At 56.4% G+C, this 65,318-nt stretch overlaps 8 protein-coding genes across 10 annotated transcripts in view; 4 read left to right on the top strand and 4 right to left on the bottom strand.

The window, feature by feature from the left end:
• PIGV (phosphatidylinositol glycan anchor biosynthesis class V) overlaps window positions 1-5,081 on the top strand; it is a 6,688-nt gene extending 1,607 nt beyond the window's left edge. Inside the window, exons 2-4 of the mRNA XM_086625971.1 lie at window positions 38-191; window positions 2,677-3,834; window positions 4,670-5,081. Of these exons, the coding sequence (XP_086482097.1) occupies window positions 105-191; window positions 2,677-3,834; window positions 4,670-4,978 (1,554 nt within the window). The 5' untranslated portion in view covers window positions 38-104 and the 3' untranslated portion in view covers window positions 4,979-5,081. The remainder of the gene's footprint in view (window positions 1-37; window positions 192-2,676; window positions 3,835-4,669) is intronic.
• Window positions 5,082-5,964: 883 nt separating this feature from the next.
• On the top strand, window positions 5,965-16,625 carry ZDHHC18 (zDHHC palmitoyltransferase 18). Its single transcript, XM_086625974.1, has 8 exons — window positions 5,965-6,077; window positions 8,514-8,674; window positions 10,572-10,721; window positions 12,002-12,139; window positions 12,635-12,683; window positions 13,232-13,334; window positions 14,839-14,948; window positions 16,244-16,625. Exons 1-8 carry the CDS (start codon window positions 5,998-6,000, stop codon window positions 16,359-16,361), a joined length of 909 nt encoding a protein of 302 aa, XP_086482100.1. The 5' UTR covers window positions 5,965-5,997; the 3' UTR covers window positions 16,362-16,625.
• A 5,922-nt stretch (window positions 16,626-22,547) lies between these two features.
• On the top strand, window positions 22,548-23,958 carry SFN (stratifin). The gene is given in 8 exon segments (XM_086625896.1): window positions 22,548-22,636; window positions 23,108-23,283; window positions 23,286-23,324; window positions 23,327-23,359; window positions 23,362-23,459; window positions 23,461-23,716; window positions 23,719-23,855; window positions 23,857-23,958. Coding segments are annotated over 8 exon segments (930 nt in total).
• Window positions 23,959-29,235: 5,277 nt separating this feature from the next.
• GPN2 (GPN-loop GTPase 2) lies at window positions 29,236-34,493 on the bottom strand. Its single transcript, XM_086625980.1, has 6 exons — window positions 34,476-34,493; window positions 33,259-33,697; window positions 30,800-30,956; window positions 30,481-30,641; window positions 29,823-29,953; window positions 29,236-29,348 (listed from the first exon to the last, which is right to left on the bottom strand). Exons 2-6 carry the CDS (start codon window positions 33,673-33,675, stop codon window positions 29,276-29,278), a joined length of 939 nt encoding a protein of 312 aa, XP_086482106.1. The 5' UTR covers window positions 33,676-33,697; window positions 34,476-34,493; the 3' UTR covers window positions 29,236-29,275.
• Window positions 34,494-35,321: 828 nt separating this feature from the next.
• On the bottom strand, window positions 35,322-40,578 carry GPATCH3 (G-patch domain containing 3). Of its 2 annotated transcripts, none has more exons than XM_086625972.1 (7): window positions 40,236-40,578; window positions 39,253-39,668; window positions 37,737-37,911; window positions 36,950-37,009; window positions 36,558-36,679; window positions 36,248-36,375; window positions 35,322-35,658 (listed from the first exon to the last, which is right to left on the bottom strand). In XM_086625972.1, the coding sequence occupies exons 1-7, from the start codon at window positions 40,576-40,578 to the stop codon at window positions 35,439-35,441; spliced, it is 1,464 nt and encodes a 487-aa protein (XP_086482098.1). In that variant the 3' UTR covers window positions 35,322-35,438. The 2 variants fall into 2 exon arrangements, with proteins under 2 accessions (XP_086482098.1, XP_086482099.1); XM_086625973.1 differs by having other exon boundaries at window positions 40,248-40,578.
• A 2,047-nt stretch (window positions 40,579-42,625) lies between these two features.
• On the bottom strand, window positions 42,626-43,972 carry NR0B2 (nuclear receptor subfamily 0 group B member 2). The gene is made up of 2 exons (XM_009984881.2): window positions 43,244-43,972; window positions 42,626-42,860 (listed from the first exon to the last, which is right to left on the bottom strand). Exons 1-2 carry the CDS (start codon window positions 43,770-43,772, stop codon window positions 42,628-42,630), a joined length of 762 nt encoding a protein of 253 aa, XP_009983183.2. The 5' UTR covers window positions 43,773-43,972; the 3' UTR covers window positions 42,626-42,627.
• Window positions 43,973-44,974: 1,002 nt separating this feature from the next.
• Window positions 44,975-54,284, top strand: NUDC (nuclear distribution C, dynein complex regulator). 2 transcript variants are annotated; one of them, XM_086626091.1, is made up of 9 exons: window positions 44,978-45,073; window positions 46,160-46,237; window positions 48,679-48,879; window positions 49,319-49,402; window positions 49,735-49,848; window positions 50,298-50,492; window positions 51,121-51,204; window positions 51,529-51,647; window positions 53,339-54,284. In XM_086626091.1, the coding sequence occupies exons 1-9, from the start codon at window positions 44,978-44,980 to the stop codon at window positions 53,388-53,390; spliced, it is 1,023 nt and encodes a 340-aa protein (XP_086482217.1). In that variant the 3' UTR covers window positions 53,391-54,284. The 2 variants fall into 2 exon arrangements, with proteins under 2 accessions (XP_086482218.1, XP_086482217.1); XM_086626092.1 differs by lacking the exon at window positions 53,339-54,284 and having other exon boundaries at window positions 44,975-45,073; window positions 51,529-52,007.
• Window positions 54,285-61,256: 6,972 nt separating this feature from the next.
• KDF1 (keratinocyte differentiation factor 1) lies at window positions 61,257-64,103 on the bottom strand. Its single transcript, XM_086626246.1, has 3 exons — window positions 63,008-64,103; window positions 61,992-62,066; window positions 61,257-61,339 (listed from the first exon to the last, which is right to left on the bottom strand). Exons 1-3 carry the CDS (start codon window positions 64,101-64,103, stop codon window positions 61,257-61,259), a joined length of 1,254 nt encoding a protein of 417 aa, XP_086482372.1.
• Window positions 64,104-65,318: the final 1,215 nt, after the last annotated feature.

Here is a 65,318-nt window from a genome sequence, read left to right as displayed (position 1 = left end):
ACCTTCCTGTGTCTGTGCTCTCCGTTTATCAATTCAGGTTTCCGAAAACAGAGGGGGAATTTCCTTGGCATCGGTGACCTACTGAGACAACTTTCAAGGTCAGGATGGAGCTGGTGAGCCAGCGAGACCCCCACCTCCGAGAGGCCGTGCGGTTTGCCGTGTGCTGCAGAGCCCTGACGCTCCCGCTGCAGGCAAGTCTCCCGTTCCTGGACCAGAGGTGCTGCGACATCTGTTGTTCGCTGCTTCAGGGCTTCTCTCTTCCCTCCTGCCTTGTGCACCGTGAGCTGGCTGGTTCTGCTCGGTTTTGAAATCTTCTCCGTTGGAGAACCATGACCATGAGCCAGCCATGTGCCCTGGTGGCCAAGAAGGCCAACGGCATCCTGGGGTGTATTAGAAGGGGTGTGGTGAGTAGGTCGAGAGAGGTTCTCCTCCCCCTCTACTCTGCCCTGGTGAGGCCGCATAGAATCATAGAATCACAGAATGGTTTGGGTTGGAAGGGACCTCAAAGACCATCTAGTTCCAGTCGCCCTGCCATGGGCAGGGACACCTTCCACTAGATCAGGTTGCTCAAAGCCCCATCCAACCTTGAACTCTTCCAGGGATGAGGCAGCCACAACTTCTCTGGGCAACCTGGTCTAGTGCCTCACCACCCTCAGAGTGAAAAAGTTCTTCCTTATATCCAATCTAAATCTCCCCTCTTTCAGTTTAAAGCCATTGCCCCTTGTCCTATCACTACATGCCCTTGTAAAAAGTCCCTCTCCAGCTTTCCTGTAGCCCTTTTAAGTACTGGAAGGCTGCAATAAGATCACCCCGGAGCCTTCTCTTCTCCAGGCTGAACAGCCCCAACTCTCTCAGCCTGTCTCCATAGCAGAGGTGCTTCAGCCCTCGGATCATCTTTGTGGCCTCCTCTGGACTCACTCCAGCAGCTCCATGTCCTTCTTGTGTTGGGGATATTGTGTCCAGTTCTGGGCCCCTCAGTTCAAGAAGGACAAGGAGCTGCTGGAGAGAGTCCAGCGCAGGGCCACAAAGATGATAAAGGGAGTGGAGCATCTCCCTTCTGAGGAAAGGCTGAGGGAGCTGGGTCTCTTTAGCTTGGAGGAGACTGAGGAGGGACCTCATTAATGTTTATAAATATGTAAAGGGTGACTGTCATGAGGATGGAGCCAGGCTCTTCTCACTGGTATCCAGTGATAGGACAAGGGGAAATGGATATAAGCTGGAACATAGGAGATTCCGCTTAAACATGAGGAAGAACTTCTTCCCAGTAAGGGTAACAGAACACTGGAACAGGCTTCCCAGAGAGGTTGTGGAGTCTCCTTCTCTGGAGATGTTCCAAACCCGCCTGGACGCTTTCTTGTGTGATCTGATCCAGGTGGTCCTGCTCCGGCAGGGGGATTGGACTAGATGATCCTTTGAGGTCCCTTCCAATCCCTGACATTCTGGGATTCTGGAATTCTGTGATTCTGTGAACAGACCAGCTGCATCCAGGGAGGCAGGCTGCTGTTACGTGGAATTACACACATTTCCTCATAACTTTCCATCTTTTCACGCCGCTCTTGCAAGAGGCTGGTTTGGCAGCACGAGAGGCTGAAGTCTCTGTTTATCCACAGAAAACGAACAACAAATCTCCTCCTGCGCATTCCTCCCAAGTCTCATTTCCAGGGACATCCTACCTGTGCGTACCGAGACGGCCAGCAAAGAGTCTTGCTGTACTGTGGTCCTCCTGAAACAAAATCAGCCGGAGAAAGCTCTTCAGCAGCAGGCCACCAGCCAGCTGGCAGCTTGTGGCAGCCCCAGCCACCATGGGACAGGGCTGAGTGGAACCATCAGCCGAGATGAAAGACTCTGTGTTACACACACCAGAGGCCGGGTCAGACCAGATGTGTGCTCCAGTGGTGGCTTTGTGTGTCTTTTAGTCCCAATTTGTTCAGAGCGGCCTTTTCTCTGCCAACAGAATTCATGGCAGGGGACTCATCCCCATCTACATGTGGTTAAGCTACAAAACTTACCATCTGAGGGTTTTGGGGGTGTTTTAAAAACATATTTTCGTTGGAATCACATTACAATGCATTAAGTTGCATATTTCCTGTCTCATGAGCTCTCTGGGTTTTTCTCTCACCTTTTAAAACGTGGTCAGCACCACAAGCTCCTGGGGGCAGAGGTGTGTGCGTCCTGCTTGCTCATCCCTGGAAAGTGAACCCTGCAGTGCCTGCTGAGGGGTGATCTGGAGACTGGAGAGGAGGCCTGGGAAGCAGCTGCTGTCTTCTGCATCTGTTTGCTCTGGGAAAATCCTTTTCTCTAGTTCTGTTTCCTCCCCCTTGTACATCAGCTGGGACAATAATGCCAAATTCAGTAGAGCAGGAGGTTTACCGGTGCTGCAGAGGTACCCGGATGTGAGCGTACGCAGTTAGATGTGCCTGAGCATGGGGCTGAGCAGCTTTCCCTGTCCTGTTCTGTGGGGATTCACGCTGGATATGTTCCAGAGCTTTATTCAGTTCAGAGGCAAACACTCCAAAAGATTGTGTTTGCAGTTTTCACAGTCTTGCAAAGCCCCTCACCCTGGCTTCTGCGCTGCTCTTGTCCCCTTTGGAACCTGGGAGTGTCCTCGCCCTGCTTGGTGCTTTCGGCAGTACAAGAGGAGCTCTGCTGGACTCCAATATTCTCTTCTTTTTCCAGGCTCTGTTTAACCTCCTGATCCCAGATCACGCTGCAGACGCCTTCTCTCCGCCTCGCCTGTCCGAGCCTGGCCTGTGGGACATGCTGGTGGAGCAGCTGCTGGGAGGCCTCTCGCACTGGGACGCAGAGCACTTCCTCTTCATCGCCGAGCACGGTTACCTGTACGAGCACAACTGCGCCTTCTTCCCGCTGTACCCCCTGAGCGTGCGTGCCGTGGCCGAGGGCACCCTGTGGCCCCTGCAGCAGCTGCTGCGGCTGCGGAGCCGCCTCCTGCTCTCAGCTGTACTCCTGAATTCCCTCTTTTCCGTCCTGGCAGCCGCTGCCCTGTATAAACTGGGCTGTGCCGTGCTGCGGCATCGCAGGGTGGCTTTCCTTGCTGCCCTTCTCTTTTCTGTCAGCCCTGCCAGTGTGTTTATGGCAGCTGCTTACTCAGAGAGCATGTTTGCCTTCCTGGCATTCAGTGCCATGTGGCAACTGGAGAAGGGGCAGAGCTGGCTCAGCGGGCTGCTCTTCTCCCTTGCTTCTGGGGTGCGTGCCAATGGGCTTATTAACGCTGGCTTCTTTCTCTACTCCTGCGGTAAACACTTTGCCCTCCAGCTCCAGGTGGGTTCAGGATCGGTAAGGAAGCTCCTTCCGTTGCGGAAGCAACTCCTTCACATGGCATCTTCAGCGGTTCTGATGTGTGCAGGGATTTTTCTGCCTTTTGCTTTATTTCAATATTATGCCTACGTGAGGTTCTGTGGTCCTGGCTCCGGCCTGGAGCAGACTGTTCCCAAGCCACTGCTGCAGCTGGCTCTGGACAAGGGCTATCACCTGCCGGCCACGAACGGGGTTAAATCCCCTTGGTGCTCCCAGCGATTCCCCATGGTCTATTCCTATATTCAAGACACTTACTGGAACGTGGGCTTTCTAAGGTATTTTGAGCTCAGACAGATCCCAAATTTCTTGCTTGCTTTGCCTGTCACACTTCTGGGCTCTTGGGCTGCCTGGACTTACATCATTGCAAACCCCCGGCACTGCCTAACTCTTGGTCTAGAGAGAAGAAAGAACGAAGAAGAGGGTAAGCCAAGAGCTGGATTTTGTTGCCCTGCTGTCTTCGTGTACGTGGCCCATGCCACGGCCCTGCTGGCGTTTGGATTCTTCTGCATGCACGTGCAGGTAGGACCTTGATAGCAACCCAGAGGAGTGATTTCCTAAGGGGAATGCACGTGGTGGCTGCAGCAGCAACAGCCACAGCCCGAAGCTGTCCCGGCTGCAGCACGGGGCAACATGAACCACAGGTTTTGCCTTTCCTCTTCTGGAGCTGCTTGCACGGAGAGTTTCCGGAGCCACTTAGTTCCTCTGCTCTGCCGGAGCGTTCCCGAAGAGAGCTTGGCAGGTGCACAGTGTGATGAGGACGCCGGGATGGGGATCAAAGGGTCCAGCTGGTGCTGGGTGGTGGTTGACGTGTGCTTAAGGCCAGACTGGCCATGTGCTGCTAATCAGCTGTCGGAGGACAGCGATACTGGATCGTGGTCATGGACTGAGCTTAATGGATGGCAACGAAAGGATCCAGAGCCTGTCGCCAGTCCCTAGAAAATGGGACTTTCTAGGACACAGCTAGTGGCACTAGAGGTTGGGGGTTCCAGTGAAAAAATAATTGCAGAGTGAGATTCAAATCTCCCCTGAAGCTGCCACCCCTGCCCAGTTCCTGAGCTGGTGACCAGGATTTCAGTCAGATGGTGACAATTAGTTACTGTCCTTGTCCAAAACCTGGCGGCCACTTGACTGTGTACACAAATGTCGTGATAAATAAAGCAGGTTGAGCTGAGAGGGGTTCCATTTCAATGTAATAAATCCCAGTGCTGCCAGCTGGGGCTGTGTTTCAGTCCCCTTTGTCAGCGGTCCGTTTGAGGCAGGTGGCTCCTTCGGTGCCTCGGGATCAGGGCATTGGATGGTTTCACCACTGGAAACCTGCAGTTTACGTGATTTTTGCTCTGCCTGTCGTCCTCAGGTGCTGACCCGGTTCCTCGGCTCCTCCTCTCCCATCCTGTACTGGTTCTGTGCTCACCTGCTTCAAGAATATGAACCTTTGCTCTGGAGCGAAGGGACTGATAACGAAACCGCGGCACCTCGCTCCGAGAAGTCTCTTCTAGGTAAATCTCCTGGTTCCTGTGGGAAAGAGACTTGGGACAACCCGGTCGTGAGGCTACTGCTGAACTGTAGATTAATCACCCCCCTCAGCAAGTGCATTCTCGGATTCTTCCTGTCCTACTGGCTGCTGGGACTGATTCTGCACTGCAACTTCTTGCCGTGGACGTAGCGCGGGTGTCGGTGCCAGCGGGTCACAAACACTGGTCAAAATTGGAACTCGTTTTTGCTAAAAACCCTGATGTATATGTGAGGAAGCTGTTGTGTCGGTTACAAAGGCGTTACTCCTCAGTTACTGCTTGCATACAGAGCTGTCGCCGCGTGACCGTGTCCGAGATGGGCACGTTCTTGCTGTGATGCTGCAGCATCCTGCCCCTCTCTGCTGTCAGTCTGATGGCCAAAATCCCTGTGAGCTGCCTGGGGCAGGGATCGCAGCTCGGTTCTTATGTCTTCGGGGGGAAGTACTGCCATCGAGCGATGATTTCTGGCGAGGATCCGTCTGTTGGATTCTCAGCCGTCGGGGAAACCTCCGGGACGTGTCCTGGTGGCACAGCGAGGATCCTGCTGCCTCGGACCTCGCTGGTTCCTTCTCATCCGAAGCGCTTGCCACGTCCCGGAGCAGGGCTGCGGCGGGCGCGGGGCGGAGAGGGGCCGGTGTGGCCGGGCCGGGGGTCCCCGAGGGAGGGACCGGCTGCGGCTGCTCCTCGGGGGCTGGCGGTGCTGCCGCTCGGCTGTTTGCGGGCCGGGCAGCGCGGCGCTCGGGGAACCGGCACACGCGCGTCCCCGCTAAACACGCGCAATTCCCCGGCCGGGCTCTCCCGCCGCGCTCCCGGGACGGGGCCGCGCTCCCGGGACACGGGGCCGCGCTCCCGGGACACGGGGCCACGCTCCCGGGCCGGGGCCGCGGGCGGTGCGCGGAGCGGCCGGCAGGGGGCGCTGCGCGGCGGCAGGGGGCGGGGCGGGGCCGACACGTCCGCCGGGCGATCGGCGGGGCCGGGCCGCGCGCGGCGGCGCCATGAAGGACTGCGAGTACCGGCAGATCCCGCCCGGGGTAGCGGCTCCGGGAGCGGGGACGGTCGCCTCGCCGCCTCCACCACCCGCCGGCCCGGAGCGCTCCGGTGCGGCCCGCCGGCCCCGTCGGAAGTGGGAGTGTTCCCGGGCCGCAACCGCTTCTACTGCGGCGGCCGCCTCATGCTGGCGCGGCACAGCGGCGTCTTCGTGCTCACCCTCGGCCTCATCTTGGCCACCAGCGGCCTCTTCTTCGCCTTCGAGTGAGTCCGAGCTGCCGGGCCGGGGGCTCCGGGCAGCGCCCCGGGGGCTGCGGGGTGTCGTGTCCCCCCCTCTGCTGGGGGTCCCTCTGGTGTCCCCCCATGTGCTCGGGCCCCGAGACACCCCCCCCCGGGATCGGGCCCCCTTCTCTGCTGGGGTAAAGCCGTGGGGGGTCTCTGAACAGCTCCTGTCCCCCTCCTTGAAGCCCCCTGGTTTTGGGGGGGCCCGAAACGCGCCCACCCGCTGGCATCCCACTCGCACCCTCGCGGTGGGTCCCCCGCCCACCTCCCTCCCCACCCCGTGGCAGCCCCGATGTCCCTTCTCCTCACAGCCCCCCCGCCCCCCCCAGCCATTCCCCCGCTGCACAGCCCCCAGACCCCCTTTGCAGACGGTCTCTGCTTCCCCTTTGCCTGTCCCCGGTGTGTTTGTGTGGGGGGCAGGAGGGGTGGGCAGGGGTGACACTGGGCCATGTTTGCTTAGTCTGGCTCCAGGAAGAGGTTTAGCATCTTTCCAAGATCTCCTCCTGGTCTCTAAACGCCTCCCCCAGTCTCCCCTACTGCTACCGAGGGGAGAACTGGTCTGGAATTGCAGCCAGAAAGCCCCCAAGACTGGTGGACTTGATCCATAGAGGCGGCAGGAACAGCGTTTGTGTTAAAGGTGCCTGGTAAATGGTGAAATTCTTTGGGGTCCCACCTCTGCCCTCATTGTGCAGCAGTATCCGGGGAAGAGGGAGCTGCATCTCCCCCAGTCCCCGTTGCTTTAGGAAAGCAGGCCCTGGGAATCTCACTCCTGCACCCCAAGGGAAGGGAGAGCCGAGAGCACCCCGTTACGTCCCGCGCTGCCCGGAGGAGCCAGGGAAGGAGCACCGTTGGTTACGGACACCTCCAAGGGCTCCTGCCATCCTGCCTCTGCCATCCTGTCTCAGGAGAGAGGGGAGCTTGTTTTTCCTGCCGCTGCATGAAGCAGGGCCATGCCTGCCTTTGGATCCCGGCTTTATCTCCGCGAGTCTCAGAGCAAAGCTGCCCAAGCCTGCGGGCGGGGAGATGAAGGTATTTGATCGGATTAGAGGTTTGGAGAAGTCAGATGAGCTGAAAGGGGCAGGCAGCTGTGGGAGGCAGTAACGGCATCCCGACGCAAAAACTCCATTCTTAGTGCCGTCTGTGCCTCTCTGCCAGCTTTCTCTGCTGCATCTGAAACCAACGGGCAGCACGGGCACAGTAACTGCTTTGTATGGGGCCAAGCAGAGGGCATCTGCTCTCCCCTCCCTGCTTGCCTAGTCACTCTTTCTTGGTTGAAGATGCCCTGGGGCTTTCCAAGTTGTTATTTTAGTGGTGTGCTGCTGTTGCGTGGGTTATGGTTTGCTAGACGTATGGCAAATACATCTTGCCTGTGTCTACAGTTCGTGTTTTTTGATGTGATTTCTTGTTGCCTGACAGGGGAAAGCAGCATCCAGAGATTCTCCCAGAAAAGGAGGGGCAACAAAGCTCACGTCTCTCATTTCAGAGACCTTTCTTGTCCCTCCGTCAGGGAGATGACCGAGGGGCTCGGCAGAAGCGTTGGTCTCAGGCCGAAGGGGGTTTTGTTGCTTGGTGGCTGCTTTGTTCTGGACAGCTGAGCTTAGGAGTTGAAACAGAAGTTGCTTAATCCTCTCAAACTGCCTCGCAGCCCGCAGACATCAGGGCTCGAGCAGATTGCCTGGGTGCTTATCGGTGCTTAGAATAGCAAATCCTCTGCGGAGCGAGGGAGCGGAGGGGTCTCCGGCACCACGCCGTGCGAAGAGCTGTGTTCCTCGGCCGTCTTCACCTGTCGTGCTGCCAGTAACAGAGCTGCTCCGATGTGGAGTGCGATCCTGTCTGTGGAAAATCAGCCCCAGGTTGTGGCACATTGAGCCCAGGAGCGGGCATCGTCTGCTGAGACGCCCGGTGGCTTGTCACAGTGGTGTCAGCGCTGCAATGTCCCCGTCCAAACATCTGGCACACCACGGAGGGCACCCGAGTCATCCAGAGACAGCAAAGCTGCGTTGAATCGAAGCCAAGTTCCCTCTTGGCTTCACATGTTGGACCAAACGGAATGGCATTCATGCCAGTTTCTATCCCTGCTTGGCTTGAGGTGTTTCTCCATGTGTTCTTGGTGCTGCTGTTGTAGAAGGTGACCAGGCTTTGGGGCAGCTGATGGGTTTTTGAAACACGATTCTGGGACTTCAGAAGGGCAAAGAGGTTGCGTGCGGCGGCTTCTACTGCTGGTTTTGTGCCAAAGACCCTGTCCTCCCAGTGCTGCTCCAGTGTTTTCTGGGCTGGGTCTTGCTGTTCCAGAGGTCTCTGCGAAGCAGAAGTGCTTCAGCCTGCCACCCTGGGATAATTCATGGTGTGTAACGTCATTGCTGATAGCCAGTTTGGTAGCGATGGTTGTTAACAACGCGATTTTTTTTCCTTTAACAGCTGCCCCTTCCTTGCCCGTCACCTGACCCTGGCCATCCCCATCATTGCAGCCATCCTCTTCTTCTTTGTCATCAGCTGCCTGCTCCAGACAAGCTTCAGAGACCCAGGTATCCTGCCCAGAGCCACTCCAAGTGAGGCTGCAGACCTGGAAAAGCGGATCGGTGAGACTTCTGTTCCCTCTGCTGTGTTCGGTCGAGTGCCTGCCTGTGTGTGGGGGTGTGTGTGTGCACCACACACATTTCAGGCTCAGTGAGCCTCTGGAGAAAAGGCCAGAGTATCAGATCATGAGGCTTGACGGTGTCTTATGAGTCCTGGTGAGAGAGGTCTTACAAGCTCTTCTAGCACAGCAGGCAGTGCCTCGGAGAGGTTCTGCAGAGTAGCAGGGGTGATTTTCCTTTCTGTTTGTCCCGTCGCTTTCCCAGGCACAGCCCTGGGCAGTGGGTTTGGGCTGTACCTGTTCCTGCCCTCGGGACGACACTGGATTGGGCAGCTCCCAGAGCTCAGGGGAGGGAGGGTTTGTGGCATCGGTGTCCTGAACACGGATATCATGAGGGGTGACAATGGGCCATGTTTGCTCAGTCTGGCCCTGGGAAGGGGTTTAACATCTTCCCAAGATCTCCTCCTGGTCTCTAAATACCTCCCCCAGTCTCCCCTCCTGCTACTGAGGGGAGAACTGGTCCGGAATTGCAGCCAGAAAGCCCCCAAGACTGGTGGACTTGATCCGTAGAGGCAGCAGGAACAGCGTACCAGCGGCTGGGGGAGCACAAAGTGCCCCTTCAGAGTCTCACTGCCAGGCTCTTGAAGACCAAGCCAGCGTGTCTGTGCCGCTCCGTAGCGGGGCATTAGTGTCCTGGTCCACGACAATTAGTTACTTGAAATGTTGTCCAAACTCAGAGGAATCTGACCCTGCAAAATACGGGTGGTGAGGACGTAGGATGATAGCAAATCTAATGTGAGACAGCTTGAATCTGCCCCACTGAAGACAGTTTCAAGGCAGTAATTGTACATCTGACTGAAAAAGCGTTTCTGAAATATCCTCAGAGTGGTTATCCGTGTTTCTATTTATAAGTGCCTAAAGCAGTAATCTGGCTGCAGATGCTGCCTGATGTGCCAGCTGTTACTGTTAATATAATCCACTTATTATCCTCTTAACATGCTCACTGTTGCATCTCTTATTTTCAAAGACTTCCCTGGATTTGGAAAGGTGCTCTTTTAAGAGTAACTAAAATAAGGGAATAACCCCCAAAACTGCAGATGTGATACAGAGGTTTTCCAGCTCACACTTCTGCTGAGCAGAGAAACAGTCTCCAGCTGCCAGTCCCTGATGAATAGCCAAGTGCCACCACACACAGATGCAACTTGCAGTGTCCCTAAAAATCCTCAATTTCGACCTTGAGGAGGCAGAATCCTCTTGTGCTACTACCGTACACGTGGCAAATCCCAATGAAATCTGCCTGGAGCACTTGAGACCTGCTGGCTGTCCTCTCCCGCTGTGATGGAAATGAGTCCCTTGAGCCCGGCGGTGCCGGTGCCGCTGGCTCCGGCTGCGGGTTGGCGAGTTGTGCGCTGGCAGGGGACACTTCTGCTGAGGTTACCCGAACGTGACCGTCTCCTGGTTTCTATAACTTGGATACGAATGGAAGAGGAGGAACCACACGTGCGTTACCAGATTGTGTTGCCTCCTTGTGTTGTGATCCGTTAGACACGCAGAGATGAGCTGGTGTTACTGGGCGCGCTAACGCGGCTGCTTTTATGGTCACCATTTATGAATTGCTTTATGTTCTCAAAGCGTTGGGCAGATATTGCTTCCTCTTGGCATCCCAGCAGCATTGCCGTTGAACAGACAAGGAGAGGACATAAATAATGCTGCGAGGAGCTGACTGGAGTTGCTGGCTGCCCACTCTGCAACAAATCCTGCAGGCTGAGCTGCCTCTCTGCTTTTGATTCCAGTCAGGAGAGTGCGTGCCAATTCCTTACCGTGCCAGGAAGCAGCTCGGTGTGGTATGGGGGTTTGGGTTTCACCTGCACCAGTCTGACTGTCCCTCCTTGCCCTTGCAGACAGCATGGGTACCTCTACCTATCGCCCGCCGGCCCGCACGATGGAAGTGGTCATCAACAAGTACGTGGTGAAGCTCAAGTACTGCTACACGTGCAAAATGTTCCGCCCTCCTCGCACCTCTCACTGCAGTGTCTGCGACAACTGTGTTGGTAAGCACGGAAAGTGGAAAAGTGCTCCTTTCTTCTGTGTGTGTGTGTGTTGGACTCCATGTCTCTGCTTTCCCTGGTTCTGGGAGGACTGTGCCATGAAACGTGGTTAAGGCCTCTATCACACACAAGGTTTGCTGCAGACTGCTTGTTGTCCGTGGCCTTGCTGTTACTAGGCCGGTAGAGGCACCACCATAGATGCTGGTTGAACTCTTCTGTGTTCTCTTGCTGTGCCATCAGACTGGTGGGGCAGCCGGGCGTGAGCAGAGACCTGAAGAAAAGTCTCTGATGGCTCTACGCAGGCATGAGACAGCCACAGAGGGGTGGGCAGGGATGTTCCCAGCACAGCCTGGCTGCACCGGGGCAACTTGAACTGGCAGCAGGGTGACACGTGGTTTAGGGACGTGCCCAGAGAGTTTACTCCTCATCTCCTCATGCGACTGCTCCTGGTTGTGCACCACGTGGATGTGGAGGCTGTGCTTTACGCTGTCTGCTGGGGCAGCCCGAGGAGCAACCGACTTGTGAGCAGTCACAGGCCCCCAGGACTCTGCTTAAGAAAAGAAGTTTGGGAGTTGCCAAGAATTATGTTTTTGGGGATAGCTGTGGGTGGCTGTGACTCCTCCTTAGGCCGGAACGGCTCGCTGGAAAGCGGCCGTGGCTGGAGCAGTGTTTGGAGAGGAGTTGTCTGGGGGAGCGGACATGTGCCTGCTTTGTGTGCAATGGGTTTTGTTCGCACTGGTGTCCCCTGCAGTCCTGTTACTCTGAAATGAGCAGCCCTTTCATTACAAGCCAGGCAGGAGCGTTTCCGGACAGGCTGCACCAGCCCTGGGTTCCCAGGCAGTTTCTGTGGTTTTAGAGGCGCATCTTTAGAACTTTGAAAATTTATTTTCTGCCCTGAAGAAGGCGGGGGGAGCTGCCACACAGAAAGGGAGCAGCGATGCTGCGGGCGCACACCCAGTGCTGCTGGGTGCTGGAAAAACTGCCACGTTCTCCCTGCTGTCTTTCAGTTTTAGTAATGGTAGATGTTACCAGTCACAAGACTGGTATTTAGGCAGGGCTTGGTGAGAGGAATGGTTGGACCTTTGATGATAAAAAAGGGCATGTGAGCAGGCGGCAGTGCTCTGTTGAAACTTCTTGCTAACGAACTGCTGCAGAGGGGTTCTGCTCTCAGGGTGGTGGGTGGAAACTCGATTTGTAGCTCCTGGTTTTCGGACGCTCAGCAGAGCTCGTTCCGTTACGGGGTGCGAGGCAGCAGGAGTCCTCACCATGTCCCTTTGTTTCAGAGAGGTTTGATCACCACTGCCCCTGGGTGGGCAACTGCGTGGGGAAGCGCAACTATCGCTACTTCTATGCCTTCATCCTCTCCCTCTCCTTCCTGACAGCCTTCATCTTCGCTTGCGTTGTCACCCACCTCACTCTGCGTAAGTACCGCGGGCGCTAGCGGCGGTGCATGCCATTCTCCTGGCCATGAACGACTTGAGGCAGCACTGGGTCACTATTCCTGTTGGACAGAGAGCGTGGGAGGGGTCTGCTTGGTTCACACCAGGCTTTTCGGTGCAGGTGGCCTGAATAAACGGGGTCTCAGACTGCAGGGAATCACAGATCCACCCTGCACCGCGCTGCGGAGAGACCTTGAGTGCCAGTTGCTGGGTTATCCCCTCCAGAGCGAATGAGCTGGTGGGTGCATCCACTCTTAACCTGGTGGGGAAGGTGACTTGCCTGTCAGCCCCAAATCTCCTGGAGCCGTGTCTGTGCGCTGACATTTCTGCAGAGTTACAGACTGCAGATGTTTCCCAGGCAGCCAGGCAGATCCATATGGCCCACAGCGGGGTGGCTGCGTGATGGGAGTGAAGCGTTGGCTGGAGATGCAAGGCTGCCCGGTGTGACGTCGTTCCGTGTCTTGTTTTGCTTTGCAGGCTCTCAGCGAGACGGATTCCTCATCACTCTGAAGACGACACCTGCCAGATATCCTTCTGATGCCGTCGGCCGCGCAGGCTGTTGGGCATTGGTGCAGCAATGCTGATTGTGTAACAGAAGCACAGTAAGCTCTTTGTAGGGTCACCTTCATGTACTTCCCACAACATAATTTAGTCCCCTGGCTACCTGGTTGGGGCAGACAGGCACCTCTTCATCTGTAGGCTGGCAACATCACAAATTGGGAAGACCTTTAATTCCTTATTTAGTTCACTGCCAGGAACTGAGAGTGGGTGACAAACTTGTTTCCTAGTTTACAAGTTTACATGGAAGGGGAGTGGCTGGAGCAGGCTGTGCCTTGGTGGATGCCTGCAGAGTGGCACAGGGAATGGGAAGCTTGCTGGGATGTTTTTGTGGCCCAGTATGTGTGGTCACAGCACATACTTCCCAAAACAGTCTTCTGCCTCTCCTGTAGTGGACGGTGTCCCTGCCCATGGCAGAGGGGTTGGTACTAGATGATCTTTGAGGTCCTTTCCAACCCAAACCATCCTATCATTCTATGATTTCGTTCCCTGAGACTTCCTTGACTTTTTTTTCACTGTGCTGGAGCTGGTGATTTGTTTTTTCTCAGTCTGGTCTATTTTGGGCCTCTCAGGTTTTCACACTTACTTAGTCGCCTCCAACCTGACAACGAACGAAGATGTAAGTACCTGAACACTTGTCCTTCCGCAGGGCCAGCCCTGGTCCTTCCTGAGCAGAGGTGAGGCTTTCGGGGCATCCTTGGCTGCCTGCCTCGATGCAGTATCTCGTTAACGCGTGCTGCCTGCATCGCCCGTGATAACCCACTGCCAAGCAAACGGCCCGTGCCTGAGACATTGAGGCTGCAGGTAGCTGAGCGGGGGCAAAGCAGCACGCAGCAGCAGGGCACCGGGCAACACGTGTTGCTTGGCAGCGTCAGGCTGTGGGAGTCGCGCACTGAAATGTTAGAAAAGTCATGTGTGTGTTTTTTCCAGTCTGTGTGTGACCTTGCCTAAAATTAGGAGTTCTGAGATTAAAAAAGAAAGGCTGGCCCCAGAGATTTATTTCAGTGTTGGGCTGGGACATGGGTGATCTTAATTCAGCGTCCCGCATAACCACAGGCTTCCCTCGAGACCCTGGGCAAGTCCCTTCACCTCTGCCAGTTCCTCATGTCTCATAGGCAAATAATGTGCAGACATCTCCTGATGAGATTTACCCCAAAGTCTGGAGCGCCTGCAGACTCCAGGGGCCAAACCAGCACCCTGAGCTGGGCAGATTGTACGGAAAAGCAGGATCTGTCTGATCCTCGGAATCTTAAATTCACCCTTCTGGGCAGAAGTACCTATAATCCTTGCTGGGAGCTTCCAGCACTGCAGAAGGCAGGTTTGCATCCTTTTTTTTTTTTTTTCCCCTCCCTCTCCTTTCCTCTCCACCTTTCTGTTACGTGCAGAGGTGCTGGTGGAGATGCGTGAGGCTGCGTAAGCGAAGCTAACGGAGGTCGCACCATGGCACTGAGGGCACCAAGGCCGAAGCATGTGGCCCGTTGCCTCTCTGGCTGCGTTGCCCACCTGGTGCTGCAGCTGGGGAGGGGAAGTAAAAACAAAAGGAGGAAACGTAATGGCAAACAGTTCGCTGCAGCCGGGGGCCTGAGGCCAGGTATAGCGTCTGCCCCCTCGTGTGCGCCTCCGCTTGATGTGACCGAGGCTTCGAAACCAGAGTCCCACCAGCAGCTGCTCGGGGTGGGGACAGATGAGATTGTTTCCTCCTGTCGCAGCGTGGCCTGGAATCCCCCTGCTGTTTGTTCAGCCCGAGGAGCCCAGGAGGGACCATGGGCTGGAGCCCTGCTTTGATGAGCCTTCAGCCTAATAAAGAACGAGGGGAGGAGGAGGAGGAGGCAGCTGGTGTTGGTGACAGTGACATTGAGAAGTTGCTGTGCAGCACGGGGAGGGCACGCTGGAGCTTTCTAGCTGCAAGGGTGAACCTTGGCAGAGGCAGGAGCAGCGTATTGCTGTCTCCTCTGGCCGCCTTTCTGCAGCTGTCCTGCTTGTTCCTGCAAACGTCCTCCCTCTCTTTGCTTTGAGACAAGCCTTCCACCTCTTGAGCCACGATTTGAACCGAGTCCGTTGTCGTGTAACTATCCGCTGTCACGTATTTCCTGTCTTAATCTGCATGTTCCTTTCCCTTTCAGATCAAAGGGTCCTGGTCAAATAAGAGGGGCTCAGAGTTTGCCAATCCCTACAGCCATAAAAGTATCCTCACAAACTGCTGTGCGGTGCTGTGCGGACCGTTCCATCCCAGGTAAGAGCCTTTGACCTCCGTGGCGTTGGGAATTGCGTCCCGCTCTGCGAGAGGAGCCTTGGAAGGAACAGATTTATCACGATTCAGGGGAGACTGCGTCAGCACAAGCACATCTGCTCCCATGATGATGGAGAAGGAATTCCCCAGTTTCTGCAGAAAGCAGCTGGAGAAACGTATAAGAGATGGAACCGTTGCTTCTGCTGCGTTGGGGCTTGGCAAGTTTGGGTCACTCGTAATTGTGTCTTGGAGCTCGTGGATAAGACACATCCTGCGATTCAGTAGTGGGGGAATAACGGCACCAAAGGGCTCGGCAGCAGATGGTAAATAGTGGCAGGACTTCCTAGCATGTGTTTTTCCTCCTGTCCTCTGAGGATGGAGCATCGTGGCGAGCAGCCAGCAGAGAACTGCACGAGGCAGTGTGAAAACCCGGGGATTCACCAACGCTTGGATTACCCGGAACGCTTAGTAGCGTCCTACCAAATGTTCTTAGCTGTGAGTTAACCAGGAGCGACGTTCAAACCCGCGTTTGCTGCGGGTATGAGGGAGCTTTGGGCCCGGAGCGCGGTACCTGCAGGTACCTGCAGCACAGGGTGATCGCTGCTGTGTCACAAGAGGGTGCAATTGGGCAGAGTCGGGCCCTTCACGCTGCACTGCAGGAGTTGAGGACCTGCCCGCTGGCTTGGAGCTCTCAGCTCATCTTAGGGCATGTGGAGATCCTTGAGACGAGTTAATTCACTGGATCCAGTTAGGATTTATGTGGAGCATCTCAGAGGTGCTAACTCGGTGTGACACAACGGCAGGGGAGGGTGTCAGGCTGTGTAGCCAGACTCAAAGCGTGTTTTACACTTATATCTGGTCCTGCTCTCTGAAGTACCCCCAGACTTTTTTAGCTTTCAGAGGTGCCAAAATGCCAGTGCTGCCACTCAAGAGATGGTAACTCTCTGGATTCAGGGAGCTGAGCTATTTGCTGGGAGGTTGTGGGGAGAATAATGTTTTACTCCAGCTCTTTCCTCATTCGTGTTGTTTTCCCGTTGCAAAGACCTTTCGCCAGTTCCCATTTGGGTTTGTGGTGACCCAAAGCTTGAACTGCCTCAAGGCTGTCTGGTGGCTCGTGTGATAACTGTGTGGTTTGTCTAATGGGCAGGAAGCTGTGTTATCCCGTGCGCTCCTGCTGATGCTCTGGTTAGTGGTTCCCACGGGGAGAGCCCTCTCTGTGGCTTGAAGAATCCGCGAAGATGGGAGCTCACGTTTCCTTAACTCCTCTCCCCTTGCGCCCTTCCCTTTCTGTTTTCCAGTTTGATAGACAGAAGAGGATTTATCCAGCCAGATGTTGGGACCCCATCCAGTCCCAAGAGTGAAATCCCTTCTTTTGGAGCCAAAACTGACACCAGCATGGTAGGAGGCATTCCCTAGCAGAGCTGTGATGTAGCCCAGTGCCTGCTGTGCCTGCACCTCACTCCAGCCAGTACCTTCCCCTCTTACCATCTCCCCAGCCTCAGGCGGGGCAGCCCTGTGATCCAGAGCTGCCAAAGACTCAGTCGAGCCATACGTTGCCTTTTTTTTTTTTTTTTAACCTTATTTATTATTTTTTGTTTATTTGTTTCACTGTGATGTGCCTGTCTGGACTTTTGACTGATAGAGCCCGACAGCATGCAAGACCCTCAGACTTGTGCAGAAAGCAGGGGGTTCCTGCTGCACCTGGGAAGCGAAATAGGTCTGGGGAGCCACCAGACCTCTGAGTCCGGAGCATCTGCTCCAGGGAATCGCTGTGTTTCCTGCTGGGAGTGATGAGGTGGGCCAAGGGTGGGGGGTGGGGACTGCAGACGGTTCCCTCTCTGAGCTGGGCTGTCACGCCTCGTCTTCTGGGCTGGTGGAGGTGTAAGTTCCGTGATATCCCTGTTATCTCCATGAGCACCCCCTGTTCCTCTGTGCCAACCTGGAGGTGCTGTTCTGCCTCTTAGAGGCCAGGATCTCACCTCGGCTGCTGCCAGAGCAGCTTTTCTTTCCAGAAGCTGCTGTGCCTTGGTAAGTTGGGGTTGTTCAGCTGGGAAGACTCTGACTCCCAGCAGATGTGGAAGCTAGCTGGATGTCCCAGCTGCTGGTGATGCTGTTTTCTGGCTGGTCATTGAGGGGGTGCTGAAGAACTCTGTGTTTTGGCCGTGCTGGTCAGTAAGACAACATTTTGCAGTAAGGACACAAGTCAGGATGACCCTCCTTTTAACGGGGAGGAAGGAACACGCAGCATTCTGTGGCTCTCGTTACGAGATGCTGGTTGGCAAGGCTACAGCTGTGAGATCTGGGAACCTTAGCTTGCCAGGGAAGTCTGGTTGTGTCCTGTCTGTAGGAGACCTGAAAGGCAACAGAAAGTGGGTGAAATCCTGAGGGTCTCGCCCTTCCCAGGTGGAGTTTCACAGCGGAAGCAGTGAGCAGGTGCTGGTCTCTGATAACCTCACGTTATGCTCTAGGTTTGGGTTTCTGGCCAGCAGACAAGCAGGGCTGTCCCTGGCACTTCGGGAGTGATTCCCGTGTGCCTGGGCGCATCCCGGAGCATCGCTCCGTGCCTGCGGAAGCACGGGAGAGCCAGGCTGGGCGGCCAGCTCTGCGTTACTGACACTGGAGCGTGCGTAGAGGGGAGTCACAGACCTTGTAGCAATACTTGAATCGTGTTATTAAAGCTGCTGGATATTTTTGCACAATTTGTAGATTTATTTTTGTTTTCTTCCATGTAGAATGTTTCTATTCGGTGCAGGTAGCGTTGTGCATGTTAGCACCGGGGCGGAGGTTTTGTGTTGAGCCACCTGGTGAGGTTTCTGTGGGTCAGACGTACGGATTTCAACCTCTGGCAGAGGCAGCTGACCCACGCTGCCCGGGGAGGCTCCGGGTGTTGCTCTGCCAACTGCCCCAGCCCCGCAGCTTCGTGCCGTCCCACAGACCAGGTGCTTTAGCACGTTGCCCGTGTTGCATCCACAGAGGCCACCCTGCCCTTCCCTCCCGCTACTCCTGCAGGGGTGTCCCAGGGGGCTCGTCCCTGCTGTCGAGGGGCCACAGCGCTGCCGTCGAGGGGCAGGCGTGGGGCTGGGTGGAGCCGAGCTGTGCAGAGAGGGTCTGGTGCTGGGGAGAGAGGAGCGGTGGCGAGGGGTGTTACCAGGGGCCAAACTCCTTCCTGTTTTTCTTTAAACCGGTTTCCTTTGTTACTCAACCTAATAAAATTATATTTTTAAAGAGTTAATTGCTTGGGTTATTATTTTATTCCTTTAAGAGAGAAGAGGGCAGGTGTCTCAGTGTTTAACATCTGTCAGGTGGCAGCTGGACTCTCTGCTAAGCCCAAGCCTTGCCTGGAAGCTCTTAGAACCTCTTGCTGGAGCGAAGGGATTTTCCTGTCCCACATCTCCAGGCTGGGCAGGGTCTCATCCACTCGCCAGTCCCCTTCTTGCAGAAGCCGTCACCTCCAGCATCCTTTCCCCACTCGCCTCGCTCGGGCCAGGGCTGTACCCGGTTCTCTGGTCCCCGTCTCTAACCCAGCCCTCTCCGGCCCTACCAGCAGGTATTGAGGTGCATAATCTCTGGTGTCTTCCCAGGAGGATGCCTGCCAGGACTTTGCCATTTCCTGCACAGCCTGACGGGATTTGCCCCTCCGTGGACGTTAGCCCTGCTTTCTGAGGGTTAGCTGGTAAGAAAGCGCTTTCTTCTCCCCGTCATCCACTCGAGTGCCTCATCTCATCTCCACCGCATGACCACCTCTGTCCATGGAGCCCATCACCCTCCGGTTGCATAGACGTCCGTGTGCCCCATCCATCCCAGCAGCGCGGGGGCTCGTGGCAGGGGGGTGCCTCGGCAAGGAGAGAGGGAGGATTTTCCCCCAGCTTTGTGCCGGGGCTCGGTACGAGATGGAGCCGCCTGGTCTGCGTGGTGGTGCCTGGAACACGATGTGGCTGAGGGTTGGTGACGCCGGGCTGTGCCGGATGGCGCGCTGCCGTGGTTTGCACTCAGTGGAGCTGCTGTGATGGGCATGGAGGAAGCCCCCAGCTGATGCAGAGATTTAGTGTTTGGAGGTGTGGCCCGAACAGAGGAGTTGAAACCTGGAACAGGTTTCTAATCCCAGCTCTGACCCACTCAGACCATCCCTCCCCTCCCTCTCTCTGCCTGTTTCTCTGTCTCTTAACACCAGGTTCCTCCTCTGCCGTGCCCATGACCGCGATAAGTTCCTTCCAAAGCACGTTGCAACAAAGCCCTGCTTCACTTGTGGGCTGCGGAGCTGCCCCTCTCCCTCCTACACCCCCATGTCCTCGCCCTCCCTGCAGCACCCCCCTGAGCTCCTGCCTGCTCCAGCCTCGGCAGCAGCATGGAGGAAGGCTGCCGGCACTCTCCTCCATCCTTGACTGTCTCCTCTTTCTGCCACCAAGCCCGGGTGTTCCGTTCCACTCCCTGCTGCTCCTCACTGCTGCGTTTCTGGCACTAACCCTCTCTTTCTCTTCCTCCTCTCTCCTCTTCCTCACGCCGGGTTGATCCAGTATCAAGCTCCCCAGCGGCCTGCAGCCCTCTGCTTCTCGTGGAGCACCCTGCAGGGAGCCGAGACACCGCGGGCAATGCCCGAGACCACAGCCATGACCACCACGAGTGCCTCCGCTCGCCAGGGCTACGCAGCTGCGCCTTCCTCCCTCCCGCCGCGAGAGAAGGGGGAAAGCGGCCGCGCACAAGGAAAAGCTTTTCCAGCCCCGCTCCGGGAGCCGGGACGGCCGTCCCGCGGGTTCGAAGCTCAAAGCCATACAGCCGTCCCACCCGAGTGCAATAACTGGAGTTCCTGCTGTCCCCTGCTGCCGGACGGACTCGCGCAGCCGAGCCGGTGGCTCCCCGTGACCACCAGCCTTACCCCTGGGAAGCCGTCCCCCCTCCCGTAGATGCTGGAAGATAGCGGTTAGCGTTCCAGCCGGCTTTCCAAACAAGCAGGCTTCACGCCAGCCGAGCCACTGGCATTACACGCCCAACCCCACCAGCCCCTCTCCGAACTGTGTCCGTGTGTCGGAGGACTCTGCTCTGCGGGCAGGAGTTAGTGCGTGGTCAGAGTTTATCCATGAAACCCCCCCCGGCCACCTCCCCCATTCCTGTTTGTCGTAGCACAGCTCTAGTTTTAGGGAAAGGGGTTCAAGCCCCGCAGCACCGTGACCAGCCGGCGTTGCTGGAGGCTGCAGCACAAGGCTGGGTGCTCCAGCACCCAGCACCCGCATCCTCCCAGCACTGCCGGACCTGGGAGCTGCGCCGTGGGGCCGTGCAGCCAGGCCTGACCCCCAGTCCAGCGTAGAGCCCAGTAGGATTCACCATCTATTTATGCCTTTTACTTTTGTAACAAATAAAAGTTTCTCCTATTTACTGTACGCCAGCGTCGGGCTGCTGCTTCGCCAGTGGAGGGGGGAGCTGCTCCCCGCAGCTCGTGCCCGGGCATGCCGGTGCTGTGCCGGGCAGGAGAGCCGGGCAGGAGATCCGAGCAGGGCTGCACCCCTCTGCCATGGGCCACGAGGCTGGGAGCCAGGAGGTCCCTAAACTGGCACCAATCGTGGCCTTGGGGCGAGTCCCAGCCTCCCAGGGCTCTGCACCCTGCTGTACAGCGTGACGGGCACGAGCCTCACTCCGGGGCTGGGGAGGAGCGATGGGCAGTGGCTGTGGGACTGGGGGGTGCTGTGAGCACCCCTTGGCCAAACCGGTCCCTGCTACAGTGCCGGGAGCTGGCAGTGTCCCTGGGGGAGCAGCAGGGTTGGATGGGTGAGGGCAGAGTGGGCTGCGAGTGTCCTTCCAATGCCCATGGGAACGGCAGCCTCATCCTCCGCCTCCCGCCTGCCATGGCGGAGCCGCTTGAGCGCCCAGCCCTCCCCGCCGGCAGCATCGCCAGCTCGGCTCGGGGGATGGGGTACATGCGCTGGCCTGGGCAACATCCCCCAGGGCTGGGGCTAAGCAGGGTATCCCCCCTCCCCGGGATGATGCACCCATGGGTGCTCCGTGAGGTGATGCTGCAGCCGAGCTCACCCACAGCCTCCGCGCAGCAACCAGGGGCTCTTCCCTTCACCCAGCAGCTGATTTTCACGAAACCAGTAGAGCAGAATGTTTTTGCAGTCCTCCTCTCAGCCCATCGCAACCACAATTTGGCAGCAGCTCAGCCCGGCTGGCAGGGGCTGCCGGCAGACGCCGGAGCCGAGGCTGAGCCATGGCACACCCCGAGCCGGGCTTCCCGTCCCGCTGGGGGGTCCTGCTGGGGCCCGGGGGTTCTCCCGGAGCAGGACTGACACGGAATGATTAAAGAGCCCAAACGCAGCCGGGCTGGTGCGGGATGGGCCGAGGGTTTGCAGCTGGGCTGGCAGCGAGCGCTTCACCGGGGCTGGGGGCTGCGGACCCCCACCCCATACAGCTTTGCTGGGCGAAGGGGCTGGAGCTGCAGCCCAGCTCCCATCCGGGACGGCTGCCCTGCGGTTTTGCCAGGGAAGGAGGTGGGTTGTAGAGGGCTGGGTCCATCGGGCAGCCCGTGTGGCCCCCAGCCCCTCTCCAGGCAGTGCTCTCCCACCCAACCGCTCCTCCAGGAAGCGCCTTTTCCCGACTCAGCGGGGCACAACCTGCCCCCACAGTGGGTCACGCTCAGCGAGACGCGGCACATGGTGCAGCTCCGGGGTGGGGGGACACGGAGGGGCTGCAGGGAGGGGGGACACGGAGGTGGAGCTGGACCCCCTCGTGCTGCCACTGGTGCCAGCCCCTCGATGGGTATCCCAGAGCCACCGCATGCCCCAGGGCTTGGCCACGGAGGGGGTGAGCAGCCCCCAGTCCCCCTTGCCAGGGTGGGGAGGGAGTGATATGGAGGCTGGGGGGGGGGTTTCCTGGCTTCATGGCATTGGGAAAAGCATCTACAGCTCTGTCTCACATCCTCCATCCCCAGCATCTTCCACCGCCCCCACCCTGGGGGACCCGAGCGAGATGGGGGGGGGTGTGGGATGACGGGGACGTGGCGCTCGCGGCCGGGGGCTGTTTGCAGGGATGAGTAAAGCAGCGAGTCACGATGACAAAAAAGAAAATCAACCTGGTTTTGCCTTGGCCGGTGCCCCGGGTGCCCGCCCCACCCTGCCCTTCCCGCATGGCTCCCGCACACCGGCAGATAAGGCCGGGGCTGGCACGGGTGGCGGGGCCGGGCTTCGCCAGCGCCCGGCGTGTGGCAACAAGTCGAGAGTGAAACTGCAGCGCAACGCGAAGCGCAGATCCTAATCGGGGCGGCGCGGTTCTGCCGGCGGCCCGGCACCGGCAGCCAGTGCGTGGCCAGAAAAATTAAAAAAAAAAAAACAAAAACACCCAAAAAACCCTAAAACAATTGAAAAAAACACCCCAAAACTCTTCAATTACAGCTTAAGGGGTGAGAAAAGTCCCTGGCGAGATGCTGGGGTGGGGAAATTTAGCCCTGGGCGGGTGGGGAGTGATGGGGGAGCCCCGAGTTGAGAGGGGCCGAGGGTCTCCCGGCCGCTGCCGGATCCAGGCTCGCACCGATGGTGCCTCCCCCACCACGGGAGTTTTTTTTCTGGGAGGGGGTCAGGCCGGTCCCGCCACGCAGCAGCTCGAAGACACGGGGCGATGGCGCCCGGCTTTGGGGCGGTCCCTCCCGCGGCGCTGGGGCGCGTTGCTGAGCCTCTCTGCCTCAGTTTCCCCACCTGTGGGAATAAGTACCTGCCCGTCAAGACCTCTCAATTACCAACGAGTTAATCACCATATAAAGTCGACAGTGATATGATTTTGGGGCGGGGGGGAGGGGAAAGAAGCCATTTTTACAACCGGACACACCCTGTGGCCCGTATCTCCGGGGTGGGGGGGTGGAAGACCTCCCCTTCCAAGCACTTTTAGCAGTGGGATGGGTGTCCCCTCGGTCCTGGGGTGGGTGTTGGCTGTGGGGAGAACCCCCCTCCGCCCCAGGGCACCCATGGGTGCTGCACCCACCGCCGCCCCCAATCCCCGGGCACCCATGGGGAGGGCAGGGCGTTGGCCGCCCCCCTCGCCCCTTCCTCAGCGCCCAGCGCCCGCGGGCGATGATTCACGGCAATTTTCCTTTAAGGCCGGGCTTGGCGTGGAGGAAGCAGAGGAGGAGGAGGAGGACGACACTCCTTCAGCCTCGCTGGCTCCTCCCGCTCTCGCTCGAGGCTCCGACGCTCAGCCAAAAACGAATCCCGGCGACCGTGCTCGGCAGAGGCTCCGACGGCTCCCGGCCCCGCTCCTCGCCCAAGCGTCTGCCCGCGCCCAGCGCTCCAGCCATGGCAAAGAAACCACCAAGTGCAGAAGGCCAAGCTGGCCGAGCAGGCTGAGCGCTACGAGGACATGGCGACTTCATGAAGGCGGTGGTGGAGCACGGGGACGAGCTGTCAACGAGGAGCGCAACCTCCTCTCCGTCGCCTACAGAACGTGGTGGGGTGCCAGCGCTCGGCGTGGAGGGTCATCTCCAGCATCGAGCACAAAACCGAAGAGGGGGACGACAAAGCGCAGCTGGTGAACGAGGTATCGGGAGAAGGTGGAGAGGGGAGCTGAACGGCGTCTGCAAGAACTCCTGGCCTTGCTGGACAAGTATCTCATCAAGAAGGCGAGCGATGCTGAGAGCAAGGTCTTCTACCTGAAGATGAAGGGCGACTACTTCCGATACCTGGCCGAGGTGGCCACCGGCGACGACCGCAAGAAGACGATAGACAACGCCCAGGAAGCCTACCAAGAGGCCATGGACATCAGCAAAAAGGAGATGCAGCCCACGAACCCCATCCGCCTGGGCTGGCCCTCAACTTCTCCGTCTTCCACTACGAGATCGCCAACGCCCCCGACCAGGCCATCCTCCCTGCCAAGACCACCTTCGACGAGGCCATGGGGGACCTGCACACGCTCAGCGAAGACTCCTACAAGGACAGGCACCCTCATCATGCAGCTGCTCAGGGACAACCTCACGCTATGGACAGCCGAGTGCGCCGGAGAAGACGGTGGCGAGGCTGGCGAAGAGCCCAAGAACTGAACGGCCCCTGCGGAGCCGGGACCGGCCCCCACCACCCCACCCTCCAGTCCCTTCGGCACCTCTTTGTGGTTTTTTTTTTTTGGTTGGTTGGTTTTTTTAGGTGTTTTTTTTGGGGGGGGGTGGGGGAAGGCATCTCGGCTCCCCATGGTCTCCCCAGCCTGGATGCCAGGAGTGGGGGTGGCTTTGGCATCTCTCCCCCTTCCCTCTCCCTCGTCCTCTGCTCTGTGGGAGAGGGAGGGGGGGAAGGGACGAAGAGGGGGGGGTTCCTCCATCCCAGAGGGCTGCCAGCCCCCACTATTTAACATTTTGGGTGGGGAACCCAGCCCGCGCGTGCCGGCTCCAAACCCCCATTCCAGAGGGCTGGAGCTGCAGCGGGAGGAGGTGAGGGGCTGGGATGGGGTGAAAGTGGAGGGGGGGGGGGCCAGGCAGCCCCTTCCCCATTCTGGGCGGGGAGGGGGGGGGCGGAATCACGTATCACCAAGCCTCTGTGCATCTCCAATAAACCGTCTCCTGCACCCCTGCCTCTGCTCTGCCTCGTCTCTCCCCCGCGCACGTGTCCGGGCAGCTCCCCACCGCCGCCGGGCACCCTCTTCGTCTCCCACCCACCAGGACTGTGGGGAACAGTGGGGTCCCCCGGATCTGCAGCACCAATTTGGCTGTTTCCGATGCCCCCAGCCCTGCGATGGGTTTGCAGGGCGCACAGGGAGCCGCGTCCATTGGCGGCTGTGGAAGGGGTGAGGGCTTGGGCAGGCCCACGCGGGTGCACTGAGGTCCCCAACCCCATGGTGGGGTGTCCATGCCCTCGCGCAAACCCACGGTGCCCAAAACCCGTCAGCGAGGCCCTTGTGCCAGTCCCGAGGGTCCTCCCCCACCAGCTCTCCTCTGTGTCCAAAGGTTGGGGGGTGGTGGTGGGAGGGGTGTCCCCAAAAGCAGCGTCGGGGGGGTGTCATCGGGTGGGGGATGTCCCCATCCAGGTCTGGACGAGCTGGGGCGGGCAAAAGCTCAGCAATTCTGGATCTGGCGCCCGGCCACGGCGAAGGGCGCAGCTCACGGAGCACTGCCCCCCCCCCCCCCCCCGCCAGCACGAGTTTCGACATGAACAATAATTACCCTAAAACACAGTCCCGGCACCCTGGCTATGAGCTCATCAGATCAAGCGCAGCAGGGCTGGGCAGGAGCGGCCTTTGATGGGAAACGCCGGGATGCCGGGAGGAAACCGCGCCGTGACTCAGGACGCGCCACCCCGGTTCAGAGGGGTCCCCAGTTAGGGACGTGGGGGACACGCCAGTCCTGAGACCCGGGATGGCCAAAACCTGGCTCCTGCGGTGCCAGCAGCTTCTGGGTTGGGGAAACTGAGGCATGATCACAGACGTGACCCTGATGCGGCATGCAGGGCTCGCGGGCACCGGGTACAAAGCCCACGGGGCTGCTTCTCCCTGCGCAGGGAGCAGCCTGGGATGTAACGAGGTTTGCAAGGGCTCTGCCGTGGGAAAGCGCTGGCTCCTGTGGGAGGTTGGGATGCACAAACCAGAACCTGTTCGCCCGGGATGGGACACGTCATCAGGAGCAGAGCTGGGCACGGAGCCCAGCTGAGGCGATTAACCCCTGCCAGGCCCCCCCCCCTCCACTCCTTGCTCACCCCCCAGGCCCCTCCCATCCCACCATGGACTCTTGTAGAAGCCACCTGGGGTGCTGCCTTGGCCCCGCGTGGACTGGGTCAGCGGCCCCGGCAGGTTGTAATTTGCTCAGCAGGTCCTGGCTGAGCTGGGGGGGCCCCCGGCGATGTCGGGGAGCCCAGCCGGTTCCCCGGGGGGAGGCCAGCGAGGGGCCTTGACGCTTGGCCTCCGCCCGGCCCCGAGCGCTCCCAGCCTGGGAACCAGCCCCAGACCTGTAATTAGCCAAATCGGGGCCGACCGACGTGAAAAACGAGGCACTGGCCCTTGCTGGCCCTTGACCCGGTGACGTGGGGACATGAGCAGCCTGAGCTGGTTGAACTGGGGGGGGCACATGAGGTGGGAGCTGGGGGTTGCTGGTAGCCAGTGGGACCCCAATCCCCATCCCTGTCCCCATGCTGGGACACATGGGACGATGCTCTCAGCACCCTGACACCGCAGAGGATGAGGCTCAGGACCCAGCCCAGCTCATCCCTTGGCCCTGCTCTCTCGACCTCCCCGCAGGGCTCCGTGCCCAGGGCCAGGGCTGGCCGGCTCCTGGCTGCTCGGCACGGCCGGCTGAGGCTGGGCCACTGCCAGCACGTCCCTGGTGTCACAGCACCCAAGGGAGACGGCACTGGCTGGCACTGGGTAGGCACCCTAGGGTGCTGCCTGGCTTGGACTGGTTGCCTGGTCTGGGGGATTTTTAGTATTTGAAGAGGCTTTTCACACCCTGCAGAGAGCATCACTTGACGGGAACGCGCAGCCTTTGAGCAGGAGCCCCACGATGGAGCCAGCAGCCCCCCCCGACCTTTCCTGGGGCAAACACTGCGGGGTCACGCTGGCTCCTTCCTCTGGATTTTAACCCATCTTGTCCATCCCGCAGCCCCGGCGAGACGCCCAGCACAGGGTCGAGCCCCGACCCTGCATTGCGATGGCTGGGGGCTGCCGAAAACGCTCGGCATTTCATCCCAGTAACCACACTTGCACGCGGTCTGATCCAGGCACTGTGTTTTCGGGGTACAGAGAGGGACCCTGCAGCTGCCTGGGTGGGGTAACCCAGGGCTGGGGTGCTCTTGCCTCCCCATCAAGCAGCTGCAGTGCCACTTTGCTGGGTGGGATGTACAGCCAGGGCTCTGGAATGGTGGTCTGGCTGCAAGGCAGGGGTTGGGGCTTGATGCGATGGAGGGGACCCAGCAAACCCCGTGGGGCTCAGTGGTTGCATCCAAGCCCAAACCCCTCCATCCCGAAAAACACGACCTGCCACATTCGGTCTCACCCAGGAGGTCCCATGCGTGGTCAGGGTGGGCTTAACCTCTCCCAGCACTGGGTTTGGAGGGGCCAGGGCAGGTAGGACCAGCCTGGCCACCCCCAGGGATGTGCCTCAATTGGGGTGACTAATCCTTCGCCCCGGCCGATTGCTCAATGGGAGCGACAGGAGCCAGAGTGTCACCTCCCTCAGCCCGGGAGCCTCGGTGAGGCCGGTCCCCTCCCACGGGGGGACATGCGGGTGCAGGAGCCCGCTGGATTTCTACACCAGGGTCTGGCCTGGAGCAGTGTCATCCCTGCTGAGCCCTGAGTGTCATCCCTGCACTCAGATCAGCCCCTGCTTTCCAAACCTGGGCTGCCAAGAGCCCCGTGGCACAGAAACGCTGCCCTTTTCAGGCTGCAGCTCCTTCACACCTCAGCATAACTCCAGCTTGACCCAACAATACCCTTTTAAGCCACCAAATCTCTCAAAAAGTCATGAAAAAGCCACCATCAAATTCACTTTTTTTTTTTTTTATGAGCACTTCTACCACTTTAGAGCAACTACAGGGCTCAGACAACCAGGACAAGTCCACAAGACCCCGAGTCAAGGATGGAGTTTCAGCTCTGGTTATGGTTAGATCGGCTTCCAGACCTCGAGCCCCAGGTAACACCGAAACGCAGCCGCCGGCTTTCACCCAGGATCACCCAGGGAAGGCTCTCGGGAAGCGCTCCGGCGCTGACAGCAGACAGAAATTTGACTTTTATATTTGAAATGTCAGTGTAGCCTTTCATTGTGAGCTGATCCGCTTAAAGCACAGGCGTGTGCGTGCTCATGGAAGCGTGTGTCTTCGTCCTCCTTCTCCCCCCGAGCTCCTCCTCGTCTCCAAATCCCGGTCTGCTGCAGGCTCTGCTGAGCAAGACCCCACTCGCACTCGGATTCACCCGGCTGGTGGTGGGCAATCGCTCAGCCAAGGGGCAAACCGTCCTGGAGACAGAGCTCTTTACGTCAGGGCTTGGGCGAGCGGCGATGCTGAGGTCTGCGCAGCGAGCCGGGAGTCTCGCCGCTCCCGTCCTACGGGAGCTGCCGGGAGGCGCTCGGAGGGCTGCTCCGTGTGGACACCTCGCTTTCATCACCCCGACCTTCCCGATCCGCCGCGCCGATGGGGTCAAGCTGCTGCAGGCGGGGCTGGGAGCTGCTGCTGTCCCTGTCAGGAGCTGCAGCGGGCCAGGAAGAGAGGAGAAGCCCCAGGATTTGGGATCTGGAGAAGGTACAGGAGAAAGAAAGCCCAGAAGCTGTGGCTGCCCCATCCCTGGAGTGTTCAAGGCCAGGTTGGATGAGGCTTTGGGCAACCTGGTGCAGTGGAGGGCGTCCCTGCCCATGGCAGGGGGGTTGGAACTGGGTGATCTTTGAGGTCCCTTCCAACCCAAACCGTTCCGTGATTCCATGATAAAGAGGAAGGTGGGTGAGGGCAGACAAGGCAGCTGCTGGGAAAGGCCCTACATGCAAACGATGTTCTCCAGCCTCCCGCTGAGTCACACTGGTCTTCTTAATCAAAAGCTGACAAAAGCCGAGCTTGCAGTTTGCCGGCGCGCCGCGCGCACACTGTACGCTGGCACTGGATAAGCACGCGCCAGGAGTGACCTGCTTCCACCTCCCACCGCTGCTCTCCCTCCAGCCAACGCTGTGTCTTCTCCCAGGTGGATCATGGAGGGACACGACGTGGCAAACGCGGAGCCGTTCTGCCAAGCACACAAAGCGCCAGCTGCCGTGATGTTGCCACCCGAGGCTCTGCGCCCTCGGGCCTTGTGAGCACTCTTGGTTTTATTTATTCAGGTTCAGCAAACTCACAAGATGAAAGCGAGACCAAGGAGTGTTTTATTAAGAAAGAGTCCATCATTATTTAAAAAAAAAGAAAGAAAAACAACCATCTTTCTGTCCTCCTCGAGATGGGCTGGAGGCTTCTCAGCCCGGATGCTCCTCCGAGCACGAGGCCCGTGCATGCTCCTCCTCTGCAGTAAACCCAGAACTTTCACCTCGGGTCTCACTGCAGAAGAGACAGCTCAAAGTGATTTTTCTTTCTCTGGGTCCATCTTGGTCATGGCGGGGAGGAGGAGACTTGGAAAAGGTCAGTCTCCTTCATCTTGCTTCTCTTCTCTCGCTAACCATGCCTTCCCCTGCTAAATCCCTCTTGTTCCTACGGAAAGACCCGGCTCGCCGTGCGCTCAGCCGCCACCTTTCTGCAAAAACGCTGCTCTGTGCAGCGGGGCTGAAGCACAAACCCCGAGAGAGAGGGAGTCCAGCGGACGGACCTCGCCCGGAAAGGCTTTCGCTTGGCCTGAGTCGCACCACTGAGCTCCTGGTAGGAAAAGCAGAGGTGCCAAACCAGAGAGCAGCTGGGGAAGAGGTGGGTGTGTCACAGATCCATCACTTCTTCGTCCACGGCTTTGTCCTGATATTGCACATACTTCTCCTGCACTGCAAGTGTGCTGATAAACGCAGTAATTAAGGAAAACACGGGGCTGGGCTCAAACACTCCCTTCTGCAAGGAGCTCTTGCCGTTCTGGGGAGGAACCAGCCCCACGTTAGCCTGAAGGCTGGCAGGAAGACGCAGTACTGGCAGCAGGCTCACATCACCTGAGTTATTTCTGGCTCTGGCTGATCCCAGACCAACAAGTACAACTGTATGGTTTGGACGAGGTGGAATGAAGCAGTCCAAGTGAGTGTGAGAGAGAGGAAAGCTGTCAGAAGATTCCTCCCACACTCACAGTATCAATTAGCAAGAAATGTGGTGGCTTTGGTGTGGACAAACCGTCTGCTAAGGTCTGGGCTCAGCCCTACGTGCGTATCACCAAACAGCAACGCCCTGGGCCTGCACACTGCCAGCCCCACCTCCAGCCTCTCTTCCCAAGGGAAGGAGAAATTAAAACTCCACACGACAGAGGATCAACGTAGAAGGATACGAAGTAAAGTGGAAATCGGCTCCCACTGCTGCCGACATCAGAGCTTCCAGGCTCCTGTGCTCCTGCTCTCCGAAGGAATAGCCGTTGGCTTTGTCCACCGCCTGCATCACCTGCCGCATGCTCTCCTTGTCCTGAAAGGGAGGGAGACGTCACACAGGGAATCTGGTCCTTCCCCGGAGGCAAAAGCTCTCGCAGGGCTTTAGCACAGGTTTTCTCGGAGGCTCTGGGCCACCCACGCAGCGCCCGTCGCCCCGAGGGGTCTCCTGGAGCCCAGAGAGGCCACAGGACAAACAGAGGCACCCACCGTGGAGCCGAAATCTGTGATGGGCTGACACCCTCCACCCTCTCGCTCCCTTTCATTACCTCTTGTCTCAGCCCATTTGCCTTTGTTGACACTTCTGCCAACTACCAGACGAAGGTTTTGAGCCCTTCCCCCCAGATATATTCCTCCCAATCTAATTATTTTGTGCTCCCTAATTTAACGTTTTAGATTCTGGGTGTGTTTCACTGTCCTCCTCCACGTCCTCATCCCGTCCCTTGGCAGCTGAGCTTTTTCAGCCTTTGTGGCTCTAAGCAGACGTAACCTCGCTGCTACCAAACGTGCTGGCTCCACATCCAGCTCTCTCTCTTCTCTGCCCCGCTCCTCCCGCTGCATCACCTGGACGTTGAGCGGAACGAAGGACACCAGGCTGTAGTCCTCGATCACCTCCACCAGCTTCTCATTGAGGCGGCGGTAGTTTCTGAAGAAGGGGTCGGAAGCTAAATGGTCAACCAAGTAAGACAGGTCCAGGACCTCTGTGTAATAATCCAGGTTGAAAGCTGCAGGGAAACACCAAGAAGCTCTGAAGGCAACTTGTAAATGGAAGAACCCAGTGAGATTTACACCAGTTTGCTGACCATCTCCCAGCAATCGTTGTACCCGAGCAGCTAATCTGTACCCGACACAACCCACGTGTCCCTCTCCCAAAGGCTCTTACCCAGCTTGCCGTATTGCTCGATCAGGTCCATCTTGGAGAGGACGTTGACATGGGGCAGTTCCACATGCAGCATGGTGGAGAGCGAGGTGCAGAGAACGGAGATGAACTTGCCAGGGTCTGTGCAGTAGTGAGAATCCACCAAATGCACCGCAGCCAGCTGGGCAGCAAAGGCACAAAGGGACAGCACAAGTTCAGCCACCACCAGTCCACCCACTTGCTCCTGGGACAGTCTGAGAAGTGGCTACAGGACGATCTGTTCAGACCTGACTGTAACCACAGAGACTCCCACGCAGGGACAGTTACCACCTCCCTTCTAGGTCCTGCATATAAACCACAGAGTCCTAGAATGGTTTGGGTTGGAAGGGACCTCAAAGACCATCCAGTTCCAACCCCCTGCCATGGGCAGGGACACCTTCCTCTACATCAGGTTGCTCAAAGCCTCATCCAGCCTGGCCTTGAACACTTCCAGGGATGGGGCAGCCACAACTTCTCTGGGCAACTTGTCCCAGTGCCTCACCACCCTCAGAGGGAAGAATTTCTTTCTTGGATCTAATTGAAATCTCCCCTCTTTCAGGTTAAGCCATTGCCCCGTGTCCTGGCACTACAGGGGGCAATGGATTTAAACTGAAGGAGGGGAGATCCTCACATACGAGTGCACGTACGTGTGTAGAAGTGTCTATCACCACACTCCCACCCATGGACGACCTGGGGCATCCAGGACCCAGGGTGCTGGTGCACAGCAGGGCTGTGGGAGGCTTACAGGGGTGCTGAGCTCCACAAGCAGCAGTGGAGCTGGGTTAAACTCTCTGTCTGAACAACTCGACTGCCTCCAGATTTCCACCTTTCCCCCGGAACGCTCGCACAGAGTGCACACTCCGGAGCGGTGACCGCAGCACCCCACGCTCTGCCAGGAGAACCCAACATCACGCGGTTGGAAATAATAATTAAATTAACGAGCAGTTGGATTCCCCGTGTTTTGTGCAGCTGTAACAACACGGCCCGAGATCTCTGTTAAGTTCCTGCCTGTCACACAACGTTACTCAAAGTTGGGGCTCTGCAGCCGAGCGTGGCTGAGTCACAGCTGTGCTTCTGCAGCAAAAAAAAAAGCCAGTTTAAGGCTCACAGGCAGGTGTAAGCACTCGAGCGAGCACCAAAACAGCAGTGTAACTCTCCTTTTTTAGTAACTACAATTTCATGTACATGTATTTGAATAAAAATAGTCCCTAACGCGCAGGTTCCCAGTAACATTCTCAAAGCAAATGAACCTGCCCTTCTTGCTGGCACCACGCGTGGTTTGCGCGTTCATGGTTTGGCCCAAATGCAAAACGGGTGCAGCGTAAGCAGGTTGGCTGAGTTACGGGCTCTTCTCCCCTGCGCTGCCTCACCTGCATCTTCCTCCGTGCAGGAAAGCTCAGAGCACGTCCTGCAGCAGGCAGAGAGGTGCGGCTCGGCTGCAGGAGAGCCAGGTCAGGCCTGAGACAACGCCGGAATTTCTCCCAGTGCAGCTCACCCAGCACACACCTACCCCCTGCTCCGAAATCATGGAACGGTTTGGGTTGGGAAGGACCTCAAAGATCATCTAGTTCCAACCCCCCTGCTATGGGCAGGGACACCTTCCACTACACCAGGTTGCTCAAAGCCTCATCCAGCCTGGCCTTGAACACTTCCAGGGATGGGGCAGCCACAACTTCTCTGGGCAACCTGTTCCAGTGCCTCACCACCCTCATTGTAAAAAATTTCTTCCTTAGATCTCACCAAAATCTCCCCTCTTTCAGTGCAAAGCCATTGCCCCTTGCCCTGTCACTACATGCCCCTGTCCAAAGCCCCTCTCCAGCTTTCCTGTAGCCCCTTTAGGTACTGGAAGGTGCTGGAAGGTCTCCCCGGAGCCTTCTCTTCTCCAGGCTCAACACCGCCAACTCTCTCAGCCTGTCTCCATAGCAGAGGTGCTCCAGCCCTCGGATCATCTTCGTGGCCTCCTCTGGACCCGCTCCAACAGCTCCATGTCCTTCTGATGCTGGGGACCCCAGAGCTGAACTGACCCCAGTATGGCAGGTGGGGTGTCAGGAGAGCAGAGCAGAGGGGCAGAATCCCCTCCCTCAACCTGCAGGCCACACACAGCGCTCGTCTGGATAACACACAGGACCCTGTGTGGACAGGACCCTGGAGCATGGCGAGAGCGTGTGGGAAAGAATCCATGCTTCTGTTTATAATCCCACTGTATTAAATGCCCTCAACAAGCCACTCTTTTGCCAATCCCTCCGAGCATAAACCGGGCAAAATTCCCTTCCTTCCCTGATGAAGCTGTTCCACACGAAAGGTCAAACATGTTAGTAAAACCCCAGCCATTAGCACCCACAACCAAAACCTCCGACCAGGCGGTGCGCAGCTCCCGAGCCCCTGGCACACGCACGCGGGGTGCCAGGCGCTGATCCCTGCTCCCCACGGAGCCCCAGACCCACCCTGAAATTCCACGTGGCCAACTGCGCCAGGACGTTCTTCAGGGCGCCGTGGTGGGTGTAGAGCTCCACTTGCCCCGGGCAATCAAACAGGTAGTAGTGACCCCGGAACGCGGCCAGCTTCTCCCGCAGCCAGTCGCAGTTGGCCTCCAGGTACTCCATGCAGTAGATCAACCCCCCGTTGGGCCCCAGCTTCAAGCTCTCCATCACGTCGGGCAGGGTGACGAGCTCGGCGATGTCCACGGCACACTGGTAGGGCAGCGCCTCGTTGGCGGGGTCCAGGTTCACCACCGTCACCTTTCGCCCGATCCTGCCCAGGAATTCCTGCATGCCATGGCAGTAGGTGGTCTTCCCGGAGCCCGGAGGCCCGATGACCACCTGGCCGAAGGCCAGCGAGCTCCCCTTGCTGCCCTCAGACATGTCGGCTCATCTCCTTCTCCTTCTGTGGACCGAGAAAGGAAAAGCTCCCGTTTGTAATTTTATTTGCGTTTACACGAAGGCCATCTGTGGGAATTCACACCCAGGGTGCGGGCAGACACAGATCCCTACTCCTATTCCATCCCTACGGGGGCAGTTTTACCCAAGCTGGGTCCTTCCTGCTGTGGCAGCACCCACGTTCCCTCCCTCGCCCCAGCACGTCCCATCTCCTCCCCTCCATTTCTGCATAACCCCACGTCCCTCTTCTCCCCCATGTCCTCTCTCCTCCCCATGTAACCCCCCATTCCCGCTCCCCACGTACCCTCCCTTCTCCCATCCCTACGTGCCTTCTCCCCCACCCCATATCCCTTCTCCCCACCGCATCCCCTCCCTTCTCATGTCCCACAGCTCCCCGCCGCCTCTTCCCGCCGTGTCCCCTCTCCCCCATACCCATATCCCCTCTTCCTCGTGTTTTTCCCCCACGACCCCCTTCTCCTCCTCCATGAACCCCTTTCCCCCACACCCCCTCTCTCCCTCCATGTTCCCCTTTCCCCCACGTCCCTTCTCCGCCTCCACGCCCCCCTTTCCTCCCCCCCCCTTTGCCCGCTCCGCCATTTATCCCCACATCCCCCCTCTCCGCCCCCCTTTCCCCCATTTTCCCCTCCCCTACGACCGCCGTTCCCTCACGCCCCCTTCTACTCCACATTCCCCCTCCTCGCCCAGGTCCCCTCATGCCCCGTACCCCTCACTGACCGCCCCCCCCCGCCCCGTTGGCCGCTCCCGGACCCGGTAGGGCCGCTCACCGCCCGTTACTTCCGGTGGCCCCCCCCCTCCCCCAAACACCGAGTTCCGGGGGAGGAACGGCCGCCGCCGCCACGGCGCCCCCTGGCGGCCGGAGGGACGCGCAGCTCTTTCCTTCGCCGGGACTCGAACCCGCGGACCCGAACCCCGAAATCGGCGCCCGGGTCCGCGAGTTCGAATCCCGGCGCCGGCCTTTGTCCTTCCAGCACAATTCCACCCCCGGTTCTGTCTCCAAAATGAATCCCTGGCACAAATAGCCTTAAGCAAGGTGCACGAGGCCAAGCTGGAGCCTGCCAGCGGAACGCTCACCACTCCACATTTAACCTTTCGGCACTGGATCATTAGAACGAAGCCTCTCCCCCCACCTCCAACAGAAGAGTGCCTGCGTCAGGAAAACGGGGCAGAGCACGTCGGAAAGCTGTGGAAGAAAGCACCCGCTACACCCGACCGCAGGGAAACGCCTCCCACATAATTCCTCCGGAGGCTGTCAGGACGAGTCTTTCATCCCGAGGAGTTTCTCCCAGGAGTGTGGGATCGTCACGCCCAAGCAACGCGGTGCTGCGGGCAGCAGCGAGATTTCTGCGGGACAGTTCCCGTGCCACAGCTGGCTCTGCCCGTACTTGTCCTTCCCTGGGTCTCAGGCAGCCACCAACTACGAGTTCTGTTTTTTTAGGCTGACCTAGCACGCACGCTTGGCTGATGCAGGCAGTAGTACGGGCGTCAAACCGCCAGTCAGAAACGCAACACCCTTCCCCGTTCCCACTGAGCGAACAGGACCGGCACTATTTCCCCCCATTTGAATGGTTCAATTAGGGGGGCAAAAACCCACGGAGGCAATTTTTCTTACAAGTCTATATTTCCTCCAAAAATAAATATATGAACGTCCTGCTCCAGACTCGAGACCAGGAGCCAGCCTGTGCTTGGCAGGAGCAGAACCAGTACGAAGGCTCTGTGACGGTCTCTGCTCAGCGTGACTGAGCACTGGAGCTCTCCAGAGCACCGTGCGATGCCCGGACAAACGCCATGTCCTGCCTGTACTTCATGGCAGTGGGTGGCTGGCGCCTGAGCAGCTGGTCACCGCTGTCCTTTGGGTCAGGGTCATCATAGATGGTTGAGATGAGGATAGGAGCATCCCGCCGGGGCTTTTTCGCCTTGCTGAAAGTTGGCAGTTTCTCCCCGTGGTACCTAGAGGGAAGCAGGAAACGTTTGGTCCAACATTGCTGAGGCAGTTGGACATCCCAGTGCATCCCAGCTCATTTCCTTCACATGCTGCAGGGGAGAAGTGGACCGATACAGGGCAACGAGGGTTCTTGTCCTATTCCTGGCTGTGGGATCGCTCAAGAACAAGAGCCAGTCCTCGCAGTGAAACGCAGTGCGACACAAAGCCTGCAGAAACTCCCCAGAGAAGGCGGGGCGAGGTGCACAGCTCCAGCTCTGGTCACTTGGACTTTCCCCACCAGAATACCACACCAGAGGTGACCCTCAATCCTCCAGCACAGTTCTCCCTCTGTGTTTACATGCTGCATGAACCTGCAAATGGTTCCATTCCTACTCTACCACCACAAGCTCCTCTAAGGAGTGCTGGACCATGAGGAAGAGCAGTGCACTTCGTTCTGGAGTGCTGTGGCAGGCCCTGCAACCAGCTGTGCAGAAAAAGGCAGATCCCTGGGACAGCCTTACAGTTCTGGTTCACGCTCCGCTCCTGCTGTGGCAGCCCAAAGAGCCCAGGCAGAGACTCTGAACACAGGCTGGCAGGGCAGGGTTGGGTACTTACCCCAGCCCCCTCTTGCATCTGGGGTTCTGACCCTCGTTTTCCAGAGCTTCAGCCATTCCAGAGTTGCTGCTCCCCAGCCCCAGCCCCTCCGTCCAGCCCTGCTGCTCCAGCACCTTCCTGCCAAAGCCCTGGGAAAGGGGAAAATAAGGTCACAGAGTTGCTGGACAAAGCTCATCCTCATCTTCCCAGAACCCTCTGCCTCATCCCCACATCCAAGACCTCTCCTCCCCTAATCCACAGCCTCTGAGCATCACCACCACAGCCTTTCCCGTCCTGCCCGTCCTCTCCCAAACACGTATCCGGAGCTCACCTTGGTGTATCTCTCGAAGGTGCCAACCTGTTGCCCTGAAACAGACCCGTCCTCCAAGCCGTCCCGGAGTCGCCGCTCCAGCCACATCTGGACCGAGTCCCGAGCATCCTTATCACCCCCATCTAGGGGAAAGAAGCAAGAGTCAGAGCAGCACAGCTCAGGAAAGCTGCTCACTACCGTCATTTCCCCCAGAGCACCACGCAGCAAGGAGGCAGAACCTGTTCTTTTTGGCAACTCTCACTGCCAGACAAGAAAAACACTGTTTCAGGTACACTGACGTCTTGGACGCTTTCAAAGGATGACGGAGCCCAAGAATTCCCCACTGCAAAAATTCTGCAAGGTCAGAATTTCCCAACCTCCCTGGTTTCCCAAGGGGAGTTCAGTTCAGATACCTTTGTCATAGTAGACGCTCATGTCCACATCCCAGTCATCCGCAGTCTGCTCGTCAAAGTCTGCCAAAAGAAGGAAAGCACCAGTTTTAGGGATCATGGAATCACGGAATGGTTTGGGTTGGAAGGGACCTCAAAGATCATCCAGTTCCAACCCCCATGCCATGGGCAGGGACACCTTCCACTACACCAGGTTGCCCAAAGCCTCATCCAACCTGGCCTTGAACACTTGCAGGGATGGGGCAGCCACAGCTTCTCTGGGCAACCTGGTCCAGTGCCTCAGCACCCTCAGAGGGAAGAATTTCTTCCTTATATCCAATCTAAATCTCCCCTCTTTCAGTTTAAAGCCTTTGCCCCTTGTCTTATCACTACACGCCCTTGTAAGAAGTGGTTGTGGATGTCTGTGGATGGTTGTGGATGTCTGACACAGAAGAGCTGTCTGCTGGTGGCCCAGCTCCCTATTTTCTCTAACAAAATGGCAAATAAACAGCATTAGAGACTCTGCAAACCACAGCCCTTACACAACAGGCTGAGAGTAGGACCACTGGACTGGGGGATTGGACTAGATGATCCTTTGAGGTCCCTTCCAATCCCTGACATTCTGTGATTCTGTGACTGAAGCACTGCAGGTTTTGTGATCAAGTGAAGGTTTAAAAAGCCATGGCAAGATGCCTGGATCTGTAGCTGGCCCAGAATGCTCACACGGGGTGATACCCATTTACCGACAGGGCTGGGCCCCCCAGCTCGTGGCGGTTAGTTTGTGGCTCAGCGACACAAACACCAACGTTACCTCCGTCCTTCTCCTGCCAGTACTGAGCATCCGTGTAGAAGACAAGGCCAGAGCCGCCCTTCTCCCACTTCAGCTCGATCTCCTCTTCAAAGAGTCGCTCCTCCACGCGGTCCTGCTTGGTCACGTCCTCATGCAGAGCCTCGTGCCGCTCCCACTCCTCACAGGTGTCGTTGTCCTGCAGAGGAGCCGGGGAAGGTGGGTGACACCAACGGCACACAGCCCCCTTCCCCGCTTCCCAGACCTTCCCAGGCCCTGGCAGCCCATCCCAACGCCTCCCCTACGAAACAGCTTTGTCGACAGAGCTCGCCCCAGCCTGCTGCGTTCAGGCACCAGCACGACCGGCGCTGATGACCTCATCCCCTTGACTAATGCCATCTCCGGAGTCAGCAGACCGAGGTGGTGAAAAACACCACATCACACCCACTTCACAGCGCGCTTTCAACAGCGCGCCCTGTCCCTAATGCCAAGATGCCCATTTAAGGAGCAGGTGTGTTGGACATAAAGTCAGCACTGGCAACAAATTAATTCCACTCGGGTTGATCCCTGAAGAGATTGTGTGGGTTCCAGCGAAGCGGTTCGCTGGCACGGACACGGATCAGCCTGACAGCTTCACTGCTGCCTGCCCAGCTCTGGGCAGAGCCCTCTAAGGAAGACATCAACCAACTAAGGAACAGCCAAAAGGATGACTTGAGCTCCAGGAAACAGCCTGTGAGAAACGGCTGGAGGAGTCTGTTTAGTCTGGAAAAGGAAAGACTGAATAAAAAGTTTGCACAGGATGGAACAAAGCGTTCTCTGTGCCCGCTGTTGCTAGGAGGACCTAATGGGATAAAACTACAGCAAAGATTTGGCACCAAGTTAATTCTGGCACAGCAAAGAACGGGAATGGCTTGCCTCGGGATCGTGCTGCCTCTGTAATGACAGGGGTTTGTGAGAACAGGCTAGACAGGTGGCTGTCAGGGGAGGGGACGAGATGGGCTCCGGAGAGCCTGTCCAGCCCAGTTTTCCAGGAGTCCTTGTCACGAAAGCCATTCTTCTCAGAACGATTAACTTCAATCACAGGAGCATTCGAGGTCAACCATTTGTGCAGCTCTGCATGCTGTTCCCAGCACACAAACGTGCTCCCGAATCTCCAGTCACCTCATTTAGGAGCAACAGTGGAGCTGGGCCAGCCTGCCACGCAGCAGGGCAGAGGTCTGCTCCCACAGCACCAGCCTCTGTGTGCTCCTCTGCACCAAACCCTCTGGGCTCAATCCCAACTGAACCCTCTGGACTCGACCCCTACAACCGGCCTGATCCAGACAGGCGGCTTTGGAGGCGCTCATGCCCACGCTGGTCACGTGCCAAGGGGCTCAGAGCACCAAGATATGAACAACCGTATTTTCGCATCATTTTTAGTCAAGTGATTTACACAACACAATTAAAAGATTAAAAACAAGATCCGAGGAGTTTTTGTCGGCTCTCCCAGCTTCGCAGCTACAACAGCTAACCTTGGATAGTGCTGGAAAAATCCACTTACGTCATCCGAGTGCGACTCCTCTCCTTTTTTCTCCTGCCCCTCCTCATCTTCCTCAGCGCCGGCTGGGTGAGTCACTTCAGATTTTGCCACAGGTCCCTCTTCCTCTGTGATCTCATCCCCCGTAGCAGTGTAAACTCTTTCTTCTACGACTGTCTCAGTGTCCTGGTATTCAAAAGGCACATTCCCATACCTGCGGGATGAGCCTGTCTTTGGAAAATCCAGCTGCAATTTCTTGATAATCCGGGGAGGCAGCCTGCAGGCACGGATCAGCTCCAGAAAAACTCTCAGGGGGGTGCCCACGTTCCCGTAAGGCATGAAGGAAGGGGGGTTGAATTCGGGAAGCCGCTTCAAGTCCGCTTCTGCGACAGATTCACCTGCGGCTGTCTTGTCCCCACTGTCGGGGGATGTCTCCGTGCCTGGAGGAGAGAAGGAAAGGTTTTGTGGGGGAACACACACTCCACCAGAGAGGGGTAAATCAGGGTCCTCCCAGGCAGAGGAGAGATAATCATAGAATCATGGAATTGTTTGGGTTGGAAGGGACTTGGAAGACCATAAAGTTCCAACCCCCCTGCCAGGGGCGGGGACACCTTCCACTATACCAGGTTGCTCAAAGCCTCATCCAACCTGGCCTTGAACACTGCCAGGGATGGGGCAGCCACAGCTTCTCTGGGCAACCTGGTCCAGTGCCTCAGCACCCTCAGAGGGAAGAATTTCTTCCTTAGATCCCATCGAAATCTCCCCTCTTTCAGTGTAAAGCCGTTGCCCCGTGTCCTGTCACTACATTCTTGTAAAAATCCCCTCTCCAGCACTCGCCAAACGTTTTCTTACTTGCCTCATAACGGCTTGAAGGCATTAAGGAAACTCTAAAAAGGGTTTTAACCACCCGGTGCCCTCAGGTTGGCCGCTGGGACCCGCAGGGGCGGGATCCGGTGCCCACCGGGCCCTCCAGACCCCCCCGGGCGCTTCCCGGTGCCCGCCCGTACCTGTCCCGGCGCTGAGGCGGACCCTGCGGATGAGGCAGCGGCCGGGCAGCGAGGCGCCGCCGGGCCCGGCCCAGCGCTTGCCCGAGTACATGCGGACGAGGCGGCGGGCGCGGCCGGGCCGCACGGCCACCGGGCAGCAGCAGGTGCGCGGCGCCGCGGCCCCGTCGGGCGGCGGGCGCTCGGGACGGTGGCGGTAGTGGAAGCAGAGGAAGCCGCCGGCCTCCGCGAACTGGCTGAAGTAGGCGCGGAGCTGGGCGGAGCGCAGCGCGGCCGGGATACCGCTCACCAGGCAGTAGCGGGCGGCGGCGGCGGCGGTACCGGCGGTACCGTGGGGCGCCGCCATCTTGCGACGCGGCGGCGCGGGCGGCCGGCTGGGCGCGCGGTGATGACGTCGGGGAGAGACGCGCGGGGCGGGCGCCGCCTGGTGGCGAGAGCGCGCGCTGCAGCCGGGCGGGGCGGGGGGCCGGGGGGGGCGGTCACGGGCCCCGATGGGGGTCCCGGGCCCCGATGGGGGTCCCAGCCCCCGGGGGTGTCCGAGCCCCGCCCGCCGTGAGGGGTCCCGGCCTCGCCCTCCTGGCAAAGCCCCCGAGCTGTGCCCCGCGGTGGAGGGGTGGCCCTGTGGTGTCACACCTGCCCCGCGGGCAGTGCCACCAGTGAGTGGCACGCTGGACTGGGGAGCCCACAGCTGTCCCCAGTCCCCACGGGCTGGTGGGACCGGTGGCAGGATGGCACTTGGCCAGGTTGCCCAGAGAAGCTGTGGCTGCCCCATCCCTGGAAGCATTCAAGGCCAGGTTGGATGGGCCTTTGGGCAACCTGGTGTAGTGGAAGGTGTCCCTGCCCGTGGCAGGGGGGTTGGAACTGGGTGATTTTTGAGGTCCCTCCCAACCCAAACCAGTCTGTGATTCTATGGGGTTGCCAGGGACTCTGCCCTGTGCTGCAGTGTCTGCGTGCCCAGTTCAGGGTGACTCTGGCATCCCATGTGCCATGACTCAACACCGCGCTGCGTGGCTCAGGGCTGCAGAAACCATCTGGTGACTCACACGCTCCCTCCCTGTGGAAAAGGGCTGTCACGGGGCTGAGATCACCTCGAAAGCCACCTGGCACCGTTCAGCCATGGTGAGGTGGAGGGACAGACTGACAGAGCAGCCCTGCCTCCCACCAGGCCGCTGGCGAACGTTCGAGGTGTTTCCGTGGGTAGGAGGGCTTCGTGCAGCTTTACCTGGCACCTTGGCTGGGCCGGGCACGGCAAAAACACGTTCGTGCCTCTTGGCAGCTGCATCCAGGTGAGTCAGAGCATCCACCTCGGACATCTCCGCTGGGCCCGGAGCCCTCAGGGAGAGGCTCAGCGCCTGGACAAGCTGCAATTCCGCTGCCTCTGCAGGTTTCTGTCTGCTGGGCACACTGGGCGTTTTGTGCCATGGGGCACAGGCAGCTCCGGCTGGTGGCGATCGATGCGTGTCCGCATCGCAACGCCCCCTTCGCCACGGCGAGGCAGATGGATTTTTATGGAAAGCCCTTTTCATCCGAGCGCCTTTTCCACGCTGGGCCTGCAGCTGTTTTTTCTAACCCCCTAGAAATGTAACAGTGTCTCTGAAAAGTCACCACCATGTTCCAAAACGTAAAACATTTTATTAAAAAAATAATTTACTGTATCTTATATACAAACCACACAAACGTTCACTTACAAAATACTGACATCTAACTTTTCCAGGAGCTGCAGGCAGGAGGAGCAAGCCTTCCAGGCTTGCTGCTCTAGGGAGGAATGTTTGGTTCCACCATCAAACCAGCTCCACTCGCCTCCGCAGCGCTTGCAGCTGGAGGAGTCACTCGGCGGGACGCAGGCAAGGTGAGCCCCCAGCCCAGGACAACGTGCAACAGGTTTAGGTGCTCTCAAGTGCCCCATTGCTCCCAGTCCTGCTGTATTTCATGGCATTATGGAGAAGAGATCCAACCTACCGAAAGGTGGGAGGGGTGAATATGCACACTCTGTAAGATTCAGTACTCCAGCTTTTTTCCTCCGAGTGCCTGAGGAATGTCCTTTGACAATATTTCTAAGATTTCAGGCACAACAGACAGACCAAGACTTCACCCAGAACTAATTCCCCAATGTTTGCGTTGGGGAAGCGATCCCATCGGAAGGCAGGTTGCTTGACGTGCCTAAAGAATCATCTGCTGAACTGGGACCATTTCTCCACGCGCTCTGCTGCAGCCTGGCTGAATCTTCCGCCCTCGGCCCTGCTGCAACGCCCAGTTCCCCACGGAGTCCAGAGTGCCCGTCTGGCTAAATCCCCATTCCCAGATTTGCTCTGCTGCCCGGCGAGGCGCGCGGAGTGTCCCCGGGGCCGCCAGCAGCTCAGCGCGCTGCGGGAATCAGCTACCTGCCAGATATTTCCTACAGCATTTCCGTGATGAGCTCGATGATGTCTGCGTTGCCGATGACGGGGCGGAAGAAGAGGTCCGTGATGAGGGCGGGAGGGATGGATTTTAAGGTGGAAGCGATCAGCAAAACGCGGGCAAAGCGGCCCTGGTCCTCAGGGTGCAGGGGCTGCAGGACCTCCTGCAGCGCTCTCTGGGCTTCCCGCTGGAGGCTCTCGATGTACAGGGAGGCCCTCAGCCCGGGGACATCTGCCGAGGGAGAGGAGGAAAAGCTGGTGGTGAGAAAGGATGGAAAACAGCCCCAGGTTTCTCCTGTTCCCACCCTTCCCCGTTTCTCAGAAAGGATCTCCGAGGCCACGCGAATGAGATGTCCGCAGCACTACGGGGACGTAGCTATGCCAGGGCTGTGGTTTTGAGGGAGTAAAAGCAGTTAACTGGGCAAACTCTTGCTTTGCAAATTAAATCCCGGGGTCCTCTGTTGTCTGCAGGGCAGGTCTCTGGCTTTTACCACTATTTGGCATCCCTCCTCCCTGCTCCTTGGTGCATTTGGTAAGGATCAAGGTTAAGGATGAGGTAACCAGCCCTCCTGGCTCTCACGCCGGCAGGCAGAGCCGCCAGGGCTGGGCACTCACCAGGATTGAAGAGAATGGCTCCCTTCAGGTAGGCGTATTCCTTGGGGCTCAGATCCAGGCTCCAAAAGGTGTTCAGGCAGCACTGCAGCCGCTGCACGGCGGCCAGCGTGGGCTGTGTCTGCTCAGGCTCCTGCCCTTTGCTTTGGCCAGCAAGGAGGATCTTCTTGAGCATGCTGGGGGCCGGGGTCTCCATCACCTCAAAGGTGACCATCTCCTGGACCAGCCCCAGGAGGAAAAGGGGGACCCAGCAGCTGTGCAGCAGCAGGAGCTGATCCTCTCGTGGCAGCAGGTGGAAGGAAGGGAGGTTTTTCATGAAGCTGATGGTTTTTACCAGCACGTTGGAGGCCGCCTGGCAGGTGACGTGCGGCGTGCGGAGGCAGACGGTCCGGCGCTGGTGGCAGAGGCAGCGGTGACGGGCTGGGCTGCGGCCGAGGTTCTGGCTGAGGAGGGTGTAGAGGATGGCGGTGCGCTTGTCTTCGCCGTGGCACTGGCACCTCTCGCAGCCCATCTCCGTGCCGCTGGTGGTCATGGCTGAGGCAAGTGGCTGGATCCTTGGCGAAACTCAGCTCCTGCCGCAGCAGATGGGACAGAGATGTAAAATCCCCCCAGACCTCCGCTGCGGGCCGGATTCCCTCTGTCCTCCCAGCTCCACCAGTCCGCAGCTGCTCAAACCAGCTCTTATAAGGCCGGGCCACCAGTGAACACCCCTCCGCAGCCTTGACCGCTCCGTGATTAACCAGTCCTCATTAAAAAAAAACAACAAACCACCCAGCCAGCCGTCCCAGGGCTGATTGCCCAGGGCAAGCGAGTTCTCCTTGCCCAGGGCAAGCGAGTTTCCGCCGTTTTCTCAATGAAGCACCGGCGGGGCGGGGAGGGGGGGGGGCGGGGGGAGCGGCCTTATCGCGCTCACCCCAGCGGGATAAACAGAGTCGTTAACCCGGCCGTACCCTGGCACCAAGGCCTCCCGCCGGCCCCGGGTGCCGCTGCCAGGGGTTGCGCACACACAAACACCGGGCACCCGTCCCGGCCGCCCGCGCGCTGCGCCCTTGGGAAGAGCCACCTGGAAGTGGTGTTATCAGCGGCTGTTTGCCCGGCCGTGCTGGCAGCGGCGGCCCGGGGCGAGAAACCCGGTGAACCTGCGGACTGTAGCACGGAGTCCCCGGCAGGGGAAGGGCGAATTCCCAGATTTGCACCCGGAATTACCGGGTATTTTTATCCCGCTGACCCGCAGACACGGAGTAGCTCCTCATGGCCGACTGCCGGGGGGCTGGTGCAGGGGGAAGGCTCCCCGTCAGGGGATGGCGGCGGCTCGGCGGGAGGCATGGCCGCGCCCGGCCGAGCGGGGGGCACCGCCGGTGCCAGGGGCAGCCCCGCGGCCGCTCCCGGGAGCCGCTGCCCATCGCTGCGGCGGGGGCACCCGGCCCCGCGGGGCCCAGACACGGAGCCCCCGGGGCGGCCGCTGCGTCCCCCCCCCCCCCGACACGTTAACCCCGAGCCCCCCCCGCCGCTCCCGGGGCAACCGGGCCGCTGCTATGGCAACCGGCCCGCGCGCCCCGCGTCCCGCCTCCTTCCGGTGGAGTGAAAGCGGCCGTGGCCAATCAGAGGAGAGAGCGGCGCTGGCGGGCTCTGCGATTGGCGGGGGAGGGGAAGGGCTGCGCGTGGTTCCGTTCGCGCCGCTTCCGGTTCCGGGCGGCGGCGTGGGGGGCTGCGGGTGCGGCGGCGGCGGCGGGCGCGATGGGGCTGAGCGCGGAGGAGGCGGCGGAGCAGGAGGATCGGTTCGACGGCATGCTCCTCGCCATGGCCCAGCAGCACCAGGGCGGCGTGCGCGAGGTAGCGCCGCCGGGCCCGCGCGCGAGACGGGGCGGTGGGAGCGTTTTCCCGGTTCCCGGGGGGCGGGACCGGGAGGGGCGAAGGGAGGAGGGGGCGGGGGGGGCGGCCTGACCGGGTCCCGGCCCTCTGCGGGCGGTGCGTGCGCGATACGGGAGGCACGTGTCCTCCTGCTCCCCGGGAGCGGCGGCTTCCCGCCGTGCTGGCTCTTCCCGGGGGCTCCGGGGGTCCTGCGGGAGCATCTCCCCCCACTCCCAGCGTTTTGGGGAACCGGTGCTCATAACAGCTCCTCGTGCCGTAGTGAAACCTCCCGTCGAAATCCTGGCAGGACGTAATTCCTGGGGAATAAAGGAAAGATAAGCCAAGTCCACTGAGAGTGTGGATTTCCGTAGGGGTGTTGGAAAAATAAAGAGGCCCCGGAGCTGGGGAGGGTGAGTTTGCCCACTTAGGTGTGCTAAGGAGTAAAAAAAATGGAATATGTGTCCGTATACAGGTGTGTATGGCTGCATACATTCCCAGATTCCTGCCTCAGGTGGGTCTAAAGAACAGCTTGGGGTGTCGGAGTAGCTGTACCGCCAAGGCGACCTGAGAATAAACTGCTTGGCCTTTCTTCACGTAACCACACAAATGCCCCTTCTGAAAACTGGGAATCTCAGAGCTGGATCTCCGCAAAACCGCTGGATATTTTCTCTGGGAAGTGGTCACGGGGCTGAGTTCAGGACAATCTCCTGGCATAGACATTGACATGAAGTACAAGGAATAAAGGCTGCTCAAGAGGGGACATTTAGATTGGATATAAGAAAAAAAAATTGCACTCAGAGGGTGAGGAGGCACTGGGGCAGGTTGCCCAGAGAAGCTGTGGCTGCCCCATCCCTGGAAGTGTTCAAGGCCAGGTTGGATGAGGCTTTGAGCAACCTGGTGTAGTGGAAGGTGTCCCTGCCCATGGCAGGAGGGTTGGAACTGGATGATCTTTGAGGGCCCTTCCAACCCAAACCAGTCTGTGATTCTAAGACACATGAGGTGGCTTGGAGTAATCTGGTCTCACTGCTCTTTTTTCTCTCCTCCTTTTCTCCCTGTTTCCTCTACCAGCTCGTGAACACGTTCTTTAGTTTCCTGAGGCGTAAGACGGATTTCTTCACTGGTGGAGAAGAGGGAGTAGCAGAGAAGGTAAAACTCTCAAATCCTTCAGCTTTTATGTCTCCTAACTTACATGCCACGCGTGTCTGTGCTATGCCAAGACTTCCTGCCCAGATAACTCAAAGTATCACAGTGCACCTGGGGACTAGCAGCCTGTGATGCTGATGAAATACATCCCTAAACCAAGGTAATAACAAACTTCCCCTGTCTGACGTGAGGCACGCACGATTGCTTGTTCCAGTGATACTGGTGGTGTGGGGTTTTTTTTCCATGCTCTGGCCAAAGGCTTGTTTGGAAAGCAAATCTGCCAGACACACTGACTTAACAGTGACAGACACTGCAGTGTTGATAACCCCGGGTTGCCGTGTTTGTTCATCTCAGAAAAAGCACAAAGTCCATCTCTCCGCACATGCGGCTGCACCTTTGTCTCGGGGCTGCGGAACCCATACTGCTCTGGGGCCCCCAACAGCAGAAGGACACGGAGCTGTTGGAGCGGGGCCAGAGGAGGTCACAGAGATGATGCGAGGGCTGGAGCACCTCTGCTATGGAGACAGGCTGGGAGAGTTGGGGTTGTTGAGCCTGGAGAAGAGAAGGCTCCGGGGAGACCTTCCAGCAGCCAGTGCCTTGGGGGCTGCAAGAAAGCTGGAGAGGGGCTTTGGACAAGGGCGTGGAGTGACAGGGCAAGGGGTAATGGCTTTAAACTGAAAGAGGGGAGATTTTGATGGGATCTAAGGAAGAAATTTTTTACAATGAGGGTTGTGAGGCACTGGACCAAGTTGCCCAGAGAAGCTGTGGCTGCCCCATCCCTGTAAGTGTTCAAAGCCAGGTTGGATGAGGCTTTGAGCAACCTGGTATAGTGGAAGGTGTCCCTGCCCATGGCAGGGGGTTGGAACTGGGTGGTCTTTGAGGTCCCTTCCAACCCAAACCATTCCATGTACAGAGTGAGAGTGCTGGGCAGCAAGCCTGGGGGTCCAGGTGGCCTTACCGGCAGCCCGAGCATCTTCTATCCAGCAGGTATTCCTCACCCAGCTCAAGAGCTGAGAATGTTTCGCTGTGGGGAAATAAGAACCAGAGCATTCAAACATGAACCAAGGGTTTCTTGTTTGTATTCGCCAGTATAGCAGCTGTTCTCCTTCCTGCACTGCTGGAACTCCACCAGCAAAGCAGGCACTGCTGCCGCGGTGAATGTGTTAGGGCAGATAATTCCAACACCGTGTGTAACATACTCTGGTCTCTAAAGTGGAAAACTAAGGCAGGTGAGGGATGGGAAAGAGGATGGTGTCAAAGTAAGAACAATGAAGCCTACTGTCATTTTTCTTAGACTAGAGAGCAAATCTCCCCGAATTCCTGGCGACTGTGTGCTCCCAGGGAGTGAAACCCTGAGTAGCGTTTCAGAGATGAGCGCTGGCTGGTGCTTCTGGAGTCCTGGCTACTGTTGTTGGCAATTCCGTAACAAATCCGTGTCTGTGCTTGTAAAAGAAAAGTGTTTGTGTCCTTGGGTGGTGTCTGCTAAAATGCTTTGTGGTCTTCTGAGAAGGTGCTCAACACAGTCTCTGGCACCATAGTAACCAGGATAAAAATCGAAGAAGCTGCGTCGCCAGTCCTGCTCTCCCTTTGGCATCAAAGAGGAAGAGGAGAGGGTGGGAAGATGGTTGTCTTTTTATGGGTTGCCCTCTGAGAAGCCCTTGTGGTGTAGAGTGAGGGGGGTGTGGTGGTACGTTGAGAGAACACTCTCCACTCCGATTCCTTTACTCAGCTTCTGTCCGTATCATTTTCTGGAGCAGACTCCAGTTCTCATCCGTGCTGCTGTGCGCAGCCTTGCTGGCCTTGTTGACCACGAGGCAATTGCTCTGGCGTCCTGCCTGTGTCCTGCGGCCGTTGGAATCAGAGACCTTGAGATTTTGCTTCTCGTAGTCACAACAACATGAGAGTTTGGAGTGAGGTTGGAAGCAAAGATTTACGTAGGAACTTGCCCCTAAGTGTAAAACACTGAGCTTTTCGAAGGTTTCTCCTCTAAATCACGACACTGAATCTCCATCTAGTGCCCGGGGAAAAGCCCAGTCGTGGGAAAGGTCAGAATTAGGTAAAAAAACTTGGATCCAGTGTCTCCATTGTTCCCACTCTCCTAGGTGTACGGAGTAGCTGTCAAATGGCTGTGTTAGGCATCTGCTCGTCCTGCTGGAGTGGCACAAAGGCCAAAACAAAGGGAGAATTTTTATTTCTGTTTTATCTCCATGGAAATACACTCCCTGTGTAAGGAAAAACTAGGAAAGGCTGCATTTACATATTTTGAGTTTTCTCCTGCTCTAGATTTTCAGTCGAAAGACTAGAGTGAAAACAAAGGGAACAGTCACAACGTCCGTGTGACCAGCAAATGTTCTCGTGCTCCTCAGCAGACTGAGTTGGCTTCATCGGGGTTTGAAAACGTGGTGAATTTTTAAACCCCTTTGATACGTGTTCCTGTCTTCCAGCTGATCACAGATACCTTCAACCATCACAACAAACTAGCTCAGAAGGAGCGGAAGGAGAAAAAGGCTCGGCAAGAGGCAGAGCGGCGTGAAAAGGCGGAGAGGGCTGCGAAACTGGCTAAAGAAAAGCAGGAAGCAAACGAGCCAAGGATCAAGGAACTTACAGACGAGGAAGCGGAAAGGCTGCAGCTGGAAATCGAGCAGGTGAGAGCGATGTCTGATGCCTGCAAGTACCATCCAGGTCGTTGTCTGTGCTGGCCGGCGCGTAGCTCGGGTAGCAGTGAGTGGTTAGAATGGCTCAGACTTGTGCCTCTGCGGTGTCCAGACCACCAGCAGGATGATGTGCTTCAGAATTAAATTAACCTGGTCTCAACCGTTGCATTTTCATGTGGATTGTCCCACAGCTCACGTTGCCTTCCTGCCTTCAGCAAGCTCTCTGGTCATAGCAACACCCTCTGCTACAGTTGTCACGGTGTGAGGACCGAGGGAGGTGAAGGGCTGAAAATTCCGCTTGGTCTTAGGTGCTGTTCCGAGTCCTGCTCTTTAGTTTCAGCTGAAGATGCTGAGGCCACCTAGTGTCAGATCAGCGGGTGACACAAAGTGCCCACACTTGTCTGAGCATCTTCCTTCTCTTTTCAAACAGAAGAAAGAGGCACAGGGACAGACTAACAGTGTCCCAGTGAAACCCTCGGAGGACGAAGGTGAATCTTCGGATTCTAACAAGCAGGTAAAGCTCCTCTAGGTACTTTATTTTAGGCTGAAAGAAATAATGTTTCACATGAGAACTCCTGTGAATGTGAGAGGGTGTCCAGTCTGGCTTGCTTGAAGAATACGCACTTAATTCCCAAAGGCTTCAACATGTGGGGTTTTTTTAGCTTTTTTTTTCTTGTAATTATGTTTTAACAGAAACATCTATTAATTTCAGGCTAAATTTATGTGAATATCAAATATGTGCACCTGACCTGAAACTCTTATAAAAACCAAGAACTGTTGTTACAAGTGAAAGATAAATGGGAACTTGAAAAGCTTCTTTCTTTACACATTAAATTGGTTGCTTAGGAAACAGATGATGAAGAGGAAGATGAGAAGGATAAAGGAAAACTTAAACCCAACTCTGGCAATGGAGCTGACCTTGCAAATTATAGATGGACACAGACTCTTTCAGAACTGGATGTAAGTATTGCCTTATTACCAGGATCTGAGGAATCTGAGATAAGGAATAAGAGCAGGTGCGGGTAAGAGTGGTGGAGCCGATGCCCTGTACCTCCGTTGCCTGTGGAATATTGTTAGTTGTACTTAACAGCAGCGTTTTAATAGCTGGGAGAGAGCTTGGTAACTGAATAAAATTCCCAGGAGCTGTAGTTAACTTTGCCAAACCTTGTTTTAACAAGACATTAAAATCCACTTCCCTTTTTATGGTCTCTTTGAGGTATTGGCCATTCTGCTGCCAAACTTACTCTTGTGTCTGTTCACCTCCTGCTCACTCGGTACTCCAAGGAAAATACTGTGTGCTCTGTCTTGCTCCGGTGAAACCAAGGCAGAAAGTCTTCAAGTAGCAGGAGAGGAGGGTAAGGAGAGACTTTGCTGCTCAGCTCCTCACATCTGACCTTTGTCTGGTGCAGCTGGCCATCCCTTTCAAGGTGAACTTCAGGTTGAAGGGGAAGGACGTGGTGGTGGATATCCAGAGACGGCGCATCAGAGTTGGCCTGAAGGGCCATTCGCCTGTCATCGATGGAGAGCTTTTCAATGAAGTGAAGGTGGAGGAGAGCTCCTGGCTGATCGAAGATGGTAAAACAGTCACCGTGCACCTGGAGAAGGTAAAGAGGAACGAATCAGGGACGATTCAGACTTGGCAGCCTCTTCCCTGGTGAAATAAGAATCTGACAAAAGCTGTGAAAGCCTCAGGCTTTGTCAGCTGAAACGGGAGAACTGTGCTTATCCTTGGTACAGTGTCAGTGGTGTGACTGGAAGTGGGGTATTGCAGGTTCCCCCATCTTCAGCCTAACTCCATGCTAATCCAGGATATCCAATTGGTTGCTCAGCAGTGCAGGAAAAGCTGGAAGGAAATCAGTCATTTTAAAGTTGTTCCTTAATGGAATAAGGCTGGGTTTTGACACCTGTTAGTGACATGAAAATCTAAGCACAGACCTTATTGCTTATTGTGTCCCTTCTGGGCCTCTCCAGGTGATTCGTTTGTAATGCCATTTATGTCATGCCAAACATGACCTCTGCTCTCAGATTTCCCCGTTGTGGAAGTTCAGGCTACCTAAAACGGTTAGGAATGGTTAGGATAAAAGTAAAACCCTTTATCCATGTTCAGATTTTACTGACATTTAGAAAACTGTCAAAGTTGGATTCCAGCGGCTTTTTCCTGGGACTGAGACATAAAATTCCTAGAACAAGCCCAGGAAAAATAAAATATTTTTTACTTCTTCATTCCTCTAGATCAACAAGATGGAATGGTGGAACAAACTAGTCTCCACAGACCCAGAAATCAACACCAAGAAGATTAATCCAGAGAACTCAAAGGTAAGAACTCCCCTGGTTTTACTGAATGGAGCCTTCTCATAAATGTGCTCACACGTGGCTCACGTTCAACTTCTACGCCTGTTTTTAACCAGCATAAACCCAATACTGGGACTACTGCCACGTGCAATGCTATTGTGTAACACAAGTGCCCCCAAAACTTCAAATGAATGAAGCTGAGTCTATAGATCAGTGTGTGTATAAGTATTTCTGCAGCCTGTGTGCACAGCATAGCATAAGCTCAGTGCATTTGTGTTCCCTGCAAGCAGGGTGTGTGGAGGGATTGAGACAAGTTACTCCAATTTTGACAGAAGTCCTTGTTTTTAGTTGTCAGACCTGGACAGCGAAACTCGCAGTATGGTGGAGAAAATGATGTACGATCAACGACAGAAATCCATGGGCCTCCCCACATCCGATGAACAGAAGAAGCAAGACATTTTGAAAAAGTGCGTAAACCTCGTTCATTTGTGGGTATTTGCTTTCCCAAGCCCCTCTCCTCTTCCTCTTCCACACAAATGTGTGAGCAGAAGGTTGGCCTTCAGTCCCACCCGTGTTCACAGCCACAATTACGCAGTCGTTGAATCGTTGGGCAACCACCAGTGTCTATAAAAGCCTGTGGGGGTAGAAGGCATAACGGGAAATTCTGAGGATAACCTAGCTCTGGAATTATCTTAATCTGCTGATTCCAAGTCCAGAAGGCATGTCTGGGACTGGAGGTACCATCTCTACTGAACTTTAACACGGTCTTGATTGTTTTCTAATCTGGCTGTACTCAGTAGCCCAGCGAACGGCCCCTCCCTGCACACCTGCCACCAGACGGCTGTCTCCGGCCAACACCACTTTTATGGCTTTATTGCCCTGTTTGGCACAAATGCACCTGGGCAGGGAAGTCACTCACGGAGCTCCCAAGGCCGTTTGGGAAGGCGTGGAGGCAGTTCTGGGTCACGCAGCTTTCTAAGCAAGTGCGAACCCACATCTCATGTCAGGATTGGCAGGATTAGGGTAGCAGTCCCGACTCCTTTTCTTCCTTGGCTTATCTGTAGTGGCAGCTTCGCTCTGATCAATGTGCCAAGGGCAGTGGAGGGTGCCAGCTGTTTCAGAGCAGAGACCAGACCTCTTTAGTGCCTGTCTGTTGAGTTAGTGGCATGGGAGGTAGCCCTCTACTCCTGGGAAGTCCACATACAGGATACCTCGTTGGCGGCGCCGCTCGTTCAGTGCTCTGGAAGTTTGGCTTGCGCACAGGTTGGCTGGTGAAGACTGGATGGGGCGTTTAGACTTTGTTCAGGCCAAAGTAGACTGAGTGACACCCAGGTGGGTCCTGATCTCTGCGAGTGAAGCCCACTTGGCTGCTCAACAAGGACGCGATTCTCCTAGCACACATTTCCGTGGAAAGTGGAAACGCTGTGGTGGCGTTTCAGGAGAAACCACGAGATGAGAGCGTGGAGGAAGACAGAGGGCTGCCCTTACCTGCGCTTTGCACGTGAATCCTCTGCGTGGTTACGTGTTGTATCCCTTGGTGAACTGCAGGGCAGAGGAGGAAGCCAGGAGCTCCTGGTTGCTCACAGGCACAGCATATTGTTCTCAGAACTTTCTGATGTGGCAACCTGAGTCCAAACAGTCCTGTCTGCTGGAATCACAGTACATTTGAAATCGGGCTGCGCCTACTCTGAAACCAGATTTCTCTGGTCGTGTCCTTCATGAGTTTTCACTGTCACAGCACTGGAGATAGTCCCTCTGTCCCCAGTAACACTTAAGCTAACGAGTTTGAGCTTAAATCGTAATCTTCCCTCCCAATCTCCCCTCTGCCCCACAATCAGGGTCATAGCTGCTACGTGTCCGTCCAAGAGGAACAGTTAAAGGGTGCGTGCCTGATAATTAGTAACTCCTATGTGTCTGGACTTGCTGACCTTGATGGCTGGTAGGATTGCTGATTCCACTGGCCTGAGGAAAAAGTGTTTGTAATATGGGGAGCGTGTCCCAGGAAGCTCAGTGGAGCAGTCCCTGCTGCGGAGGGTGTGGGGAGGAAGCAAACTCGATAGTGCAGGAAGTAGGGATGCCTTACCCCCCACCCCAAACAGGGCTGTTCTGTGGCTCTTGCTGATTTACACCCAAGCTCTTGTCTTTGTTTTCCTTGCAGGTTCATGGAACAGCATCCAGAAATGGACTTTTCGAAGGCTAAATTCAACTGACCCCTCCCCTTCTCCCCCCTCTTTCAGTCAGCCCATCGAATGGGGCAGGATATGTATTGCCGGATATCCCTTACCTTGGGCGAGTAAACACTTCCAGCATCCCCACCCGAGCTTGCTGCAGAGGCAGCTTCATCAAGTCATCCTCAGTTGTCCTGTGTCCAGCAGAACACAAGGCCACAGAACTGGCCTTCAGCAGCTCCAGTCGGAGCCATGTGGGACACTTCCCAAACGGCAGTTAGGAGAGAAGGAGGGGTTAGAGCAAGAAGGGTGTTAGGGCTACAGGAGCCAGACTTGAGAGGTTTTGGGACATATCCTTGATGTATCGCTTAGCTTCATCTCCAGGCTTTTCAGAGCTGCTAATCCACTCTTTGCCATTTCAGTTTGGCAGCAGGTACTCCCAAGTTTTTACTTCTTTCCCCTCAGCTTTCCTGCTCTCCTGTGAAAACAAGGGCCAGTTTATTTTGTAAAATAATTCTCCTTCTGCCTCCTTGGGAAGGGAAAATACCAGTCTAAAAAAACCAGCTATTGCAGTAAAGACAGACTCTGCTCCTCCTTGCTGCTGCTTCTGTGCTTGCCAGAAGTGCAACGGAGACAGCCCCGCAGGGCTCAGGGCAGAGCTCCCATCACAGCTGGAGGGGTTGACTTGCTGTCCTATGGCAAGGGAAGGCTGCAGAGTCAGTGGTAGTGGGCAAGGGAGAGGATGTGGGGGTCTTTGGGGGTGCTGTTCTTGCTGGGAGTGTGTCTCCTGCCTCTTTTCCAAGAGCCTCTCTCCCTGCTGACTACTGACAGGCATCGCTGCGTTCTCTTCTGAGCTCCTGCTGACGAGCGGCATTTCTCTGCATGTTTGTACCTTTGTGAAAACTGCAGTGCAACATAAAGGAAAAAAATGGCATATTTCCCCGTAGAGCGTGTGATTTCTCCCACAGAAGGGATCCAGGCTGCCTGTGCAAGCTGGGAGGGGGCAGCACCTGTGAACGAGGGTGCTGGGGGGGCAGCCTGGCAGGGGCTGGGCATCGGGCTTTCTGCAGCTGCCCGTAGATACCTCTGGGGCTCCCTGCTCTGGCCTGACGCTCGCTCCCCAGCTAAGGAGTGGCAGCTGGAGCTGTGCATCTCACTCAAGAGTGCTGACAAACTCCATGCCCAGCTTAAACACTCAGGGATGACCAAGGCTCATTGCTCCAGGGTCCGCTTTCCACGTAGCAGCGCGTGACGGCAGCGAGGATGCCACCCTTGCCCCAGGTCTGCTTTATGACAGGCTGACGAGGAAAGGATCACGAAAGCCCGGGCTGCTGTCAGTCCTTTACAGGCTACCCCAGGTCCCTGCTGCTGTGGTTCTTGCAGCAGAAAACTGCAAGCCTCCCCAAAACTTTTCTACCTCCTACCAGAGGGAGTGGGCACAAACGGCTGAAAAATCTGCTTGGGCAAAGTCCAACCTGGCATTGCACCTGGTGTGTTTGGTTTTTTTTCTTTTTTTTTTTGAGTTATAGGACATTGTTTGCATTTAGTCGCCCAGTTTTATAGACTCTTGGGGTCAAAAACCAGCACTCACCCAGTTGTGCAGTGACCTGCCTTGTGGGAGAGCAAGGACCCAGGCTGGGGCAGCTGCCTCTGGACTGCTCTGCTCCGGATCTGCCTGCTGCTCATCTTATGGTTCACCCCGCATACGTCTGCCCCGCCGTGCTTTGGCCCTGAGAAAACAGAATTTCCTGTCACTGTAAAAAAAGCCGGACTGTGCTGGCTTCGAAGGTGCCAAGCCCTGGAGCGAGCGTACCTGGCAGCGTCTGTGCTGAACCGTGCCCCATGGGGCAGGTGAGCTGGGAGGGCTGAGCTGTTCTGGGGGTGTGATGAGCTTCACCCCATTCTCAGCTACATCAGAGCACTGCTGCTGCTCCCTGGAGTTGGCAGGGATGGGAGGAGGCAGCCGGGCTCTGCACCTGCAGCAGGATCCGCATCCAGCCACCAGCCCCTCCTAAGGAGCAAGCAGAGACAGGCACCAGGGCAGCCAACGGGCACCGGTTGTAAACTGGCACAGTTCACAGCAACACCCTGAGCCCAACCCGTAGCTTCCTTATTTCCCCGTTACCACACCAGAAACCCCGGCTCCGACCTGATCCGATCGCTGGCAGCTGCCTAGATCCGGCAGCTGTGGGATCAGTGGGTCACTGTTACACAGCGTTGCGCTGCCCCTTCTAAGCGCAGAGCTCCCTCGGTGTTCCCAAAACCGAAATCCCGGGGCCGTTCCTGCCCTTGGCCCCTGCAGGGTCGTGGCTTGTGTGAGCCATGGCAGTGCTGGGGGTAGCAACAACTGGGGAACTCTGGAGTTTTCCAGGCCAGACTGGCACTGGGCTTCGACCCAGTTGGTGTCACTTGCAGGCGGCAGGTTGGGTAACAGCTAAGAGAAGACAGAAAAGCAGGAACCCTGGAGGAAGGTGGGGGAGATTGTTTTTTGGGGGTGAAGGAGCATTATTTTGCCTTTCAGGCAGGTGAAGGGAAAGGCAAACAGTGCTGGGAGAACGGGGCTGTAACTGCCGCTCCGAACCCTACGGCAGGTGAATGCCCGGGGCTGTGTTTGTGAACAGCGGTTGATCCCAGCGCTATCCCTGGACTTCAGCCTTTCCGGCCAGCGGAACAGAAGGTGTTTCTCCTGATGGCCTTGTCCTCTGCAAACACCCAGCTGCCACCAACTTTCCCTGGGCCAAGGTGAATCAAAAGCACCCTTTTGCTTCCAAAAGGCACCTTCCCCTGGAATAAACCATGCCAGGGCAGGACAGCTCTGGCCCGAGCAGCTGCAGAAGTGGCTTAAAGAATGCAAAGTCCCAGTCTGAGTTATTGGAGCCCATGGACTGTGGCCTCATCCTTGTGACCATGGCAGGAAAACACCAAGCACCGTGAGGGATGTTGGGAACCAAACCCTACAAATACGTCCTTGTCTCGACTCCCACCAGATGTTTCCATGCCCAAGCCCAGCAGACCAGGAAGGGCCATGCTGGAGGGTGGCAGGTGATGAAGGTCACTTTGCCTTTCCACACCCGTGTCAAGTCACCCAGAGAAGCCGGAAAAGCCGTTTTGGTGCTGCCACCAGCCGGAGCCGCGGCTGCCAGCACAGCCTGGAGCTCCTCCACCCACCTGGCCCCAGCTCCCTCGCTGCTGGGCCCCTTCTCACGTCCTTTCAAAGCAAAACCTTGAAGGCACACAGGCTCTGCAGAGGGCTTTCCATATGGTAAAAGTTTTCCCCAGTCTTTTTTTATTATTATTATTTCCTAACAGCAGCTCTTGGCTTAGCTTTTGGTAACAAATATTGCAGCTCAGACCATTTGGGAAACAGCCCAGACTGCAGGACTGCTTTGGAAAGAGAATAAAACAGCAAAACCCCACAATGGGAAACGGAGGCACTGGATATTTACCGTCACCGCTTACTTTGAGGAGAAGTCACAGCTCCTCTGTTCCTGCCAAGGACCAAGCTGTAAAGAATTAGGGTCAATCCATCTGCTTTCTAAGCCACACCGAAATAAATAATTCAGTAGCTCAGGGTGTGGACGGGGAAGATAAATTTCTTTAACACTCAAAGCTTCGTGCATCCGTTCCCAGCAGAGTTACTGGTTTTCCTTAACCCAGACCCAAGGAACCGCTGTGCAGTACATCGGATCCTACTGAAGTCACTGATAAAGAGCAGCACTTTTGCGGCACGGTGAGGATTCACGCACGGCGCGAGTCTCTGGAGAGGCTCCTGGCAAAGCCAAGCCCAATAAAATCAAACAATGTCTTGGGGAAACAAAAAGTGCTGAGTCAGGCTCCCAAAAGGAAGCGCCTGCACAAAAAGAGCGTGTTTACCCGCATGCGGCCGGGTAAAGGGCTCTCAGCTTGGGCAACCAACTCCTCCTGCCAGATCACGCAGCACAACACTCAACACGACGGCTCAGAGCAAAAACCACTACAGCGACAGCCGAGACAGCTCAAGCGACAGCCAACTCCACCTTCCGCAGCCAAAAAATCCCTGTGGATCCATTCCACGAGCGGCTGTGAGCGAAGAAACCCACGATCCATGCGAGCGGCCTTAAAAGTAGGAGAGCTGCCGAACGCTGGGCTGACGGCAGAGACAGATCCTGGTTTTAAACGTAAAGTTTTCAAGAAATCTTTTGGGGAAATTGCAGCGATCCTGCAGCAGCGGTTTTGGAGCAGCGCTTTGGGGCAGGGGATGAGCTCCCGTGCCGTGCACCCGGCGGGGCGGCACGGAGCCACGATCGGAGCCGAAGTCTCCGAAACAGTCTTTCCCCGGGGATTTAATGGCCCCAAGAGAAGCAGAAGTGATTCTGTGTGTTAGAGCCACTCGGTCACTCCAGCTGGTTGACTGAGTGCTGAGGGAAGACTAACCTCTTCCAGGAAAAGCACTGGAGAAATTTAGAGAGGAAGGGCAGGCAGAGGGCAGAAAAACGTGGCCCAGACTTGCAGAGGGAACTAGCAGAGCCACTTAGGAGGTGGGGACACCGGAGATGGCAGTGGCACAGCCACGTCCCCGCACAGGGTGTGGGAGGTTGGCCAGCGAGCTGCTGCCGGCAGCCTTTGCTCCGTTCCCAAGGCCCCAACCGGGTGGTTCGAGGGCTCCAGACATAAAACCATCTCCTCTAGAGACTCTTCCCAGCTGAGAGAAGGCAGCATTTACCTGTTCACGGCTTTAAAATCCTTCTAGGAAAGACATCGGTTGCTCAGCTGCTGCCAAGGGGTGGCCGGTGGGGTTGAACTTGGTCTTCATTTAACAAAGTTGGGACAGAACAGGCAGGGGACCGTGCACAGAGGGACCCGAGTCTGGGCTCCATCTCCCGCCTGTCTGCATGGACTAGGCAATAACAACGAGTCCCTAACAGACCAAGCTTGAGAAAAAAACAAAAAAGGAGAGGTTAGTGCCAATCCTTCACTCCATCCCCCCTCTTACCTTGCAGGGACACTGGGAGAGTTGGGGTCCTGGGGGAAAAAAAAACCAACCAAACAAAAAACCCACCCACGACCACCTCCCTGCCCTCCTCTGCCCACAGGGGTGAGGGAAGGCCAGCGGCAGGGAACGGAGCTCTGCAGGTATCGGCTGAGTTTTTGCAGCCAAATTAGCCAAACTGGTCCTTCGAGTCGCAGGGCCAGAGGCTGTGCCAGGCCCCCTCTGCAAGCAGGTCCTGCCCCACCATCGGGGACAGCAGCTGCTCCGGAGCAACTCCTGCATTTTCTAGCAACAGCCATCTCTGCCAGAGGGAACAAGCTGGAAGTTCTGCCCTCAGGCTCAGTTTTTCCAGCGCTCAGTTCCAGCATCACCCTCAGGGAAGGCCCAGGTTTCCCTGCATGCAAATGCTTCTCCAGAGGCTCCTTTATTTGCACCCAGCTTCCCCACCTCCCCGGCATTCAACCCTGGGCACAACTCCCCGGGGCTCGGCTCGGACAGGCGCTGCCACATGGACGGAAATATCTTTGTCGATGTGCTGCTGGGAAAACAGGAAAACAGGGATCAGCAGCCCCCTGTGCAAACCCACTCCGCCCGGCCCAGGCTCCCCCCGCTGAGGGATGCTCTCCCAAAATGATGCAAGCAGGAATGTAAAAGACACAGCACAGGTAAAGAGCACATCTTTTGCTTTATAAAAAAAAAGACCAAATCGGACGTTTAAGGCCAAGGAGTGCAAAAGAATCCCGTAAGACACCACAACTTCAGGGACCATCGAGTTGACAGTTTTCCTCAGTGAGTTTTTGGGGATTTTTTTTTGATTTGGGGTTGGCTTTTTTTGCAAGCTTAATCCATACACGTTCGCTCTTCATACACAGCCTAAACATTAAAAACGTGCTATTGCATCTGTAGTAGCCATCGGCAGCTCTTTGCGAGCCCACCCTCTCCCCTCGTCTCCAAAGCTCCAGCGCACAGACCACGGCGCTGCATGTCAGCGTGACCCATGCTGACACCTCAGTGCACAGGTTGAAGGAAACTTGTCCAAATAACGGATGCCCAAATCCATTCAGAAGCAGGAAACCAAACAGGTCCATGGGCACAGGTGGCATCTGGAAGAAGAGTGACCAAACGCAGCTCCTCCAGCAGTCCCGGGCTGGCCTTGCTTCGAGTCTTTTCCTCGCATAAATGGGGTTTTTCCACAAACCAACAGCTTTAAAAACAAAGCAGGGAGGGGAAGCCAGATCCAGGTCTTGGTCTCTTCCCCTTTATTTTCGAAATCTCTCTCCGTCAGTGTCTCAAGGTGTGGCCTCAGTGATGTCCATGATTTATGAAAGCACGTTCCGAAACGCGAGCCCGCAAAACCAGGCTCTAACAGGGACTGGAGCTGTACATCTCCCAGGGCTTTGGCCAGTTAAATAAGCCCGACTGCTCATGTGAGGAATTAAACCCTCTCCCCTCTACCCAACCTTTGGAAGAGTAATCACAGGCTATGAACTAAAAGCACATTTCAGTCCAATTAAGGCACAATTCAGTGGAATTAAGGCACAAAACCACGGTTCACACCAAAGCACGGGGCCAAGTTTGGCTTCCCTCTCCCCGAAAAACAGCGAGTGTGTTTATTCCATTGCTGGTAAATTCAACTAAGCGTTTTCTATTCATGTCCAAGGGCAGCCGAACGTATAAACAAGTCCCATGGCTTCACGTGTTTACTTTGTGATAAACCACCAAGTGGCAAGAGCAGTAAGAGGCAGCTTCCTCCTGCTGCAACGCTGCAGCCCTCAAGGTCGCCCAGCGGCCGTGCCCTCGGGGCAGCGATACCATCTCCTGCTGCTTTATTAGGGGGAGCAAAGGGAAGGAGAAGGCACCCACAGGGAAAAGGCAGGACCAAGCAGCTCCTCACAGACCCTCTGCGAGGCTTTCCTTTCCAAACAAGCCACTTTCCAGGGAGTTTCTAGCAGAATAGTCGAACAGCCCAATTCTTAATTACAAAACCCTAAAAATGAACCGACTATTTCACTGCCCTGCCATGACCCGAGTTCAAGGCTTGCCCCAGCAGTCAGCAGAACACCAAGCACAGCAGGGCAAAGCAGAGGTGGTGGATGAGCGAGGAAGAGCTGCCTGGCATGCAAGTCACAGGTCAATGCGTGCCATTGGTAACACCTCATGCCCGCAGCTCTCATCAGACTGGCAGCGACTGCAAAGCTGATCCCCGTGGTCTGCTCAGGAGATGAGCGCAGGGCAGCCGTCCGGGCATCCCACCCCCCTGCAGTTGGCACTATCCCAGGAGACACTCCACAAGGCCAAAGATTAGATGGCCACATTACCTGAACTTTCTCCTTAGAAGGCAGGAGGAGACGACACCACTGAGGGGCAGCAGGAAGAAGGCAGATTTGGCTACTGCAAACACCATGGATAGAGGACTTAACGTTTTTGGGACCAACCCAGCCACTTTAAATAGAAATTTGGGTCCCTAAAGAGCAGGTGCTTGGCCTTCACCTCAGCATCAGCACAAACACTGAGACACCGTCCAGTCATCCCCTACTCAAGTTAACTTATGCAATGCCAGAAAGCAAGAACTGTACAACAGATCCTCAAAGCTGGGAAAGGGCTGGGCCACTGCGGTTGTTGAAACTAAATGTGAAGTATGGAAATCATAGAGGCACAAGTTAGCTGATACTTCCTTGTCCATCTTCTCCTCCCTGGGCATACATTCCACCTCCCAAGTTCATTAGCCTCCCAGTTCACTTCTGTAATGTTCTATATTGTCCAAAAAAAAAAAAAGTATCCAGTGAAATTCAGACAGCAGGAGAAAATTGGCTTCAACAGAGGATCAGGGTAGACTGGGGGGAAAAAAAAAAATGGCACAGCACACTCCATATTGAAAGAGGAGAAATCTGATTGCAGTAAAGCCTCGAAATGCCTGCCTGCTGCTTGGGTCCTTTTCCTTAACAATACACCTGAAGCAGAGGTGCCCCAGATGAGTCAGTCTCTGTGTCTTGGAAAGAGGAATCTCTGCTTGTTGGAGAGCCTTGGAGAGGAAAGAGAAGAGATGGTGACATTAGACAACGTGAATTACAGCAGCGGAGCGCCTGGCAGTTAGGCAAGGAGCTGCCACAAAAGGCTTTGTGTATCATGAGGGAGGAGAAAGCCACACAAAGCCCACAGGCAGGGAACAACCCTGCCTGTGTTGTAGCCATCTTCTCAGAGAGATCTGTTATTACGCAGGAGAAAACTTGTCTTTTAGCCCTGGGCTGCTCTTTGGAGTGGAGCACGCATGCCGCGAGGATCAGTGCTCAGGGGACAGCCCGTCACTCTCCCCTGCTTCCCTTTTGCACAGTTCCTTTTGTTCCCAGTATAACCCAGCTGTGACCTTAGCTGGTCACACCCCGAGTACAGCCCCAAACTTTGTCAGGATACCCGGAGACTGACAGCTCTCAGGCCAGGTACCGTGCATGGACAGAGAACGCTCCATACTTGGGTTTCGCTCTCTTTCAGGAGGACCCACCAACCCAGGCAGATCCCTTTGGAGCCTCCTTCACTCCCAAAGCTCGAGAGAACTACACCCCTTACGGTAACATAAGAGGTCAGCTCAGCCTCTGCAGATGGTGAAAACTGAAGACATACACGAGAGGTTCAGGGTGTTCTCCTCACCACAGGGGACCCCCAGCCCGGGACGTTACCTGCGCTGCTGTGCCGCCTCATGTTCCTGGCTATCACATCTGCTGGGGTTTCTTCCGATATTTGCACGGCCAGATCTGGAATGAAAACCAAGGAGGCCTGAGACAGGCAAGGAAGGGCAGCTATGACTCAAGAGTAAAATCCCCATCAGGGAAGGCACAGGGCTCTCCTTCTCTCAGAAGGCACCACCCTCAGGTAATAGGGGAGGGAGAGTCCGATTCCTCGCATTGCTTCCACCATTGTTTTGGTAATCCGAGCTTTATAGTCCCTCAATACCAGGAAGCAACAGCAGCTTTACTGCTAAACTGGGAAGCACAACAGCCACTCTGTTTCCTCCCTTACTTCTGGATGTCTCCTCGCCCGCCATACTCAGCTTTTCAAGGTCTTTCTACGCCAAGCTCTCTTACAACCCGTTCTGGAGGCCGGTTGCTTCAGGCTGCTCCAGACACGGAGGAAAGCGTCCCCGGAACAGCCCCGAGGCACTGCAGCTGCGGCTGCAGCCCTTCCCTCCTCTCAGCAGGGATATTTACTGGCTGCTCCTCACCCCACTGTGTAGAGGAAGCCTCCAAGGAGGCACTCGGTCACAGGAGTCTAAGGGTGGCATTAGCAAAGAGCACTGGTAGAACACGAGGGAGAGAGCCAGCTGAGTAACTGGACATCCTCTGGCACAAGCCAGCTCGTCTGGTCATACCAGTTAAGTTTGACTCATGGTCTTTCTGCCTAGCTCAGAGGTGCGGAGGAAAGCCAGAATCGTTGCAGTAGCAACAGAATAAGCCCTTATATTGTACAAACTTCACCGACAGTGAAAGATGCTGTCAAGAAAGTCATAGCGCAACAACTGGTGAGAAGCAGAGGTCTCCAGTAAAACACAAGGACCTCCATTCGCACATCCCAGGAAAATAAGCCCAGCCTGAAGACAGACACCAGCTTTCAACCCTGCTCCATTGTCCCATTTCCATGGCTTTGATAAAATAACCCTCTCGTTTTGAAGCAGTAACACCAAGGAACCCAGACATACCGTCTTGGCTGATGACCATGGACTCCAGCATCGTTTCGTTCCCACTGTCTGGTGCGTTGCCTCTGCTGGACTTCTCCTCATGGCTCTGGCTGGCTGGAACAGAAATATGGGGCCGGACCCTGCTTTTCCGGGTGCTGATGCGTATGATGCCTCGGACCAGCCTGCATTCAGCATCCTGCTCATCCAGGTTGTAGTCCTGAGTTATGCTATTGATGAGGTCCGAGATCTTGTTGGTCTTCTCCAGGAAGACGGTGTCCGACGTGCACTTGGCCAGCTCGTCAATCTGGTGGACGCTGAAGAGCTCGGTCAGTTTCTTGAAGATCAGGACATCGATCTGCCTGCTGGACATGGAGCCATTCAGCTCACTGATGTCCAAGTCAGACTCATGGAAGGAGTAATACTCCTCCGAGCTCCGGTGGCTGCTGGGGAGCGGCGGCTTTTCTATGCTGTTCCTGAAGGGCTTCTCTTGCAGCAGCTCTTTGCAGCAGGAATCTGATTCCAGGTGGTGGCTGGGGCTCCTGTTTTGATAGACAGGAATGCCCTTCAGTTTCACATCTGGGTAACTGAAACTGCTGCCCATGCTGGACTTTTTGATCTGGTTCCCATTCTTCTCAGTGGGAGAGACGTTGGCGGGGCTGTTTGGCAGTCGTCCGTTATAATCTCCGTTCTTTCCATCGTCAGTGGAGGTCTCGGTGGGCCCCGGATAGGGAATACAGACACTGCAGTCCTGAAAGCAGCCCCCACAGGTCACTATACAACAGAAAACGGCCTTGTATGTGTTCCAGGCCTGAGACAGAGAGGAACAGCAGAAGCTCTGGTTTGGGGGAGCCTCTGCTGTACCAGAAATAAAGGTGATTGTTTCCGCCTCTCTCCCGTTGGAGTCTTTGAGGTCAGCTTTGCGACCCTTCCTATCCCGCATCTGCTGCGCTCTGGCGCGGCTCTGCTTGACTTCAGGCGTGGAGCCGCTGAACACCTCCAGACTGACATCCGTCCCCTTGGATGGTCTGGGCCGCAGGGGCACGGCCTCCTGGTAGGACTGGTTCAGCTGGCGGTGGCTGTTCAGGTCGTGAGGGAGTCCTGTTTTCTGGCCCAGCATGGCGCACTGCTCAGGCACCTGGAGAACAAGAAGGTCTCAAGTCAGACAAAGAATTCCTCCCCAGTCTCACCTTAGCAAGCTGTTGATCAACAGAGAAGGACCTAATGTTCAAATTCAGGGATTCTCAAATTCAGCTTTTCAATCATTTACAGGAAGGTTCTGCTCTAGGACTCACGCTGGTCTCACTTGTCACATAGAGAGGGAATCCAGCCTGCTTCAGGGCTCTCCGAGTACTCTAGCTGTGCTGCTTCCTTGCGGTAGATGCTTGAATCAGAAGAGGTTTGTTTGAAAAGGACTATTTTTAAGACATCAAAATCCCTGTAACCTTCAGAAGAGGTTTCCTCAACACGAGGCAGGCTCCAGAGCCGTTGCTCCAGAGCAATAAATGGAGAGCACCGCTGTAGGTGGAGCCAGCTGACAGGCTGCAAAGGGAAAGTATCTCCTTTTGAACAACTTCCCCTTTGTCTTGCATTCCTTGGGATTAAGCTGGGCCCTGACAGTGCTGATCCCTTTCAAAACACACTGCCCAGGAGCTGACAAGCAATCAATCACTATGCAAGCTGCCAATTCAGACTCCAGATTATTCAGTGCTATTCAAATTTAGAGGATTTAGTAACAACAGCCAATGCTATTCAAATTTAGAGGATTTAGTAAGACAGCCTTACTGATGGCTGATGATTTTTGTTAGTCATGCTAACGCCGTGTTCCCTTAAGGACTTTCCTAGGAAAACTGATGTCTTCATCTGGGTTAAAGAAAAGATCTTGTCAAGGAATCGGTCTCAAATCACACCTCAGGGGAGCAAAAGCTTTACAAAGCCCTACAACGGAAATCCTACAGCAGACTATCTGTTTAACTGTTCTTCTCATTGCCACTGTAACAACACAACTGCCCCAGGTCTGCACACAGGAGGAAACTGTTTTCACAGGGTAGTGTGTCACACTTCAACTCCACAGACCCAACAAGCAGAGTTTGGCACGTTAAATCTCCCTGTTACCAAGCAAGCTCAGCACTGGGTGACAGCGAGGAAAGTCAGGTCAAGGCTGTCACTCTTCACTTCCATTGCTGCTGCTTTTATCCCCCACTATGGTGGGATTGTCCACGGTTTCTATGCTTCTTGGCTAATGCTGCTTTCACCCCCAAGAGATCCTTTTAGATATTAATTAGGCTAGTTAATAAGCAGTGAGAGCCTAGCCAGAGCTTAAGTGTTTTCAGAC

The sequence above is a fragment of the Tauraco erythrolophus genome, chromosome 24, assembly GCF_009769465.1.
Source record: "Tauraco erythrolophus isolate bTauEry1 chromosome 24, bTauEry1.pri, whole genome shotgun sequence".
Lineage (NCBI taxonomy): Eukaryota > Metazoa > Chordata > Aves > Musophagiformes > Musophagidae > Tauraco > Tauraco erythrolophus.
The sequence above is the reverse complement of the archived record's forward strand: the minus strand, read 5'-3'. Positions and strand labels throughout refer to the sequence as shown.

What these genes read in the sequence shown, in the direction of transcription:
- ZDHHC18 (XM_086625974.1), top strand. Translation starts at nt 5,998, where the DNA reads ATGCTGGCGCGGCACAGCGGCGTCTTCGTGCTCACCCTCGGCCTCATC. An exon ending in TGTCTGCGACAACTGTGTTG is followed by an intron (nt 10,722 to 12,001) that starts GTAAGCACGGAA and finishes CCTTTGTTTCAG; the next exon opens with AGAGGTTTGATCACCACTGC. An exon ending in TGCGGACCGTTCCATCCCAG is followed by an intron (nt 14,949 to 16,243) that starts GTAAGAGCCTTT and finishes TCTGTTTTCCAG; the next exon opens with TTTGATAGACAGAAGAGGAT.
- GPN2 (XM_086625980.1), bottom strand. Translation starts at nt 33,675, where the DNA reads ATGTCTGAGGGCAGCAAGGGGAGCTCGCTGGCCTTCGGCCAGGTGGTC. An exon ending in TCGTTCCGCTCAACGTCCAG is followed by an intron (nt 29,954 to 30,480) that starts GTGATGCAGCGG and finishes CCTCCCTTTCAG; the next exon opens with GACAAGGAGAGCATGCGGCA. An exon ending in GCCGATTTCCACTTTACTTC is followed by an intron (nt 29,349 to 29,822) that starts GTATCCTTCTAC and finishes TGCGTTTATCAG; the next exon opens with CACACTTGCAGTGCAGGAGA.
- GPATCH3 (XM_086625972.1), bottom strand. Translation starts at nt 40,578, where the DNA reads ATGGCGGCGCCCCACGGTACCGCCGGTACCGCCGCCGCCGCCGCCCGC. An exon ending in CCGCCTCAGCGCCGGGACAG is followed by an intron (nt 39,669 to 40,235) that starts GTACGGGCGGGC and finishes TCTCTCCTCCAG; the next exon opens with GCACGGAGACATCCCCCGAC. An exon ending in CTGGCAGGAGAAGGACGGAG is followed by an intron (nt 37,010 to 37,736) that starts GTAACGTTGGTG and finishes TTCTTTTGGCAG; the next exon opens with ACTTTGACGAGCAGACTGCG.
- NR0B2 (XM_009984881.2), bottom strand. Translation starts at nt 43,772, where the DNA reads ATGACCACCAGCGGCACGGAGATGGGCTGCGAGAGGTGCCAGTGCCAC. An exon ending in AGCCATTCTCTTCAATCCTG is followed by an intron (nt 42,861 to 43,243) that starts GTGAGTGCCCAG and finishes CTCCCTCGGCAG; the next exon opens with ATGTCCCCGGGCTGAGGGCC.
- NUDC (XM_086626092.1), top strand. Translation starts at nt 44,978, where the DNA reads ATGGGGCTGAGCGCGGAGGAGGCGGCGGAGCAGGAGGATCGGTTCGAC. An exon ending in AAGAGGGAGTAGCAGAGAAG is followed by an intron (nt 46,238 to 48,678) that starts GTAAAACTCTCA and finishes CCTGTCTTCCAG; the next exon opens with CTGATCACAGATACCTTCAA. An exon ending in AGACTCTTTCAGAACTGGAT is followed by an intron (nt 49,849 to 50,297) that starts GTAAGTATTGCC and finishes TGTCTGGTGCAG; the next exon opens with CTGGCCATCCCTTTCAAGGT.
- KDF1 (XM_086626246.1), bottom strand. Translation starts at nt 64,103, where the DNA reads ATGCTGGGCCAGAAAACAGGACTCCCTCACGACCTGAACAGCCACCGC. An exon ending in CATGGTCATCAGCCAAGACG is followed by an intron (nt 62,067 to 63,007) that starts GTATGTCTGGGT and finishes TTTTCATTCCAG; the next exon opens with ATCTGGCCGTGCAAATATCG. An exon ending in GAGGCGGCACAGCAGCGCAG is followed by an intron (nt 61,340 to 61,991) that starts GTAACGTCCCGG and finishes TTCCTCTCCAAG; the next exon opens with GCTCTCCAACAAGCAGAGAT.